This window comes from Spermophilus citellus (genome assembly GCF_964194105.1).
Source record: "Spermophilus citellus genome assembly, chromosome: X".
NCBI classification, from domain to species: Eukaryota; Metazoa; Chordata; class Mammalia; order Rodentia; family Sciuridae; genus Spermophilus; species Spermophilus citellus.
The window spans coordinates 66,549,119-66,621,207 of record NC_138190.1 but is presented as its reverse complement, the minus strand read 5'-3'; the positions used below and the strand labels follow the sequence as shown (position 1 = coordinate 66,621,207).

At 40.0% G+C, this 72,089-nt stretch overlaps 2 protein-coding genes and 1 long non-coding RNA gene across 5 annotated transcripts in view; 1 reads left to right on the top strand and 2 right to left on the bottom strand.

The window, feature by feature from the left end:
- Positions 1-9,447, top strand: part of SLC16A2 (solute carrier family 16 member 2) — a 115,678-nt gene extending 106,231 nt beyond the window's left edge. Inside the window, exons 5-6 of the mRNA XM_081278023.1 lie at positions 3,448-3,676; positions 5,408-9,447. Of these exons, the coding sequence (XP_081134149.1) occupies positions 3,448-3,676; positions 5,408-5,628 (450 nt within the window). The 3' untranslated portion in view covers positions 5,629-9,447. The remainder of the gene's footprint in view (positions 1-3,447; positions 3,677-5,407) is intronic.
- On the bottom strand, positions 8,528-10,698 carry LOC308639739. The gene is made up of 3 exons (XR_014020114.1): positions 10,299-10,698; positions 9,471-9,630; positions 8,528-8,653 (listed from the first exon to the last, which is right to left on the bottom strand). It is a non-coding gene; the product is annotated as an uncharacterized lncRNA (long non-coding RNA).
- An 18,615-nt stretch (positions 10,699-29,313) lies between these two features.
- On the bottom strand, positions 29,314-59,605 carry RLIM (ring finger protein, LIM domain interacting). Of its 3 annotated transcripts, none has more exons than XM_081276962.1 (5): positions 59,399-59,605; positions 57,534-57,597; positions 38,696-38,888; positions 37,345-37,428; positions 29,314-36,164 (listed from the first exon to the last, which is right to left on the bottom strand). In XM_081276962.1, the coding sequence occupies exons 3-5, from the start codon at positions 38,862-38,864 to the stop codon at positions 34,582-34,584; spliced, it is 1,836 nt and encodes a 611-aa protein (XP_081133088.1). In that variant the 5' UTR covers positions 38,865-38,888; positions 57,534-57,597; positions 59,399-59,605; the 3' UTR covers positions 29,314-34,581. The 3 variants fall into 3 exon arrangements, with proteins under 3 accessions (XP_081133088.1, XP_081133090.1, XP_081133089.1); XM_081276964.1 differs by having other exon boundaries at positions 57,534-57,592; XM_081276963.1 differs by lacking the exon at positions 57,534-57,597 and having other exon boundaries at positions 59,399-59,604.
- Between the last annotated feature and the right edge of the window lie 12,484 nt (positions 59,606-72,089).

Genomic DNA, 72,089 nt, shown 5'->3' with positions numbered 1-72,089 from the left:
GTATTACCAGGTTTTAATCCTTCTGACAGTGACATAGTTTCCTCATATTGTGGGCAGCAGAAACATGGATGCTCCAAAGGCCACTTTCTGTGTGCACTGGGCCCTGTTTTGATTCAAATACAGACTACTACTACTCAGGTTGTCTGTCTTTGGCTGGCTGGCAGCAATAATGTCTTCCTGATCTGTCTCATGCTTTTTGCTCCTATAGATGGTCTTATCAGAAGGTTCCTAAGTGTGGAACCCTGTGGGAAGGGCAAAGGCAGCCCCAAGAAACAAATAGTCATGAATTATCCATCCAGAAGGTGGTTGTGTTTGGACTGAACGCCTGGGAAAGCCCTAAGGGCACTTCCAAGGGGCTCTGAAGATACTAACAGCAGGGATTTATCTGTCCCAAGTGTGTTCCTAAATACCCTCAGTTGTTTTGGATAAGGGCATGATTAATTTTTTCCTGTTGTGTTTAATTCCTGTTAGTTTGAGAGATCTGGCCAATCTTCTTTGCCAGAGCTGTAGATGCCCTTCGTGTCCAGCCAGGCTAAATTCTCATGGCACTGATGGAGAAACTGAGGGAAAGGCTTCTCAGACAGTAATGGCAGAGCTGAACTCCTGTGAAGCACTCATATCACACCTTACCCTAAGTGACGGATGACAGAGTCAAGTTTCAGAAATAATAATTGACTTGACCAAGGTCAAACGAAGAGCCTATGATTGGGATTATGAAATTTTGAATTTCTGTGCAAATATCAGCAAGTGCTTTATCTGGGTGGCTTTCTGCATTAGGAATATGCATGCTCTTCCAGCCTCTTTCACAAGCCCCCACTCGCCATGGGTCTTCCCTGCCACTATTAGCCAAGATGCCAAAGGGTTCTGGAAATCAGAGTAATCTGGCACTGAGCCAGGGCTTTATCTTGAGGAGAGGCAGCAGCCCCTGTCTAGCCATATAGCTCACATGCTTCTCATTATAGTCTGCAGGAGAGAGATGAGGCCCCAGCAGCTTTTGCTTTCTGTTGTACAGCAGGATTTCCAAGGGACTGGGAAGCATTGCTGGATGGAGGCCAAGTTAGGCTGGAATTCAGTGTTTCTGCTAACTTTTCCCACCCTCTGCTCCTGCTCCTTTTCCTTAGTCTTACTTGACCCAGTTTTACCATTTAAAATAATATAAAACAATCTTAGAACATTATAGTTGAAACACATCTTCATCAACTTATAGTTCAACTCTTTCATTTTGCAAACTGAGTGTTTCAGGCCAAGAGCACAAGACAATGGATAAACTGCTCCTTTCTCTTGAGTTTCTCAAGAGACTCCATCACAGGATTTTTTTTTTTTTTTTGTCTCTGGGTCAGATGCAGGAGAGAAAAGGAGGATATACAGCCTCAGGTTCTGAAAAACCACCCATTAGACCCTGTGGTTCTTACTATTCGTGAAGACGGGCATACATGCCTGGCATCTAGCCTCTGCACGGTTTGTTGGCAAGGAAATGGTGACAACCTGCAAGAGAGCCCCACATTGGGCCAGTTCTTGAGGCCTAATTCCCAGTTCCAAGAGGGATTTTTTTTTAATTTCCAAACTTTGGCAAGGCCTCCTAGAGGATGTTAAGAGGCATCTAGATACAATAGGTAGCAATTAGAGCTGATTAAAATCAGTTAATGCCATCCTTTGTGTTATATAATGGTATTAACTCTTAATTACCATAATGGGCTTGGTTGATAGGTGGATCTGGTTTTATCTCATAGTTGTGTGTGAAGCTGGAGTGTCTCCTGTTCTTATTCCTAAATTCTGCCTACCTACCTCAAAACAATCTGGTCAAGTTCAAAGTTTCCCCAACAAAGAGATGTCCTCAGATGGCATTATCCTCTCAAAAACCCAACTAATCCACCTAAAAAACCCACTGTGAGCAACAATACAGAAAATCTTTTTTTTCTTTGTAGATATGAGGATTGAACCCAGGGGCACCTACCACCCAGAAACATTCCCAGCCTTTGTTTTCTGGGTTTTGTCGTCCCCCCCCCCTTCGGGGAGCCACACCCCCAGTCCCATTTTGTTTTTTATTCAGCAGAGACAGGGTCTTACTGAATTGCTTAGCATCTCCATTGCTGAGGCTAGCTTTGAACTTGCAATCCTCCTATCACAGCCTCTCAAGCCTCTGGGATTACAGGCATGCGCCACAGTGCCTGGCCTCCCCCAGCCTTTATTTTTACTTTTTGAGACAGGGTCTCTCTAAATTGCTGAGGCTGGCCTCCCACTTGCAATCTTCCTGTCTCAGCCTCCTGAGTCTCTGGAATTACAGGCATGCTCACCACACCTGGCTGCAACACAAAAAATCTTTAGAGCCTTAAACAGACTTGACCTCCACTCCTCCCACAAGTTCCTGGGCAAATTGGCCTGCTTATTGACCAACTACGAACTATTGGCAAATCTTTGGGCCTCTTAAGCCCTTAGTAAACAGATCAGGTCTTAGCCTTGGCCCTGGGATAACCTGACTCTGCTGGCTGCAGAGATTGGTGGAGGGGCAGGCAGTGCTCCTTTCTCTGCCTGCAGCCAAGGTCTTCAGTCAACTTCACAGACACAAGTTGCAAATGACCTTTATCAAAAGATCGGCTGTGTTTCCTGTGGCCCTTCTCTGTTGAGAGAGAAAAACCAGCCATTGCAAAGTGATTGTCTTTGTTTTGGAGTCAATTTTTTTTCTCAGCCCAAAAGAAGGCCCAGAATAGTCAGTGCTCCTGGTCTGGATTTAAGCTTCCTAGACACCCACCTACTAGCTTAGTTTTCCTGAAAGGCCCCTTTGTCGCCTTCTCAGGGTGTCCAGCCAAGCCCAGAGGCCCCCAGGGACATGCTGCCTGAGGTGTTTGAGACAGGCGATGTGTCGCATATCCTAAAGCATAAGGAACCTGGGTGAACCCCCTAATGGTTTCTTTCATGTCAAGGTGTTTTCTAAAATCTACCCCCACCAAAATGGGCATTGGCTCCTTCCACATTTTAGAAAGCCATACCTTTCTTTGTATCCCCTATCTAGTCATTGTGCAAGCCATCGTCCCTCTTCCCCTTCCTTTTCCCATACTTTACTTGAATCTGAGAATATCAATGTGACCTGATCCCAGGTCCTGATACCTGAGACACTCAGACATAGGCTCAGAAAGAAGAAACAGCATTCCCTTTATCTCAGGATCCAATGCAAAGACAAACTTCTTGAGGCTAGGGGCCATGTCCTCCCTTTCTTTAGTCCTGCTAGATTCAGTTAAGTTGGGGCTCTCACAAAGACTTTGAACCCTTCATTGAAGAACTTAGAAGGGGCCTGAGTAACTACTTAATCCAACTGCTGTCCTTGTTGACACCCTGCTTCCCCCAACCCATTTTATAGATGGTAGAAATGAAGATCTGAAAAAGGACATGTTATGTGCTATGTGGTCTTGCCTGGTAGCACAACATGACCACAGGCCCTTGCTCCCCTAGGTCCTCTCCTTCCTGCTCCTGGGCCTGATGTCTATGATGATTCCCCTGTGCCGGGACTTCGGGGGCCTCATCGTTGTCTGCCTCTTCCTGGGCCTGTGCGATGGCTTCTTCATCACCATCATGGCCCCCATCGCATTTGAGCTGGTGGGCCCAATGCAGGCCTCACAGGCCATTGGCTACCTCCTGGGCATGATGGCCCTGCCGATGATTGCTGGGCCCCCCATTGCAGGTGAGGTTGATTTCCAGGGAGGGCATGAGTCAGAGACCTGTTTTCCATAGGCTCTATCTCTGTTTAAGGTCCCCTTTCCTCATATTTTCTGCATAAGCAGCCTTGTCAGAGTACATGAAACCCCTTACCACCATTGGTGAAGGAGATTAAACACAGTACACAGGCATGGATTCATTTGGGGGGGATGGGTTTTCCATGGTGGTATTTCAGTGGGGTTTTACTATAGTCAGCATGGCTCCTTCCAGGAAAGTAGAGGGAAAAATGGGTTTGACCTTCTTGACCATTCTATTTGTCCAGTGTTTTCTTGCTCTCCTCACAGTTAAGTGATTATTTAAGGTAGTCGAGTAAAAGAGGTAGGGAAAAAAAGAAAGCTGGCCCTAGTTTTATTAAAACTTTGAGATGTCCTTCTCTTTCTCCTCCTCTACTGGCTTAAGAATTAAACTTATTAAGGAAACATCCCAAGACTGAGCCAGTGAGGTTCACCTCCAGCAGGCAGCAGGCAAAGTGCTGGTGTGCCATTTTTCAGCACTCCTAGTTTCTCCCTCCATCCTCCCAGGAGAGCACTGTTGGTAACCAAGGGAACATAAGAAATAAGAAACCCAATGAAAAGAGAAGTTCATTTCCTTTCTAGGGTTTTATTACAAACACTGATTCATGGGTTAGCCTCCCCTAAGTTGGTCAAATGGGCTAATTCAACAAATACTCCTTGAACACCAATTATGTACAAGGTGTTGTGAGGGTGCCATGTGACAGTGGCAAAAGGTTTCATTCAGGCTCTTGTGCAACAGTCACACTGCCTACTGGGGGAGGGTAGACTCTATCCAGTCCCTGATGGCAACAGTAGTCCAGAATCCACAACTCTTTCCCTTTTTCTTTTTTTTTTTTTTTTGAGAGAGTGAGAGAGGGGAGAGAGAATTTTTAATATTTATTTTTTAGTTCTCGGCGGACACAACATCTTTGTATGTGGTGCTGAGGATCGAACCCGGGCCGCACACATGCCAGGCGAGCGCGCTACCGCTTGAGCCACATCCCCAGCCCCTCTTTCCCTTTTTCTTATCTCCTGAGTAAGCAAAGGGACAAGGGCATCCTTGCCTTTGCTTCTGGGCTCATCCTCCTTATGAGGTAGCTCATGTTAGCTTCTGGAGGTGAACAGGAAGAGGCCTTGCATCCCATGCCAAACACATCCATGGTATTGGCAGCTTAATGGAAGCCAGAGGGGCCAACCATATCTATAACTGAAAAAAAAAGACATGTGTGACTTCTTCCTAGGGGAACTGGAACTTCAGAGAAAGGGAACCTCAGAGAAAAAGTAAATAGGGACTCAGCTAAATTTTTCCATGAGAATAAATGGGAGTAGGGGTGGGGAATATCACTGTGAACAGAGACAAGGCTTGGCCTTCCTTCCTTGGAATTATTTTAAACTAGATTCCCTCCTAACACCATCCCTAGGAGTGACTGGAAGGTAGCTATAGCTTGATGAAAGTTACAAATGTGGAAATCTTAAGAAGGGCTTCATTCTCTCCTTTCACAATAAGCATTCAGCTCAAGGGCCCATAGCCCCATTACCTCAGGGAGGAACCACTTGCCTTTAAGTTGAGGGAACTCCCAAGTCAAGACAGTGCAGGCCAAGATTCTCTGGATAGGCACTGGGATGGCCCCTAGAAGAGGCAGAGAGCAACTTTGGGTGGTAGGGAAAAGCCGAGCTTGACTTGTGTCTCTTGACTGTTTCAGGCCTCCTCCGCAACTGTTTTGGGGACTACCATGTGGCCTTCTACTTTGCCGGTGTGCCCCCCATCATTGGGGCTGTAATCCTCTTCTTCGTCCCTCTCATGCATCAAAGGATGTTCAAGAAAGAGCAGAGGGATTCCAGCAAGGATAAGATGTTGGTCCCTGATCCAGACCCCAATGGGGAGCTGCTGCCAGGCTCCCCAAACCCCGAGGAACCAATCTAATGCCTCTTTTTTGCCATTGTGTGCTCCTCCCCAGCTCTTCCCCTTATCCCACCCTGCTCAGCATTTACATTTTTTGCCACCAGCACACTAGTTCCCAAACCTGTGCACACAGCATTTCAGCCACCTGACCATTCCCTTGGAGCCAAAGCTCTAGGTGTTCCAAACTCATTAACCAAATTTTCCCCATGAATGCCTTTAAACTTGCCAGGGCCCTTCTTCTCCCAGGAACTGGGAAAGCTTGAGATTTCCCCCTGGCCTTTGGAACCTCTCCATATACATTCTAACCCCTGGGGGAGGAGGATGATAGAACCTCCAGGCCCCAGCTTGTTAGTCGCCCACTAAAATTAACTGCCAAAGGTGCTACTGTGTCCCCAGGAGCCTAGTGGGAGAGACTCAAGCCTCTGATTACTGAGAAATTTATTGCCATTCATCCTTGGAAGCCATTTGGGTGGTGGGGGAAGGGAGGCAGAATGAGACAAGGAGCCTTGTTTAGTCTCACAAGTTCCTGAGGGCTGTGGCTTCCTGAGAGCTGTATACAGGTAGTATCCCCATGATATGGTTGGTTAACAGTCTGCTTCTCTCTTCCTTTCCTTTGATTTTTCTCTACTGCCTCCTTTCCATTCTTTTCCCTCTCAATTTCTTTTTATGATTGTCACAGATACATAGGTGCTTGGAGAAAGGAGGGACCCAGAGCTTGGGCCAATCAGCCTCATATTGGCTCAGTCCAGCCCTAACACTAGCATTAATCCCGTTCATCTCAGGCTGAGCCTCATCTCACTTTTTGGCTCAAGCTGATATAATCATAGACTGGAAGAGTAGAATATCACACAGGGAAAGGACCTTAAACACCACAGAGTTCCATGTTCCACCCACTGTTTTTTACAGATTTTCCAAGCCAATGCATTAACCTGGAGGCCTTCCCAGTCCCCCATCCTTGTATCCACCTGTCAAATGTGAAGAAACTCCTTTCATCTCAGCAGGCAGAGGAGGACTAAGGACAGTGAGTTGGCGTGGTGCAGGGAGGGCCAGTGGCTATTGACATAGTGAAAGACCAACTCCTCCATCTCTTAGTTTTCATGACAGGTCAATATTTCCACCTGGCCAGGACAGGAAATGGACTGTTTTAGGAAAAACCTCATTCAGAACCTGGATCCCCAAAGGTACAGGCAGCAGCTGAACACAGGGTTGGACAATTTCTTTTAGGAAGGGGAAGCCACCCTAGCTTTTACCACCCAGTGTTTTCCCCATGCTGGACATCCTGGGCGACTCTGCTTAGTGGGCATTAATGGTGCCAGGAAAGGTAGATTCTGGACCACCTTCTTCCCTCTGAAGTAGGTACCAGATGCTTCCCTATACCCAGGCTCTGCGCAACAATCTTACTGAAGAGCATTCCAGGTGCTCCTGGCTAGGGGCAGAGGGCTCTGCCAGGCTGTGTCCAGCTAGCACAGCTCACCTCATTAGGAGCTCAGCCTCTCTCTTCCCTCTGTTTTTGTGTCTCTTTCTCCCCTCTCTGGGCCTTTGTTATTGTGTTCCTGTCACCCAACCTTTCATCATCTTTTTGCCAGGCACCCCTGGCTGTCACTTGGAGCCAATAGTAATGTGCCACCCTAAACCAGGGTCATCCCACGGCCAGGAGGATGAGGTTGCCCTGAGGGGCTCCAAAGAAGACAATGGTCCCCACACATGAATTTTTCCGTTACAAACAGGCAGCTGGGGCATGGTTGGCCTCTGAAAGTTTCATTCAAGGCCAAAGTCTGAGCCCCCCCCACCTCTGCTGGTCCTAGTCCAGCTCTTATCAACTCCCTGAAGGAAAATCCACTGGTTCTTGGCTTTGTAAGTAGGAAAGGGTCTAGTTAGTAGCCTGTCAGCTCAAACATCAGTGGAACAGGAGAAGATGGACTGCAGGAGCCCTGTAACTCCTGAGAGAGACCATTGGAAATACTAGAGCAACAATGCCCCTGCTTCCATTCCTCCCTGCCCCGCCCCCACTGAGATGCTGGAGGGTGGTCCCGCAGGGTCTCCTTTGTTGCTCAAGACTGGATAGATTTTAAAAATCAGGCTGCCACCCACTTCTCTCCAGTTGAAGGAAAGATATTCACAGGTCCCAAATCTGCCTATTCAGGTGTCACTTAACATTGACAGGGCGTCAATTTACTTCTTCCACACATGTGCATGTGCATGTGTGGGCTTGTGTGCTTTTGGAGAGAATTGTTGGTTGGAAAAAGCAGCACAGTATTAATATTTAGAGTAGGATGCAGCCTCTTAAGCACCACAGTTAAACCTAGGAGAACGAACAAAATTTCAGAGCTTGAGACCTGGGACATTTAAATCCTCAAGGGGTTTGGAACAAAATAAACAGATCTAAAAGTTTGGTTTTGGTATGGATGTTGCCTACAAGGGTGAAATAGTCAACCTGGTTAACAGCAGGAAGTTTGGCTTCAGAACTGAAGCCTCATTCTAAATCAGATTTCTGCCAGGGTCTGTGCTCTCTGAAAGAGCGGACGTTTGAAAAGGAGAGGAGCTATATAAGGCTTTGGGTTTGGGTGGACTGTTTGAAACTTCATTTGCTAGGGAGCTCTGAAGTGGAAAAGTGGCTACTTTACAAAATGAGAACATGGTTACTGGCTGAGTCAGAGTAAAAGCCTGCCAAGGTCACCACCTTGCTATAAATGTGCCTTTCTGAAAATTGGCAATGACCTTAGCAATATTACAATTCAACCCCTTCTCTCTCCCTTATTGATAGGGAACCTGAAGAGATTAGTCTAGCTGGGTTACATAGCCCTTCAGTGACAGCCTGGAATGGAGGGTGATACAACAGAGAGACCTACAAGAATGATAAAACTAGGAGTAAACTTAAAGTCTCACTTGTCCATATTCTGCATTGAATTTAAGTGGGGAAATTGAGGCCTAGAGAAACGAAGGGCCTGCTGCAGGTTCACACAGTTCATCAGAACAAGACTTGAACTCAGGTAATTAACTTCCAGTCCAATCCAAACCCCTTGTTTGCTAGATGAAGACACTGGCCCTAGAAAGGAAAAAAAAGGACTCGTCCACTTCACTCAACCACATAGAAGCCCATTTCTAAAAGGGTGTCAGCAGGACCAGCTCTTAGTGGAAATAAAAGCTGAGCAGTGTGACTCTCGGCATACCCCATTGCTTCACAATTACTCTCATTCCCAATGTACACAAACTTTTGGTTTCTCCCTCCCATTCATTCTAGACCTTCAGGAAGCCTTGGCCTTGGAGGCTTCTTTCCACCAACTGCCTTTCTACTCTGAACACCAAGAGCAACCAATAAAGTCCATCTCCTTCTGGCTGTGCAATGGCCAAGACAGGGACAAAGAGAAGAGACTGGTTTCCTTTGGGAGTGGGTGGTTTACCACCCAGTTCTTAGCTATTGTTGTTTCTCCTCTGCTTAGTGCAGACACCCTCAGGCTGCCGGCCTCTTCATCTCCTCCCACTGAGGCTAATTACTTTGTCCATCTGCCAGGCCTCAGGCTCTCCCACCCAAGATCTGCTGCCCCTCCAGTCCCTCCCCCAGCAGCCCGAAGAGCTCAGTCTGTGTTTGATCACTCAGGATCGTTAGATTTCAAAGCTGTGGAATCCCATAATTTTTATGAGCATATGCTCTCCTCCAGGGCCTTTTCATGTCTGAAAAGGCAGCCAGAAGCTCCCTGCCACTTCTCCACAGTAGCACAGCAAGCCAGCTGACAGGGATTACAAATCCCGAGTGTCTGACAGCTGGTGCCCCATAGAGTGGGACTGGTTAGAGTAAGAACACTTGAAGCAAGTTCTGCAATTGTAGCGGAGACCCCAGAGGAACAAGGAAAGGGATTAGATACCCAGGAGGTTGAGGAGGCTGTTCTTCAAAGGCCCTTGATTCCTGCCTTTCAGCTCTCTCTAGTGGTCATCAGATACAGAGCTCCAGGCCTGGTTTTCATGTCTTTTCAGCAGTATTTCCTAGGAACCTGATGTGTGTCAGGCACTGCTAGAACCCAGGGACTTCAGGAATGGAATAAAAAAAAAAAGAAAGAAAGAAAAGAAACAGAATTAGAGACAACAATGTGAGGTAACACAAGAAGGAATTTGTACTTTCTTTTTCCAAAATATCTTCCTCCTCTGGGCCTTAGTGTCCTGGAGTATACCACCCCCCACCCCGGACGTCAAAACTCGGTCTACTTTGGGGCAGAGAGGGGACACCACGCCCCCACTCCCACCCAGGCGGGCGCGTCCCCTCCCCCCTGTGCTCCCCGAGACTGGCCTCCTGGGGGCCAGAGTCGCCCGGAAGAACAAATCTAGCTTCAGCGTCGGTTTCCTGCTGAGCCCAAGCCGGATAAAATTAGCCCATTGCTCACATCTAACAAGTGTCAGAGCCCCGTCCAGCTGGGGGAGGGGAGGCGGAGCCAGCCGGGCCTCTTTCGCGCCCGCCGCGGCCAGTGCCACCAGCCGACTGGCAGCACCTGTTGTGTGGCCCCTGCCCAGGGCCCCCTCGCTCCCCTGCTCCTGCCAGAGACTATGGCCCCAACCGACCTAGAAACCCGCGGGGCGACCCCTGCCCCCCTTTCCTACCCACCACACTCCCGCTCTATTTGCCCTCGAAGCCACACACCCCCCATCGAGGGGTGCTAATCGGTACCCTTCCCCCCCAGGTCCCCTGGCCCGCCCCGCACTCTGGGGATGCCTGGGATGGAGATGGGGCTGGGGACCCCGGCTGTGGCTCCTGGTCTTGCCGCTGGCTTCTGGTCACGTTGGGAGGGCAGCGGGGGGGGGGTGCACGGGGTTGCTGCCCCTCGGCGGGCCTCCCTCCGTTCCCCCATCGGGGAGGGGTGACCACCCGGGAGCCGCGCCACGGAGACGCATCTGCCCCTGCTACTCAGACGGGAATCCGGCCCGCCCAGGGGCAAGGGGCGGGAGAAGGGCAGGAGGAGCCAGTCTCCGCGCGCCAACTGGCCCGAGGGCCCGAGGGGTAGACGGCAGCTGCCCGCTAGCCCGGGCTCTGCTCCTCCTCGCTCCCCCACCGCCCGGCTCGTGCCACGGCCACCAGTGGCTGCAGCGGCGACGGCGCCCCAAACTCACTCCCGCCAGCAGGGCGACTACTACACGAGGCGCTCCCCTTGGGCCCCTGAGAGCCCCTTCCGAGGGCCTCCCTCCTCCCTCCACCCGAAAGCGCCGTCCCAAGGCCCCAAGGGTGAAGTCTGGCCGCTGCTAGCGAAGGGCCTACGTGAGCCCAGGCTCGAGGCCGCCAGGATGAGGGGCCTGGGGGCGGGGACCGCCCGGAGGAAACGCTCCTGCGGGGGCAGCCGTCCTCTGCCCTCCTTTCCGACCTCCAACGCTGGGCCCGCCCCGCGGGGCCGCCTGCTCTCTGAGGTCAGCCAGTGGCGCTGCACCAGCCAAAGACTTGGTCCACCGCTCAATCCCCCGCCCAGCCTCGAGGAGACAGTCCCAGAGGAAGCGGGTGTGTGGCTCAGGGCTAGAGCGCACGCTTTGCATGCTCGAGGCCCGTGCACGCGTGCACATACAGAACATAAAGTGAAACGAAACAACAAAAACAAAACTTCCTCAGAACTCTGGGCTTCCACCTCGCGGGCTCAGGCCGGCTCCCCCACCTCACCGTCCCACCAACTGCCCAGAGATCACACAGGTGAGCAGGCACAGTTGCCTAGGCTGGAGAACTCTCTTCGTGGGAGTGGTGGGAAGGAACACCTTGTGTCCGAGATCAGCCCTCCTCAATTTGCTCCTTACAGACACCCCTCCACCCACTCTCCACCAACCTGCTTCCTTAAGCCGAGGAACCTCCACTAAGGTGGATTGGCAGCCACCTGCACTACCCACACACTCATGTAACACTCCCTTTCCCAAGGTGGAGGCTTCTGAGGAGGGCCAGCCTCACAGATCCTTCTTTCTTAAGGCCAGAGTTTCCTCCTGTCAGTCTGGGATCTCTCAGCTGTCTGCTTATTTCACACCTCTGCACTCTATACACACTGCAGACACTCCATCCCTCAGCTCCTGAATGAAGGGCCTCACCCAGCGCAGCTGGACACAGAGGCCCCCTCTAATGGTAACAAGGGCTCCCTCACCTGTGGGAGGACAATTTACAGTTCACATGTGCTCTCCTATCCTTCATCACACTTGACTCTCTCCCTTCAGCCAAGAGAGGCATCTGCTTTGTGTGTGTGTTGCTGGGGATTGAACCCAGGGCCTTGTGCATGCTAGGCAAGCACTCTATCAACTGAGCTACACCCCCAGCCTGAGGCAGCTGCTTTTAAGTTCGTTTTCACAGATTGAGAAATTGAGGCCCAGTGGGAGCCAAATGCCATTTGTTGACTTTTGTTGTTAACATTATGTTGACAAAGCATAGGTGCTTCAAACAAATATATCTTAATTAACTTTTTCTATCCAACTGAGTTTTTCACAGTCCTTGCTAAACACAGTTAAGGGTTAAGTTACTAGGAAGAAATCAAGGGCCAAAATTAAGAACCCCGTCTCCAAGGTGCTTCCACTCAACTTCATGGAATGGGAGAAAAATCTTTTTTCCCCCCTGACCTCTCAGAAAGCCTGCTTGCTGCTTCTAAAGTCAGTACCTGCCCCACCCCATGCCCACTCTGTCCCCCAGTGAAGGGTCTGGACAGGGAGTGGGAATATAGCACCAATATGGAGGTATGAGGGACAGCAAAACTGAGCCAGAGTCCTTGTGCTTCTCCCATGCCAGCCTCCCCATTGGAGGGCATGAGGAAAAGGAACTAGGGATCTGTCATCTGCCTTTCTTTTGGAGTACCTATTACTGCCTTCAGGGGTCCTTTGGCCTTCAAAATTGGGGTAAAACTCCAAATGAGCTCCCTTACACCTTGCTTTCTCAGTCTTTTTCTCATCATATAATAAAATCATTACAACTTAATTTTCAGGGCCTTGCTTGATGTCTGTAGGCCAGCAAAAGGTCCTTTGTCTGGTCTAGCTATGGCAGGGGGAGGGGGACATGGAGTAGTTCCTGGGAGGCTCTGCTTTCCTGAAAAAGGACTTGTGTGTCTAAGATATCAACACTAGCTCAAGGGGTCTCTCCCTTTGAGAATTCCAGCACTGGGCCAAGCTACAGAGGGGAAGGGAAAGAGCAGCAAATATTATGCAAATAAGGGTAAAGGAGCTCTCAAGGTAGCATATGGGGAAGAGAAAAGGGTAAAACATACCCAAACCCCTGCCCACATGCTTTATTGAAGTGGACTTTTACTGTATGTGCAGCTCCCCACTCACATCCCCAAACTGGGGCTGTTATCTTCCACCTGAATTCCACTGACTCCAGTTGATAGATTCCTTATATATTTGCAGGAGAGCTTGGTGTTTTCTAGTATCTCCCACCCCTCACTGCTGTTTTTCTTTGGGTTCTAAATCCCCTGATCACAATAAGTCTTTGCCTAAGGCTAGGAGTATAGCTCAGTGTTAGAGCCTGTGCTTAGCAAGCCCAAGCCTTGGGTTAGACCCCTAGCACCAAAAAAAAAAAAAAAAAAAAAAAAAAAAAAAAAAAAAAAAAACTTTGTCACCTCAATAAGCCTTTCCTTCAAGGTGAGTAGTTTCAAGCATTCAAACAGTCCCTTCAAGGTTAGTCAACCACAATGGCTGGGTCCACAAAGCAGGGAGAGCCAAGTTTGATACAAGGCCAAGTTTCTGGGAAAGTCAAGTTCCAGGTAAAGCTAGTTCCGGTTCAGTACTTCTGTAAATAGTTATAACTACTGAATTCCAAAAGCACTTTAACATTATGTTGACAAAGCATAGGTGCTTCAAACAAACATATCTTAATTAACTTTTTCTATCCAACTGAGTTCTTCACAGTCCTTGCTAAACACAGTTAAGGGTTATCCTAGTAGGAAGAAATGGTGGAGAGCTTTTAAATTGCTCTCTGTGAATCAGAGGTACCTCAAGGTCCACTGTAATATGTGGAATGACAGAAGATTATATATAGAGTTTGGGCCTCTCTTCCCTTTGAGCAGATTAAGTTTTATCATTGAAAAATGGATTCTGCTGTTAAAAATTTAGGACAACTTTATAGCAGGGTGTGGTGGTATATGCCTGTAATCCCAGCCCCTCAAGGTCTAGACAGGAGGATAGCAAGTTTGTGGTCAGTCTCAGCAACTTAGAGATACCCTGTCTCAAACAAAAATTACAAAAGTTGGGGATACAGTTCAATGGTACAGCACCCCTGGGTTCAATCACTAGTATAAAAAAATTAAAACAATTTTTAAGAATTACTTCTATTCAAGACTTATGCTTCTGGAAAGACCGATTTTGTGTATTTTTCTTTGTTCCTTCCATGAAGAACAGCTTAAAATGCTACGTAGTATATAAAACAAACCCGAGACTCTGAAATGTGTAGAGAAGGCTGACCAGCTAGGGAACTCAGAACTTCAAGAGCGACTCTCCTGGGGTGAGTGCTCTGTGTTTTCTTTTTGCCTCATATATCCTAGAGTTGGTACTAGAGAAGCCAGAAACCCAGAAATACTAATGGGAATAAAAAGCCCAAGAAAATTTTGCTTTCTCTAGCCAAGAACCAGAAAAAGAGCGGCCCAACAAGACTGAAAACTTTCACACAATAGCCACTCTACTTTTGTCACACATTATGGAAGAAACTGGTCCCATTCTCACTCTAGCCAACAAAAGTGAAGTGGAGAGCCTAGATTTCCACCTTCTTACTGTGACAAAGCACCTCCTCTCTCCATCATCAAGGTGGCATCACAGAAAGCCATATAGGGAGCCCAGACTTTTATCCCTGACAGTAAGGTGACATCCCTGCCCCTCCCAGCAGACTGGGCATTGTCAGTAGAGGCCTAATAGGGTGCCTGAGCTCCCACCCCCACCAAGCAGTAATGAGGAGTCCCTCAGCAATTGGATGGCAACAGAGGTCCCATGGGAATCTGGACTTCTACTTTGATTTTGCAGTAATGAGGCAGTGCCAGGCTGTCAGAGGAGTCCTGCTACAATAGAAGATTTAAATAAGACCAACAGTATTATTACATATCACTCAAAATGTCTAGGTTTTAATAAATACTCATCATACCAAAATATGTTACTAGAATTGAGAAAATATCAACTTGTAAGAAAAAAGAAAACCAATGCCAACAGAGAAATGACACAGATGTTAGAATTATCTGAAAAGGAACTTAAAGCAGCCATCATAAAAATGCTCCAATGAGTATTTATGAACATGCTTGAAATAGATTAAAAATCAGAAAATTCTGGTAAATAAATAGAAAATATAAATAGAAAAACAAATGGAAATTTTAGAACTGAAAGCTAAAATAACCAAAAGGGAGCCAGGTATGGCGAAGCACCCTTGTAATCCCAGCTACTCAGGAGGTTGAGGCAGGAGGATGGCAAGTTTGAGGCTAGCCTGAGCAACTTAAGGAGACCCTGTCTCAAAATAAAAAATAAACAGGGATGAGGATGTAGCTCAGTGGTAGAGTACCCCTTGGCTCAATCCCTGGTACTACAAAAATATTTTTAATTAATTAAATAAAATTTAAAAGAGGGGTTGGCGTTATAGCTCAGTGGTAGAACACTTGCCTACTGTGTGAGGTACTGGGTTTGGTCCTTAGCACCACATTAAAAAAAATTAATAGGGGCTGGGGTTATGGCTCAGTGGTAGAGGGCTCGCCTTGCACATGCAAGGCCCTGGGTTTGATCCTCAGCGTCACATAAATAAATAAAATAAAATTATTTTAAAAATTAATAAATAAAGGTATTGTGTCCATCTACAACTAAAAAAATATTTAAACATTTTTAAAAGAAAGTAGACTGGAGGGCTCAAGTGGTAGTGCGCTCGCCTGGCATGCACAGGGTGCTGGGTTCAATCCTCAACACCACATAAAAAAATAAAATAAAATAAAGATTGTGTCCACCTAAAACTAAAAAATAAATTTTTTTTTTAAAAAGAAAATAGACTGGAAAAAATAATAGAAGCCAGGTATGGTGGCATATGCATGTAATCCTGGTGACTTTGGAGGCTGAGGTAAGAGGATTGTAAGGCCCTGACTGGATAGGATAGAATGAGATGGATAGGATAGGATAGGATAGGATAGGGCTGAGGATGTAGCTCAGTGGCAGAGCACTTGCCTAGCATCCACAAAGCCCTGGGTTCAACTCTCAGTTCTGAAAAAATAATTAGTAGTCCCTAAGGGAACTGTGGGACCATGACAAAAGATTTAACATTCATGTTATCACAGTTCCAGAAGGAGAGGAGAAAAAGGTAAGACTGAAAAAGTGTCCAAAGAAAGAAAGGCTGAAAACTTCTTGAATTTGGCAAAAGACATAACCCTATAGATTCAAGAAGCTGAGTGAATCCCAAATGGAATGAATTCAAATAAATCTATGCTAAGACATATCATAATCAAATATCAGAAAACTAAACACAAAACGAACAAAACTATCTTGAAAGCAGTGAGAAAACTAAACCATGACACCTTATAGTTATAAAACTATTGACACCTTAGTTTTAGGGAAAAACCAATTCAAATAAGAGCGGATTTCCTATCAAAAATTGTGGAGGGTGGAGAAAGATTTCACAATTTTTTCAAGCACTGAAAGAAAAGAACTGTCAACTCAGAATTGTATCTTTGAGGAAGGAAGAGGAAATCAAGACATCCTCAGATGACGGAAAATTAAGAATTTGTCACAGCAGGCCTATCCTAAAATATGGTTAAAGGAACTTCTTGAAACAGAAATGAAAAAAGAAGGAATCTTGGAATACCAGGAAGAAAGTATTTGGAAAGCAAAAATATGGTATTTTAGGAGATCACTAGGCCATAAGGCTCTGATTTCACCAATGGATTAGTGTTCTTATAAAAGTGCTTAAGGGAGGAAGTGCATTTGGTCTCTTATGCTTTCACCTTCTACCATGTGAGGACATAAAAATGGCACCATCAATGAGACCCTCACTTGACACTGAATATGCCAGCACCTCGATACTGGACTTCTTTGCCTTCTGAACTGTTAGAAATAAATTTGTATTGTTTATAAATTACCCAGTCTCAGGTATTTTGTTATATTTGTTATAATAACATAGAATAAGACACACAACATATCAAAATATGTGGGACAGGGCTAAAGTATTGAAAGGGAAATTTATAAAATTTATAGCACCAAATGCTTTCATTAGAAATTAGGAATGGTGCTGGGTGCGGTGGCACATGCCTGTAATCCCAGCCCCTCAGGAGGCTGTAACAGGAGGATCACGAATTTAAAGCCAGCCAGCCTCAGCAAAAGCAAGGCACTAAGCAACTTAGTGAGACCCTGTCTCTAAAAAAATATAAAATAGGGCTGGGATGTGGCTCAGTGGTCAAGTGCCCCTGAGTTCAATCCCCAGTGCCAAAAAAAAAAAAAAAAAAAAAAAGAAAAGAAAAAGAAAAGAAAAAGAAATCAGGAATGGCCTCAAATTAATAATCTACATTCCTACCTCAAGAAAGTAGAAAAAAGGCAAAATGAAATCAAACAGAAGGAAGAAAATAACAAAGGGCAATCAATGGAATTGAAGAATTAAAAAATGCAGAAAATCAATGAAATAAAAAGTGGGGGCTTTGAAATGAACCCAGTATTATCCTGTTATCAAAACCAGACAAAGATAATACAAAAGAGTGACAAATCCAGATAATGTCCTTTATGAATATAGGTGTAAGTTCTTCAACAAAATATTAGCAAGCCAAATCCATTAATGTAAGAATTAAATGCCAATTGGGGTTTATTTCAGGGCTGGAAGGCTGCTTTCATGTTCCAAACTCAGTGAATTCAATGTACTGTATCAATAAGCTAATGATCTTATCAATTAATGCAGAAAAAGCATTTGACCAAACCCAATACTTATTCATAATTTGAAACAACAACTACCATGGAGGTGCATGCCTATAATCCCAGCTACTTGGGAAGCTGAGGCAGGAGGATGGCCACTTCAAGGCCAGCCTCGGCAACTTATTGAAACCCTGTTTCAAAATAAAATTTAAAGGGGCAGAGAATGTGACTCAGTGGTAGAGATCTTGCCTAGCATGTACAAAGCCCTGAGTTCAGTCCACAGTAACACACACACACATACACACACACACACACACACACACACACACACACACACCAACAACAACAATGAAAAACTCAGCAAGTTAGGAATGGAGAAGAACTACTTCAACCTGATCAAAAGCATCTACAAAAAACCCTGCAGTGGGGCTGGGGATTTGGCTCAAGCGGTAGCGCGCTCGCCTGGCATGCGAGCGGCCCAGGTTCAATCCTCAGCACCACATACAAAGATGTTGTGTCCGCCGGAAACTAAAAAATAAAACATTAAAAAAAACTCTCTCTCTCAAAAAAAAAAAAAAAACAAACCAAAAACCCCAAAACCCTGCAGTGAGCATCACACTATATGAAGAAATTCTTTATACTTCTAAGATGGGGAGTTAAGGCCATTCTGGCCACTCTTATTTCACATAGCACTGGAAAGTCAACAAAATGAGAAAAAAAAGAAGTAAAATGTGTAAAAGGAAAAAACCAAAACCATTTGCAGGTGACATGATTTTTTTACATAGAAAATCCCAAGGAAATCTACAAAAACTGTATAGAGCTAATAAGTGAGTTCAGCAACATTGCAGTATATAAGATCAACACTCAAAAATCAACCACATTTCTATATTTTGTCAATAAATATGCAGAAACCAAAGCTCAAAAGCAATGGCATTTTGAAATCATTACAAAGAAAATTAAATACTTAGATGTACACTTAATAAAATGTACATGTATGAAGAAAATTTCAAAATACTGATGAAAAAAATCAAGGAAAACCTAAGTACATGGAAAGACATGCTGAGTTCCCTTATTTTTCAGACAGGGCAACTGAGATGCCAAAAGGCACATGGCTGACCAATTGTTATGCAACTGTCAGGGCAGCACTGAGATCTTGCCACCTTTATTACTGTCCTAATATCTAATAATCTTTGGGGCTCTCAAAACTCAGTAACTTGCACCAGTGTACTTTCCAGCATTAACTTGCCTACACTACTATCACATTCCTTCATGCCAAAGTTCTAGCTCTTCTTCTTCTTCTCCTTCTTCTTCTTCTTTTAGTTGTAGATGGACACATACCTTTATTTACTTATTTATTTTTATGTGGTGCTGAGGATCGAACCCAGGGCCTCACACCTGCAAGGCAAGCACTCTACCACTGAGCTACAGCCCCAGTTCCACTCTAGCTCTTCTTGCTGGTCAGATTCCCTTCTCTCTACTGAATTTCTCCCTCTGGACGGCTCAATCATTTTTGTAGCCATATACTTAAATATATATGGCAAGGGTGGGTTTTCTGACCTCCACTCATAACTTTTAAGCTCTGACTCAGTCATGTTCAACATTTCATAGAAACTTCCTGCCTGTTTCATGATCTTTTCTGTTGAGCAATGGCCTAACAGCTATTCCTAGCCATCCAAGCACACTGCTGAACACCACATGGTGCCAACTACCAACATAGGAGGAGGATATCACATGAGTCCAAAGTGCCCACAGAATGTTCAGATCAAGAAGTTCAGTAAACTGGGGGGAAATAGGTGTCTAAAGTTCCAGGGAGGGATCAAGTCTAGAGATACAGATTTATGAGTCATCAGGGTAAGGGAAATATTTAAAACCGTGGGGCTGGGGATGTGGCTCAAGCGGTAGCGCGCTCCCCTGGCATGCGTGCGGCCCGGGTTCGATCCTCAGCACCACATACCAACAAAGATGTTGTGTCCGCCAAGAACTAAAAAATAAATATTAAGAAGGAAAATTCTCTCTCTCTCCTCTCTCTCACTCTCTCTTAAAAAAAAAAAAACGTGTGTGTGAGGGGAATTTCTTCTGTAATCAAAAGATAAATAATTTTACATAAAGGAACGATACTATGGAGATAATAAAGTCAAACAGTCTCAACTAGAAAAAGAATGAAGGATCTAGTAGTGCTTTTTATCTCAGCTATGATCACTGATGCTTGAAGCCTTGAACCATCTAGGGCATGTTGAAAAAGTTAGCAGGGTGGGGCTGGGGCTGGGGCTCAGCGGTAGAGCACTCACCCAGCACACGTGAGGCCCTGGGTTCCATCCTCAGCACCACATAAAAAAATATAATAAAGGTATTGTGTCCAACTACAACTAACAGAAATATTTAAAAAAGTTAGCAGGGTGGCATTTAATGAGGGGTTTCCTCTGGTGAGTTGTCTCAGTGGGTGGTCTTTTTTCCCAAACTGTCTTTGATCTAGTAGTAGCTTCACTCTTTTTAGAATGAAGGAAAATTTCAGTTCATCTCAGACCTGGGGATGCTGATAATAGGACTTTAGCTATGGTGCCTAAAAGGTTGTTAAAGGATGCCTAGGGGTTGCTATTGCTAGCAGAAAGGACACCCCAATTGGAGAAGGTGAGATGAGAGAAGTTCTAGGTAAAATTCTGGGAGTTCCTGGTTCATGATAAAACTTTTCCTTGGGCTAAAATCTATACTTTTCAGCAGAGGCAAGATGATGGCAAGTTTGGGGTCAGCTTCAGCAACTTAGCAAGACTCTGTCTCAAAAAAAATGAAAGGGCTGGGATGTAGCCCAGTAGTAAAGCACCAGTAAAGTTCAATCCTCAGTACCAAATAAATAAATAAATAAATAAATAAAATACAATCTGCACTTTTCACATTTCTTTTCCTTTTCAATCTTAACCAGCTCTATCAAAGATTTTCTTATGACATCACTCAGAGTGAAGAGAATCTTTGTTGAGACACATGCAAGTTTTAAAAGAATTGTTGCAAAATGATTCTTCAGCCAATTATTCTATTTTGCCAGCAGACTTCTTGGATTGGTTTTTAAAATATATTTATTTTTTAGTTTTAGGTGGACATAATATCTTTATTTTACATTTATGTGGTGCTGAGGATCGAACCCAGTGCCTCCTATATGCTACAGGAGCACTCTACCACTGAGCCACAACCCCAGCCCGTTTTTTTTTGTTTGTTTTTTTTTTTGTACCTGGTATATCTAATTATCTGCCTATCTAGCTCCTATTGTAGCCTCTAAATAGTAGCTAGATGCTGAGCAAAAAAGAGGTTGCCATAGTAACAAATGTTCAGTCATTTAATTGTTGCTTCACAGTTAAGTGTAACCCTAGTATACCTAATAAAGCAAGGACCTGTTATTTGGGTTTTCAGTTTTTTTCCCTACTGTCTAACAATGGACAGGTATTATTCCAGAGCAACTGTGTCTGTTTCCCTGCCTTTCACCATCACACAAGCCTCATAGACTTTCTTGAGCATCCAAAGAACATTGGCCAGATGTATTCATCTTCATTGAAGCTAGTACCCCAGACCATACACTAAGTCTTTTAATAAGCTCTCAAAATCAGGGCTGAGGATGTAGCTCAGTGGTAGAGCCCTTGCAGTAGGCCTTGGATTCAATCCCCAGCACTGTCCCTGCCCCCCAAAAGTCTCAAAGTACAGACTTCATAGCCATTAGAGGTTGGCCTAGCCACCTTCTCCCCTGCTGGGCAGTACTGGTTTCTCACCTTATTAATAAAAGCTCATTAGAAGTTCTCTACATTTTGTACTAGGGGATTGACATGCATGATCTCTAAGTATCCTTATCCCTGCTTTGCAGAAAGGAAAGCTAAGATTCAGAGAGGGTTAAGTGTCTTATCTAAAATTATACAATTTGCTGGAGATGTAGCATCCTTGCTAGTGTGGGCTCAGCATGCAAAAGGCCCTGGGTTCAATCCCCAGCACCAAAAATAAATGAAAAAAAATACAGCTTGTAAAAGGCATATGAACCTAAGCATGACTGGCTTTAAATCTTTTCTTTTCAATATACATTTAGGTCCCCATTTCACCTCTCCATGGGCTAATTTCTCAATAGGGTAATTTTTGCACATTACTTTTAAGCCCCAGGACCCTAATATTGCCTTGTTTTGGGGTGTGTGTGTGTGTGTGTGTGTGCGCGTGCATGTGTGCGCAAAGGGTCAAACACATGCTAAGCACACTCTCTACCACTGAGCTATACCACTGGTCCTATATCATCTCTTAGAGCTCCTGGGGCCATTTGTCCTTATCTAGACATGATTCTAATAATTCAATTGGATCTGCAGGTGGATAGATTCCTTAAAAGGAGCAAAGATAGAAGGAAGTTTGAGGGGGGGTGGGGCAGCCACTGGGAATTAACTTTCCTAGGTGAGTGTTTTATACAGGTTCACGGTATGTTGCAAATGTTATTTTCAGAGCCCTTGGTTAAAAAAGCTGGATAGACAGGGTAAGAGCTCATAACTTTGCACATACATTGAACTAGGGCCTTGTCCCAAAACTTGTTTCTTAGCCTGAGAAGACACCTCTGTAGATGATGCAGGCTCCACATGCACACATCTACAATCCTGAAAATCCTTGGCCTTTGATGGAGTCCAGAGGAAATATGGCTATGAAGTCATCACCAAATCCATGCTAGCCGTCAATAGTGGCATGGAGGAGATGATGCAGGACTAAAAGGTAGACCTCCTTACCTAGACTAGAGAAGAATTGTATCCCACCATAACAAGCTGAAAAGGAGCGAATCTCCATTTAGCTTGGCCCAATTCCTATATTGTAGACAGCTACTGCCTTTCCTTTGGCACCATAGCTTCCCCTGTACTTTTGCTCCCATACCTGAAGCCTAGAAAGTGAACTAGGAACCTAGACACCAAGGTTGGGACCCCCAATCCCCATGGCCAGGTTGGGCCCCATATCCCTTTAATAACTGGAAACATTCAATCCAGAGTATTCCTGTTTTTCAGCTATCAGTTCTCTCAGGATGACTTGGAATGTAGACCTGCCTGAATGTAGGCAGCTGGTTTGGGTGACTGTCGATCCTAAATGCCAGATCATATGAGCTAATCTATAAAAAATGTTATTTTTACTAGAGTCATCTGAGTTTGCTGAATTTAGATTACCCATAAAATCACTAACAAGTAATTACTGAGAGGCATCCAATGAAAAGGATTTGTGTAATCAGCTAGCTCTTTAAAAATTAAAAAAAAAAAAAAAAATCTCAGTGGTCCCTTTGGCTCACTATTTGGGCAACCCTGCCCCCTACAGGTTTTAGTAATGAAAAAACATTAACAAAGGCCCAATTATCAGTGAGAGTGTTTCATTTTCTTTGTGTCTTATTTGAACTGAGAATTTCCTCAGCGATAGTCATTATTTTATCAGATCAGACTAAAATAAAACAAAGAACAGTATCATTGTTTGTATGCACCCAACAAACCAAGTTTTAGGAAAACAAGGAACCCTAGAAAGAGAAGTCTAGAGCACTGCAGAGTCATCTCCATGGTACTGTGCACCCAGCTTCCCTGAACTTCCATTTGGAGAAGGAAAAGAACAGACTTGGGAGAGTCTTCTATTATAGTGGCATGCAGTAACCCTCAGGTCAGATCTGCCTCCTAGCCCTGATTGTGCCATTTTATTTAAATCAGAGCACTTGACTCCTGTGATTAAGACTTTCCAATAGCTTATCTCAGAATCAAATCCTATCTCCCTTCCTTGAGCTATAAAACTTCAGGAACTAGCCTCTGCCTTGTCTCTTATCCATTTCCCTGTTCAACACTGTACCTTTTCCTCCCTCCAAATAATGAGTGGTGCTCATTTCCTGGGACTGGAATGTACTACCAACTTGTATTCATTCATAGGCCCCAGTTTGTGTCATCTGCCAGAAAGTATCCTCATCTCAGTCCCAATCAAATCACCTCATCTTATTTTCTTCACAACATTTAATCACAACCTGACTTGGTATTTACAAATACATATTACCTAGCTATCCCTATTAGAATGTAGCCTCTATGAAGGTAAGGGCTATTGTCTTATTGACCCCAGGATCTTCTGTATCTGAGACAGTTCTTGGGACATAGATTCCAAGAAATATTTTTTGAATGATCAATAACAGCAGTGGGTCCTGGAGCATGTCACATAACCTCTGATTCTGTTTCACTTATAAAATGCAAATAGACAATTTCTCCCCAACTGAGTGTGAAATTAAAGGACAAATGTGAAAAGGCCTGACAGCTAATAAGTATACACATTTTGGGATGTGACTTACTCATCAATCCATAACCATCTCTCCACCTCCCTCTCTGCCATAACGGCAGTTCACCTTAACCTTTCAGAGTGTAGAGTGGTGGTGATTGGAGAGTGTGGGTGCTATAAGTCATAGAATGCTTTCTCATGGGCCTCATGGCACTTTGGTTCAGTTGTGGATAGATATTGAGTTCCCATGATGCTGTCAGGAATCTAACCCATTCTAGGCTCTGGTTTTTAAACTGCCATTTAAAAATTATATATATATAGTAGGTGAACACAATACCTTTATTTTTATGTGGTGCTGAGATTGAATCCAGTGCCTTAAATGTGCGAGGCAAGAGCTCTACCACTGAGCCACAACCCCAACCCCATTAAACTGCCATTTTTGAAAAGGTAATAAGGCCTAAGGCATGCCTACTTAATATGTGCTGGAAGCCAGGCTTGGTAGTGCATGCATGTAATCCCAGCAACTCAGGAGACTGATGCAGGAGGATCTCAAGTTTGAGGCCAATCTCAGCTAATTAGCAAGGCATTAAGCAACATAGTGAGACCCTGTCTCAAAATAAAAAATAAAAATGACTGGGGATGTGGTCCAGTGGCTAAGCTCCCCAGGGTTCAATCCTCAACACCAAAAAACAAAACAAAACAAAAACATATGCTGGAGATTTAACTTATAGGTATTGAAAATCAATATGCCAATAGCATGAATTGAATACCTTGAGGTAGGAAGGAAAGAAAAAGGGCTTCTCCAGCTTTATTGTTTATTTCCTGGTGGTTTTGACCTTTTCTTTTTGTGGTACTGGGGATTAAACCCAGGGGTGCTTTACCACTGAGCTATCTCTCTAGACCCTTTTATTTTGAGACAGGGTCTTGCTAAGTTGCTGAGGCTGGCCTCAAATTTGTGATTCTCTTGCCCTCCCAAATTGCTGGGACTACAGGTGTGTGCCACCACACAGGGTATTGTTCTTTAAAAAAAAAAAAAAAACAGGTGTCAAGCCAGGTGTGGTGTTGCACAATGCACTGTCCTTTCTTTAAAAAAAAAGGTCAAGCCAGGTATAGTGGCACATACCTGTAATCCCATCAACTTGAGATGCTTAGGCAGGAGGATCACAAGTTTGAGACCAGCCTCAGCAATTTAGCAAGACCCTGTCTCAAAATAAAAAAAGAAAAGGGCTGGGGATGTAATTCAGTAGTAAAGCATCCCTGGGTTCAAACTCCAGTAACACAAAAAGGGAGGGGGGTGGATGTAGCATGTAGCTCAGTGGTAGAGCACTTACCAGGCCCTGGGTTAGAGTCCCAGCACAAGAACAAAAAAGAACAATCTTACACCTTCATGCTAACACTCCTAGACACTGTTCTGTTCTTTTCCTTCTCCCAGGAAAGAGCAGAGCCAAAGCAAAACAGAATGAAGTTTTGCTTGTAGAGGGGCTACACCCAAGGTTTAAAAAAAGCTCTATGAGCCAAAATAAACCTTTTATCTAAAAAAAAAAAAGCTGGATGACGGCTTCTTACAAGTAAGCAGTAAGATTCTTGCGCTAGAGAGAGATTGGAATCACACTAGAAACCGACATCCATTCACTCTTACTAAATTATTTTCAGATTCTTCCACAGAAAATGTTATATTCACTCAGAAAATTCAAGTAAAGCCAAGCCAAATGAATCAGCTTTTTCTAAAACCTCAGCTCCAAAGGTTCTTTCTTCACAGGACTGTTAATATTTCACTCCCTGTTGCCAAACCAAACAGAACAAAAAGCAATGGCATCAGAGAGATTTGATGTTGGGAAATACTCGATTTCACTGGATCTTTATTCTCATATTGTATACTTTTCCTATCCCACCCCAGAAAACTCACTTAAACTATATACTATCACTGTCTGACATAAAGTGGAAACGTAAATCCAGATTAGCCACTTCTAACAAATGCCAGGAATATTCAAATACAGGAATTTTCAGATGAACTGCTTGGAAATGATTTGTATTATTTTAACACCTATTAGGAAACTGAATTAAGAGACTCTAAATTTTGGGGTGCTTGTTTATGCAATAAATAAATGTAACAACTGATACTGACTGCTTCATAATGCTGCAGTTGTAATGGGTTTCTCTAACTAGCTAAGGTATTGTGGTAATTAATAGAGTTCAATCATTGGCAGGGGGTGTAGTCTTTTAACCTCAAAAGAGTAGAAAGATGTAGTTTTGTCAGCCTGGATAGGCACTTTAAGCAAATAGCTTTGGTGCACAATTAAAAGAATGAGGCTTATTTAATTCTTGGGCAGTGTGGATGAGCAGATAAGGTGTTTATGCATATCCAAAGCTGAACTTGTAAAGCTCACCACCATTTGCATTCTACCCACTTTATTCACTCTCTCCCATATTGTTCCAGAACTTTGCCATACAATATAGTAGCTACATGTGATTATGAGCACTTGAGATGTTGATAGTCCAAATTGAAGATTCAGCATGAAAAAAATGGGATTATCTCAAAAATTTTATATGGATCACATGTTGAAATACTTTATTGCATTAAATAAAACATCATTAAAATTTCTTTACACATTACCTTTTGCAATGTGGCTATTTAAAATTACATGTGACTTTATATTTCTACTGGACAGCACTAATCTAGAACATTTGGTGCATATAGAGGACTGATTGTGAATCTTTTTTAAAAGTAGTCACCAAGACCATCCAGTGAGAAACCCAGCAATATTTCAGAGGCTTTAGGTCTCCATCCTGCCAAAAACAAAGGGACGAGAAACTTTAGACTAGCCTAGGATGTAGTTGAGTACAACACACATTTCTATTAGTTGAGGAAACAAACTCAAAATTCAGGCCCGTCCTTGTTCACCCAATTATTCCTTAATGCTCCACCCAAATTTGAATATCATTCTAGCTCTAGCAGTTCTGATGCATTTGAATGGAGACAATTACAGAATGTATGTCCCTTAAGGTTTTGGTAATATTATCTACAAGTCTCCCCACTGAAATACCTGTTTCTTGTGAGTGCAGATTGTATCCTTGTTTCAAACGTTGAATGACTTGTAATAATTTTTTTTTTTTTTTTTTGGTACTGGGGATTGAACCCAGGGATGCATTACCACCGAGCTACATCCGCAGTCGCTGGCCTTCAATTTGTAATCCTCCTCTCAGCCCCTCAAGTCACTGGAATTACAGGTGTTGGGAACTACATCTGGCTGTAATAATTTTCTCAAAGTACTGACCCCAGCAGCCGTTTCCTTATTCTAAACACTAATGTACCTATTGTTTAAAAATGCCTCATTTAAAACTGCCTTTAGAATGTACAGTACATTCCTGAATATGCTTCAGGGTGGCAAACCTCTATCCATTGAGAGAATGATTCTTGGAAACAGTTAAAATTCACCTCAAGGATGGCAAATAAAGTGAACAAACTGAATAGGGATGGTTTTCTCAATGGCTCATAAAACTATTTCTAAAAGACAAGTTCCTATTATCTTTAGAGCAAAGATAACATTCTTAGAATCCCTGTGGCTGCCCAATGGAACTTTTTTTTTTTTTTGGTGGTGTTGGGAATTGAACACCTTGATAATTGTTTTTATAAGGTACTAGAGACCGAATCCAGGGTTATTTTACCACTGAACTATATCCCCAGCCCTTTTTTGAGACAGGACCTTGCTAAACTGCTAAGGCTTACCTAATTTGCAATTCTCCTGGCTCTGCCCCTTCTGGTTGCTGGGATTACAGGCATGTGCCACCACACCCAGCCTTTGATACCTTTTGTCCTAGAGCTGATTCCAAGATACTAAACCTACTAAGATGAAGACTCCCATTATTTGTAATACTTATGTGTATTTTGTAATGCCTTATGTGATTTACCAAAATTTACATTTTTTTGTGTGTTCTAGGGATTAAACCTAGAGGCACTCCATCACTGAGTTGCACCCCCAGTAATTTTTATATTTTGAGACAGGGTGGCCTGGCACTGGGGATCCTCCTAACTCAGCCTCTGGAGCAGATGGGATTACATGCATGCACCACTATGCCCAGCACATTATAATCTTTAATCCTCCCCAGAATAATTTGCTCTTCTAAGTGTCCCTTGGACAACCAGCCCTAACTGACATTTATTCTAAGAAATAATACCTCATGAACAATTGACCCTAGGGCTTGGAAGGAATACTGAAATACAAGGTCATATGGTAGCAGGATTAAGGGCACAAAGAAGAAAAACTCTGGAATTTAATGAGTGGAAAAAACATATGTATCTCAGCTTTCACCTATGGAACAGGGTGGTAAACTTCCACCTCACTGTGAAGGTTAAATAACTGATACAGAGTATTTAACATAAAGCCCGATAGACCAGTTTAGCCATTTGTAATGTGGCTATTAGTCATCCATCTGCAAGGTTTTATATTTAAATCTTAACAAAATTCCAAGACCTTAAAAAAAACTGGACCCTAGTAAAAGAAAATTTCCATTAAGGAGCTGGGAGTATAGTTCAGTGAGAGTACATGATCATTAGTATGTATAAAGACCTGTATTCCATCTCCAGCACCCAACGAAAAAAATATAGTGCAGTTTATAATACACCCAAATTTATCAAATTCTGTTTTAGGTGTCAGGGTCCTTTTCACCAACTTTTCCTCAAAAAGATGCCTATGTATGGGCATCTTACATTGTTCTAGTGCAAACTTTTTTAGAATTGAGTTACTGAAGAAACCCAAGTCACAGGGGCTGGGGTTGTGCCTCAGGGTAGAGCGCTCGCCTAGCATACATAAGGCACTGGATTCTATCCTCAGCACCACATAAATATAAAATAAAGATAGGGCTGGGGATGTGGCTCAAGTGGTAGCGTGCTCGCCTGGCATGCGTGCGGCCCGGGTTCGATCCTCAGCACCACATACAAAGATGTTGTGTCTGCCGAAAACTAAAAAAAATAAATATTAAAATTCTCTCTCTCTTTAAAAAAAATATAAAATAAAGATATGTGTCCACCTAAAACTTAAACTCTAGGTCACAGGTGAAGAGCTGACAATACCAAAACTATCCTGAGGAACTGAGTTCTGATGCCAATGATAGAGAGCTCTGTAGGCACCAGAGGAAATGAAACTAGAATAAATTCACCATTGGCTAAATGGATGCCAAGGGAAGCCTTATCCAGGTGTCTGAATATGATGACCTACTTGGAAACAAAGAAATCTTAGTGGTTTAGGCAACATGTTTAAGAGGCTGGAGACAGGGGTGGTAACAAACTGCACAAGCACTAATGCACACCTAGAAAATTTTTGTATATATGAAGACAAAGCAAGGGAAATCAGAGCAATGGTGAGAATACAAGAACAGCAAAGATGCACCTACTTAAAATGTCATTTACATAAATCTTCCCAGGATTCTTGTATTGGAATATACTTTAATCTTTTATTTTACCAAAGATTAAGCCATTGGACTATACAACACAGATAAAATGGAAGTTTATCATATAAACCAGTACCTGCCTACACTCATAGCAGTGAGGTTGGAATAAAAATCCAGGTTGCACTCTTATTCTACTTGATTCTAAAAATCAAGTCTGTTTGACATTGGTTTGAAGCAACACAATCTTTATCAGAGTCCCCCTTTTAAAGAAAGCCCCAAGGAGATATGATCAAGCACAAATGATCACTTCATGCATTTTATTGATAGTCTATATTTTAAATCTGCAGTATGACATCTTACATAGGGAAAAAGCTTCTTCCTAAAAGATAACTATTAATAATCAAACCAGCTTTAATATGACTGACCTTCCAAGGCCTTGTTTTGCATTAAACAAGTTAATTTTTAGCAGGTGTAAAGCACTGTACAAAAAAATAAGAAAACTGGGTACATTCTCAAAAATTTAATACAGGGCTTCCCAACCAGGAGTTTGCTGGATACATATTGGAGAAGGGTGTTATGTTCAGCTTTAAATTGAAAGAAAATGAGAAACCAGATAAAACCACCCAACCAAATTCACTTCACTTTGTGCTCCTCTCTGCTTTTTTGAAACTCTCTCCCAGAGGTCAGGAAGCCCTGGTACAACAATCACTTTAGTCTTTACAGAACATACATTTATGTGCTTCATGTTCAAAGACATAAAGGCAGCCTTTATTAATGTTCCCCCCAAATCCCTTCAGGTTCTTATAGGTTTCAGAAAACTTTCCAAGACTGCTGCCCAGTTCTTTATGTGAATCCAAGTAAACATCTATACCAAAGCAGCTCTTCCTGGGAGAAGATAAAACAGGCACGGGTATATAACCAGGCCCACTGCGTACCTACTCAACTTGATACCTGATCACATGGCCCTATATCATTAAAAGCAGCACCAGGGACAAATGGAGCTTGTATCAAGAGGTAAAGTCCAAACATCGGACAGTTAAAACATCAATCAGTTAGAAGAATGTTAGTAGCAGGGCACTAAATACAGAGTTAAGGCTGGGCAGCTGGTTCTTCAACCAAACCTTGGTAATGGAGTAAATCTGCAGGATGAGGAACTGATTAAGGAAACTCTTGAGTCATGAGGCACAGTGGTATGTATGATGGGGCTCACTTTCACTATAAGTCTTTAAGATAGCCACCACCGGAACCAAGTGGAACTTTTAGTAAACAAATCCTCATCAAAAACAAGTATCTGATTGAAATTTTGAGTGTTGCATGGTATGACTGTTTCTTTTAGATCTGAATCCAAACACCTATATAGACATGGAAAAAACCATAAAACTGATAAACTGTTGCTTTATCCCTTGAGAGTTCTAACACCCTCATAACAATTCTATTCTATGCTGTAGACTTTGAGATACAAAGTAGATTTAAATAACATTAACTCATTGAGAGTATTAGATAATATTTTAGAACTGCCCAGTTAAAGAAAAAAATTGTTTCAGAATGCTAAAAATTTTAAAGGCCAGGTATACTGAACTCACAGCTGGTTTTAGCTGCTTATTAAAACTGATTTAAAAATCAAATACTAGTTCCTCAGACCTTGCATTTTCCAAATGAAGCATGTTTCATCAAGGTACATTTCCAAATGTTTTTTCAAAAGCACACAATTTACTAGTTAACTCAATGAATTACAACACTGTTATTGAATATTAAACATACTGAAGAATTACACTAAAAAGGAAAAACAGACACTTCAACATGTGCCTTATCAACTTCTTGGATTGCTAAGGTATAGAATACTTCAGAAAGTAGCAATTAGCAAAGTCAAGACTAGTAAAAAATAAAAGTGCCCTGAAAACATGGCTTCTGTGTACTTGATACTGGTAAAAATTTGACAGGGAAGCCAGTAAAGTAAAACATTTACAAAAAAAAAAAAAAAATCAAATAAGGCAAATTATTTTCATTCACAAAAGAACAAAGGGGGAAGATAAAAATGTCCATCTTTAAAAATGTTCACCACCACCACAAGGTGCCACTGTATTCTAGTAAGCTGTAAAAATGGCCTTTTAAGAGGCATTTTGCTGTATTTCTCTACCACATAGGTATTTTGGGAACTGACTGAAAATCATGGCTGACACTTGACCCATTTCACATTGTGGACCCTTGGGAAGCAGGTGATTAAATACAAAGCATATTAAGTGATAACCCTTGATAAATGAGAGACACTGACACTAGGAGAGAATACTTGGCACGGAAAGGATGTTTTCCCAGGGGGGAAAATATTGAGGTAATACTTAGAGCTAACCAGTTAGTTTCCTATCTTAAAGTTTGGATGAATTCCAATAATCATGGTCTTAAAGATTATGTGTATTACCTGCTGGAGTTAAAAGGTTTCCTTATTAACTGTATAATTATTACTTACAATCCAACACTAACGTGAACAGTTTTCTCAGTCCCCACATCCATTAACACCACTGAGTGTAACTAGTATGTTCTTTTTAGAGCAAATGTTCCAAATTAACACCACTCTAGTGCTGATACAAACAGTCTGCAAACTTTTAATCTAAACTTATTCAATTTTGTTTTCTGATACTAGTAAATCTCAACCTTGTCAGCTGCTTGGAGTTAAACAAAACACTGCAAATGTTTCACACTACTAAGTGAATTTAAAAAAATCTGAAATATTAAAGGAAATTCAGATTTTAGTACTTTTCCCTATGTGATCTCCCAACATTGTTTTTGTTCCTACTACTGCATGAAGTTCAAAGTAGGTCTTAAAGACAGGACCTTTTTGTAATAAAGAAAAAGTGCAAAGATACAAAATGAAATGTAAAGTCTTTTGCAAGAAAATGCTCTCTCAAGTATAGGTGTTTGGATGCTGGTGGGGAAAAAGGATTTTTGTTCTCCATTGTACATCTGACACCTGCAAATGACCTTGTCTTCAATGTCCACAACATTAGTAAGCATATATTAGTTATGGACTTTGCAAAATAAAAAATTAAGTAGCAAATTCCACTAAAAATACTTGTATTCATCCTATGCAGTCCAATGGATAAGAGTGCTAATGAAAAAGGTGTCCACATGCACATGTCCAGTATGTGCATTCTACCGAAGGCTAAAAACTTAAAAAATTCTATTTCCAGTGTTTATGAAGAGCTTCAACATCTACATTCATGACCAGCATTCTGTTTGAGTTACCTCTTAGTTTTAATACTTCACAAATAAGTAATACATCTTGGGAAGTTAGGGAGGTACCTGTTGCCAATAACTCTTTTTATGCTTAGAACGTGCTGCAGTTGTTTTTAAAACTATTTAAAATGACCACCCCTATGTTAATGGAATATTTTATATCAAGAAGAAAATGGACTTGTTTTTAGCCAATCAGTACTACCCTGCAGATATGAAAACCACTGATTATACCCTTAAGGGAAGGAGACAAGGAGGCTCACAAATATAAAGGAATCCTTACTTTTACATGGACATTTTTTAAAAAGATAAAATGTATTACGTAAGCGCCATAAACAGTGAAATCTGCTTATATTAAAAAAAATAAGTGAAGCTTTGTTTGGACATTATTTCCTTGCAAGAGCAGTACATATCCTTAGTAAACAACTACCATATTTACACAAGTTAATTTCCTTGATACTTAGGTAGGATTGAAAGCCAGAAGAAAACATGAAAGAATGAGTTTTGAAATAATCTTTACAGCTTAGGTGATAACGGTGAAGGTAGCCAGGTAATTCCAAAAGCAGACTTGTTTATTTCATACAGTATTTGAATATTTCTGGGTAGTTAGCTAATTTTGTTTAAGGCCAAGGATGTGTTCAGTCCCTCTTCTGGCCTGCTATTCCCAGAAAAACAAGTATCTGTTCCATAGCCAGACTAATCCTAACCTCAATTGGTCTCAAAAGAGAAATTAGGCAAGTGTACTGGGGTTATCAAAACTATTCTTACTAGTAAGAAAACAACATAAAGTGCATGTCCATAGATAGTGAGCCAGCAATCTCATCTTCAGATATGGGCAGCACAATTAAAATTTAATTTCAAATAACCCAACATGACTCACTTTCAACAAAGGATGAAAATTCCTTAATTCTTCAACAGGTCTTTAAATGTGACATGTTAGATCTGTGCTAGAGAGATAATAATGAAATATTAACAAGTGTGTACTAGTACCTTACAGGACAAATCTTGAAAACAAGCAAATTCGAGACTTTCCTATTAGCACACACATCTGTACCAACTGCAATTCTTATGCTAAAAGTGGTTTATAGTCTCTTTCCTCCACCTTTTTATTTTTGAGGATCAGACTTGTAAAAACATCAATTTAACTTGTGTTAGGTGGTAGTGGTTCATTTTTCATAAACCAAAGAAAGCTCTGCCAAATTTGCTGGTCTTCTGCTTCATCTATTCAAGTAGAACACAGGGACAAGCTGCTGCTGCTCTCACAGCATGTAACCAGTTTGTGTCTGCATATTACTGTCTTCATGAACACTTCAAATTCTTCAGAGCAGTTTTCTTTACTTCCATCTTTCACTTCCTGCCTAAATCCAAGTTAATATGTGATTTCCATTGGTCTTTAATGTAGTTTAATTCTGCACGGTCCTTTCCTTTTCATGTCACAGTAGCTGTTCACATATATTAAATATTATAGATATGTTCTGCTCTTGACATCTACACACTTACAAAAGCAGCTTCGTACTTTGTTTGGTGTGTTTTTTAACTATGTTGGCTCACAAAAAGCAGTTTTCTCATTTCTAAGCATGGTACTTTACAATTTTTAATGCATTAATACAACAGTGCATTGGAAAAGTACTGAGCCTCTACAAAATAGCTTTACATTTTTAAACAAATGAACGTGATTTTTTTCACTTACACAAGCATAGGCTTTTTAATATTTCCACAAGATAAATATCTCAATTAAACTATAAGCTCACTCTACAGTGTGCCACAGTGATGGGCTTAGGAGACAGTTATACACTTAGAAGATCCTAACTTTAGTGTTATTTACACTGACATGTCCAGTATCAACTAGTCTGAAAGGTGAACAAACAATATTCAGAATGTGACTGAATTTGTGTCAACTAAACTGGGAATGGTATAGCTTTAAGTAATTACTTATGAAACACATACTGTAACTTAGTCTTAACTGGGAATTTCCTTCACCCCTCTCTCCTACAGCATGGGAAATGTTAAAGGTCAACAAGAAACAGACAGGAGCCATTGCTAAGGCAGATCTTTTAAAATAACAAAGGGAAACTGACAAGTATACATGATAAATCATCAGTAACAGAAAAGCTATTGATTCAACTGGTACTGAAGTCAGATTTTTAGATCCTAAAACATTGCTTTTTAAATATCTCATTCTCAAACAGAAACTGGAAAAAGGACATGATTCCTTCAGAAAGCAATGACTCAATTCAGGTTGTTCCTTTACATTTAAGCACCACTCAAAAAGTGGACATAAAGCAAGTGATTCCTATTTGCCCATCACTATATCAGCTACATAGCTGAGAGTTCAGATCTTAATTACACAACACTTTCTCTGTTACCAGAAGCTAAGACTGCTCTGCGACAAATAGGACAGGTAGAATTCTCAGATAACCAGCGATCGATGCAGTGGACATGGTACTCATGGGAACAAGGTAGTTTACGAAGTTTGTTGCCTTCTGTATATTCTGTAATGCAAACACTACAGGTTTTTAATGCATCATTTTCACCAAAACTTCTCATTGCCAAGTTGTCAATCTGTTCTTTGGTGAGTCCTCTAGGTTGATCATCATCATCCTCATTTAAGAGGAAAAACTGAGCCAGACTAAGGAAAGGCAAAGAGCCACTTTCATCAAAAGTGACTGGGGCCCTGTGTCGGCCCTCTCGCCTGACACCTGATGAGCCTGATGAGCTTCCTTCATTACTGCCTTCAAATACCTCTGAGCTAGTTTCTGAACTTTCACCACTAGAACTGGAACTCGGGCTGGAACTTGAACTGGAACCAGAACTGCTACCACCACCAGAACCCCCTCTTCCATTCCGTGACTCTGCTCTTTCCATATTTCCACTTGGGACGGAGCCACTAGGCTCTGAATCACTATCACTATACATAAAGTAGCTTAGCTCACCAAAACCTGTCATTATCTGCCTTAACATGGTCTGAATTGCAACAGATGTAGTCTCACTTAAACCGGTATTTAAGATTCTACGAATGGGAATCCTGATGGTACTGACATAGGTTCTCACACCTGCCCGCTCAGAACGTGAAAACGTGCGCCTGAAACCTCCTCGCTCACTTTCATAAGTGACGGTATTGTTTGGTGTCTGAGACCTCGACCGAGTTCTGCTAGCTATACTATCTCTCTGGCGATATTCTCCAGGACGAACTCTTCTTACTTGAAGATCAAGGACTATGGTTGGAGGTCTCTGTCCTGATCCTGTAGATTCACCAGTGCCAGCTGTATCTGAAGAACTAGCTCCTTGAGAGGCATTTCTTGTTCCAGAAGCTGCAAAAAGACCTCTACTTAGCAACTCAGGTCCAGTTATTTGCTGTCTCAATGTTACATGGTGCCGGGTTCTAGAACTTCCCTCTGTCTCATTTACTAAAGGGTGCTCAAAAGTCTGAGATGAGATATTATGATGAGATCTTCTTGGAATTTCACTCATTGGATGAAGGGGTGATCTACTTCTTTCAGCTCTTGCTCTGGTTCTCCGATGGTCTGGGCTCCTGCTTCTTGCCCGTCTTTGACCTCTAGGAGGTGGAGCTTCTCCTGTTAATGCTTCAGTTGAATTTCGTTCAGACCTAGATGGTCTTGCAGATGCTGATTCAGATCGTGGATTTTCCACTTGCCTTTGGCTACTGTTTTCCATATTTTCTCCACTAGAACGCCTCACAGATGGCTCATTTTCATTCTCTGGGTTTTGGCTCCCATTATTACGGTTAACATTTATCTCTAAACTGAATCTGAAATCACCACTGTTTGGATTAGTCCGGCTCACTGCTCTCCAAGACTGGTTTCCTCTTTGCCCACTTCTTGTCGTATTTCCAGTTTGTCTGACAGAGTTCAGCCAATCTATTATAGAGTCACCATTAGACACATCATCTGAAGAGTCTCCTCCACCTGTTTAAAACAAAGGGTAGGGAGAGGGAGAAAAGGAACTACTAAAATTAGGACAATCACATAATAGCACTCTGCAACTTTGTACTAAAGAACTTAAATATTATGACCAACTTTCACATTTGTAGATTTTTATAACCTTTACCACATAGATTTGCAAGTAAAAGGCAGGAGAAATTCAATTGTATTTGAAAACAGTAAGCTAATCCCTAGAGAAATTTAGAAAATTACTTTTGTGTGTGTGTGTGTGTGTGTGTGTGTGTGTGTGTGTGTGGTGCTGGGGATTGAACAGCTTTTGTGCATGCGAGGCAAACACTCTACCAACTGAGCTATAATCCCAGCCCAGAAAATTACTTTTATCTTTAAAGGGGACCTGGAGGAAGTCTATTTTCAGTATTTCATGATACACAGAGCCTTGCATACCACTGTGGGACTGACAGAAGGCAACATTTTCTCAGTCCACTGTCAAAACACCAATGGTAGTATTTAGGTACAAATTTTATTTCTGTCACTTTCATCAGTCTACATGACTTCTAGGCTCTTAGCTTAAGTGTCATAGTCAAATTCCCTACTTCATATTGGGAGGGAAACACCAAACCTGAGGTTACAGCAGGATTTATTGGCAGTGGCACTCCTGACATTTTAAGCCAATTAATTCTGGGAACTATACTGTGTATTATAGGATATCAGGATGTTTGGCTACATACTTGCTCATCTTTACCTGCTAGATGCTGGTAGAAACTCTCTATTGTGTCAACTAAAAATGTATCTAGACATTGCCAATACTCCCCTGAGGGGGGCAAAATTACACCTTATTGAGAACCACTGGGACAGACAATGCAGCATTTCATATTGCTTGTGAGAAAGCCATATATTTATAAATAAGAAATTAAGTAGAGAGAAATTTCAACGGCCGTGGTAAACCAAGAGGAAAAAGGAATCACATTTTAAATAGGCCATTCCTCACTGTGTCCCAATTAATGCAAACAACCCAAAGGTGAGGCAGAAAAAAAAACATGTTGACATTCTCACTAAATATCAAGAAAATGCCACTTCTCTTTTTATGAGCAGTTACTTAGCACCAAATTAATTTGTGCCATTTCTGGATAATCTTTGTCTGACATTTACTATTATGAAGTTCTCATCATTCCATCCCTTACCCACCTCCCAAAGCAAAATATACCTCTGTTTTCATCTGAGTTTTGGGGTGGTGGACCCTCCTTAATTTGTTGTAGTCTTCTTAGCAACTCTTCCTCAGTACTTTCACCTGAAAGTTTAAAAATATTTTCCAAATTACAAATAAAATACTAGTGACTCTTACAACAAGCAAAACATCATAGGGCAAAAATAAGCTTAGGGGAATAAATACTTCATCAGTGCCCAATGGTGATTTGACACATGAAAATTAGAAGAAAAATATTATGTTTAAAATAGTTAAGAGCATAGTTTAAAAAAACCTATAAAATTAAAAAAAAAAAAACTAGAGATTCTTAAATATCTGAGGTGAAAACCGGGATGTAGCTCACTGTTAGAACCAAATGCTCAGTATTCTCAAGGCCCTGGCTTCAATCCCCAGCATGTACATATACATATACAAAATCTCTAATTTTTAAAATACTTTTGCATATAATATCTAATTTTTTAAAATTGCAATTTTGGGAAGTAGATATTGTTATCTTCATTTTAAAATGAGAAAACAGACTGAGAGAGAGATTGACTTGCCAGAAGATACACCAAGTAACAGCAGGGCCAGAGCTCCAACTAAGGCATTCTTGACTGAAGTCTGGTACTGTTGGCTCAAAATGCAACCCCCACAAGTCTATTTTTTGTGGTACTAGTGATCAAAACCCAGGGCTTTGCACATTCTAGGCAAGCATTATACAACTGAACTATGTCCTTAACCCTTTAAAAAAATTTATTATGAGACAGAGTCTCAATAAGTTGCCCAGGCTGGCCTTGAACTTGTAATCCTCCTGCTTTAGCTTCCTGAGTTAGTGAACACACTCCCTCTTAAAAATCCTGCTTAAACCCTTACCTTTCAAAACATGCAACCACCCAAAGTGTAGTAGAAATAGAAATAGGAGGAAGAGAGATGCTGAGTTTTAGCTAGGGTCAAATGAGAGAGAATAACCAAAAGTTCTAACTGCTATTTTACCCATGACTAACTCTATAGGATTATATCTAGGACATATTTGGAGAATTGGAGATGACAAAATAAAGGTCTGTCCCAGGAACTAAAGTTTCCATTATCTATTTCACACTTGGACCCATTTCAAAAAGTTAAAGAAAGCTAACTAAGAACAAAGAGATTGTCCAGCTCCTTTTTTGATTCATTTTGCTAACAATTCATAATTTATAACTTTAAAATTTCTAACAGGATTTCCAAATAGAAATGAATAAATCAAGTAAGAAGTACAGCAGTAAATGCCATTCTATATTCCTTGTATTAATCATTTTTTCATAATGACTAAAGAAACAAGACTTTTACAACCAGCAATTTACATATATAAATCCTTAAATTACATGCAGCATACCTGGGGTACCTAGCAAATTGTTATCTCTCATAAGCCTATAATCTTCTTCACTCAGGTTATTTACAAACTGATAGAAAGCTTCTTCTCGATCCAATCGGTCCATCTGACTTCTGCGCTGTGCTGCAGATTGATCGCCACTTCCTTTATCGTTAGAATCCGAGTTTTCCATCTTGATGAACAAGTGGAAAATTATCTAAAAGGAGAAAGGAGACCAATCTTAAAAACAGGTCATTATGTATACTGTTAAGATACCTTTTTTTTTTTTTTTTTTGGTACCAGGGATTGAAGCCAGGGGTGCTTAACCACTGAGCAACAGCCCCAGCCCTTTTTATATTTTTAAATTTAGAGACACAGTCTTGCTAAGTTGCTTAGGGCCTCACTATGTTGTTGAGGCTGGCTTTCAACTTGCAATCCTCCTGTGCACCACGGCACCTGGCTTAAGACACTTTTCATTATGTGAAAATCCAGAATGTAGAGGTCAAGATGTGGATTTTAAGACTCAAATAAATAAAACTGTAAAACATAAACCCTCCAGAAAAATCACTGTAATACTAGGAACATTAGGTCAGAATTTGGAAAACTACAGCCATTGGGCCAAATCCAGTCACATTGCCTATTTCTATTCCCTTGCAATCCAAGAATGGCTTTCACATTTGGTGGGAGGGGGTGCTGGGGATTGAACCTAGAGTCTTGTATGAATGCACTCTACCAATGAACTATTTATCTCCAGGTTTTACATTTTTAAAGGATTAAAAATTAGGATATTTTGTGATATGTAAAAGTCATGTGAAACTCACATTTCAATGTTCATAAAATTTTATTGGAACAAAACCATATACATTCATTTACATACTGCCTATGGCTGCTTTTGGGCTGTAATGGCAGAGTTGAGCAGTTGTGAGAGACTGTAAGTGGCACTCTCACTGCTTTCCACTGCTGCTTTGTGCACTGTAAGCTGCCATGATGCAGTTAAAACTTGATAGTACTTCAGCTGTCATGTGTATTGCCATAATGTGACATTTTTGAAATTACTAAATTCATCATGTCAAATTAAAGAAAAAAGGACTTTGCATGGCATGCTTAAAGGAACATCAGATTATTTGCATCACATGATAAAGATTGCATTTATTACACAGACAATATAGATGTGCTAATGTAATACAGTATACACTTGATATTATTAGACTAAACACTTGTTATACTCAGTTCACAGAAAAGCTAGTCTTAAAAGATCAGAAAATTGAAAAATGAAGTATTTCATTCAAAATATTAAAAAAATGAAAACGAACCTTCAACTAAAGTTCACAAATGGCTCATTTTTGCCTAATCAGGGAAAGCCATTTATCAGTGATAAATGGAATTGTTTTGAGAGCAGAAGTCTGTCCAGAGAAAATTTACGAATATTAGCTTTTTAGCTGGGCATGGTGGTACATTCCTGTAATCTCAGTGACTCAGGAGGATAAGGCAGGAGGACTGCAAGTTTGAGGCCAGTCTCAACAACTTAGTGAAACCTTGTCTCAAAATAAAAAGGGGCTGGTGTTGTAGCTCAATAGTAGAGTGCATGTATGTTCAATTCCAAGCACCAAAAAAACCCCAACAAAAAAAAAAAAAAAAAAAACCCAAACAAATAACAATGTATTTGTCTTTTCAGGAATGTACTTGTACAAAAAGTCAAAGATAATGAAAGTCATATCACTAATCAATTGAATATTCATGCAAATGATGAAGTGGTTTTCCTTAGCTACTGATTAGTTGACAAATATAACTGATAATATTCAGTTGCTGTTTACTCAAGGAGCCAAGTGTTGATTATTTAAGGAGTTTGAACTAAGTGCAGAAGTAACCCCTATGAATAGTCTGCATGAAACTGTGAGAATATTTTTTTAAGGAAGTTGAGAAAACAATTCAGCACAACCTGAAGCAGATCCACTAAGACATGTTACAACTGAAATGATAAAAGTATGTATGGAGTGGAAAATGACCTTGTTGGACAATTTTATAAAGCCTACAAAAATGTAAGGCGTTTAAAGTGTGTGGTTATTCTGCAGGCACTATGCAGAAAATATTTGAATTCATCATGTTATTGAACCAAGTGGCATCAATGGTGAATCTCACTTCTGTGAACTTAACCATCCTCAGTTCTATGAATTTTCTGTCAGAAATCTACACTTGCTCTATCATGTGGCATTCTGATGGCTTAACATAGGTAAACTTTCTTGATTTGTTGTACTTAGGGAAAAGACTGAATTCTTTTTCGGAATAAGAAGGAAACCACTCAATTACTACTTTCAAACAATGAATGGCTTGGGAAATTAGCTTTTGCTGTAGACTTGATAATGTTTCTTAATGAATAATAAGGCAAACAATGTTTATATTAAAAACCAATACTAATCAATCCAATAATAACTAGCACTGGCAACACAAATAATGTCAAGTTGCTCTATGTACTTGTTTGTGCTGTCAGAGAAACAAGAGCTTTATTCCCATACAAATTTATAGATTTATTTTTAGAGCTCAAACTATAATTTCAGAAGTGGTGTTTGAACCTTAATGTAAATGTAAATTTCCTTATTTCAAAATCCATTTATCCATGCAACTGAGGAGCTTCTATATAACATTCAATTGGAAATACTAACTGTGCTGTATGAGATACTAAAAGATGAAATTCAAAAGAAGCTATATCAAAATTCTGAAAATGCCTCCTCCAAGAGATGAGCATGCTTCATTAAAATCATATGCTTATGGGGAGGGTGTTATGCTCAGTGGTAGAGTGTTTGCCTCATATGTGGGAAGCTTTGGGTTCAATCATCAGTACCATAAAAAATAAAACCAATTTACAGTTCTCTTTGCCAGGCATAGTGACTCACACCTGTAGTCCCAGTGACTCAGGAAGCTGAGGCAGGAGGATTAAAAGTTAGAGGCCAGCCTGAGCAAATTAGTGAGACCCTGTCTCAAAAAATAAAAACTTTGCTGGGCATGGTGATGTATGCTTGTAATCCCAGCAACTTGGGAGGCTGTGACAGGAGGACTGCAAGTTCGAGATCAGCCTCAGCAAATTAGCAAGACCCTGTCTCAAAAAATAAAAAAGTATTGGGGATGTGGCTCAGTATCTCTGGGTTATATCTCAGGGTTAAATCCCTGGTATCAAAAAGAGAATTTTTGGTGAAAATTTTACTTCTGTCTCCTAAAATTCACATGCTGAAGTACTAACCCTCAAAGTATTGGGAAGTGAGACCTTCGGGAAAAGTACTAGGTTGTGAGAATGGAACCCCCATGAATGGATTAGTGCACTTTAGAAGAGGCCCCAGAGAGCCGCCTTGCCCCTTATACCAAAGAGGATAAAAGTCAGCCCTCAAGAAAAAACAAATTTGCTACTCCCTTGATTCCGACTTTCCAGCCTCCAAAACTGTAAGAAATAAATTTCTGTTGTTCATAAGCCACCCAGTATATGATATTGTATTACAGTAGCCCCAACAGACAAGGACAATATGAAATTTGGTTTGTGGGGAAAAGACTAAGTCTATATTGGTACTAAGATTTAACCCCCTGCATACCTACACACAATATTTGAAGTACCAGAACATTTACAAATCCATTCTAAAGAGAAAAATTCTTTAAAAACCCTTTTCCAGATATAAACGTTAAGAAGCTTATCTTGTCGGACTGCCTGCTTGCTGAGCCTAAGGAAAATTTAGTCTAGACATGGGCACACCTAGATTTACATTTTATTTTCCTTAGATCATTGTTCTTGTAAATATCCTAACATTATTTAAACAAATAAAAGTATGTTGAAGAAATGGAGGGAGTAGACCATAATATTTTTGGTAAGAGTTCCCTAATCCCATAAGTAAGATTCCTTAATTTTGATTAAGACTAAACAATAGAAATTTCTGACAAATGCTATCTTTATAACTTGAAACTTTTGGGGAAGACTAGGAAAATCAGCTTAAATAAACACCCATATAAATTATGTGGCTCAAGCACTAAAAACAAAACAACAAAAGCCATTTTCCCCCACAATTTACTAACGGGAATAGCAAAAGCAAAAGCAACTGATTTGTTTAAAGTGCAGAGAGGCATAAAGGAAAAAGAAACTCCAGCTATAATACCTCAAACCAAAAGAAAACCACCAGCAACCAAAAGAAAACCACCAGCAACATTTAGTGCATGTTCCTTAAAGCAATTAATATTTTGAATGCCAATAACATGACAGGACAAGACCCCACTTTTGAAGGAAGAGTAAATAATTCTGAAAATAAATCTAGGATTAATAGGCTTTGCTGTGCATCGAGACACACAGCTGTAATCCCAGCAATTTGGGAGACTAAGGCAGGAGTATTGCAAGTTTGAGGTTGGTCTCAGAAATTTAGTGAGATATTATGCCAAAATAAAAAATTAGGACTGGGCCAGGCATGGTGGCACTTGCGTATAATCCCATCGACTTGGGAGGCTGAGGCAGGAGGATCACTAGTTCAAAGCCAATCTCAGCAACAGCAAGGTGATAAGCAACTCAGTGAGACCCTGTCTCTAAATAAAATACAAAATAGGGCTGGGATTGTCGCTCAGTGGTCAAGTGCCCCTGAGCTCAATCCCCAGTACAAAAAAAAAAAAAAAAAAAAAAAAAAAAAGAGATGATTAATAAGCTTTAAAAACACAAATCTTCTAGGCTAGAGGTACAGCTCAGTACTAGAACATTTGTCTAACATGCTGAGGCCCTGGATTCAATATCACAAAAAAATTGATTAAAAATATAAATTTTTCCAAGGAAGGTAAAAACATCTGATAAGTTCTGACACTTCAAGGACATGAACCACAGATAACAGAAAACTCATATGCCAAGGAAAATTAACAACAGTGGCACTAAGCCTTAAGAATAGCATCAAGAAGATTAAAGCCCAGAAGGAATAGAAACTTGCGAACATGTGAAGAAGATTCAAAAACAGCATCTGAAACAAGAAAGGGGTTCTTATACTAAGCATAGGAGGGACTGACTATACTGAGAAGATGGAAGGTAGGGCCACTCAGCTTCTATTTTTTTTTCAACAAGGAGAATTACCTTCTAATTTAAAGAATGAAAAAAAACCCCCAAACTTCTCAGAGAATTCAGAGCCAAGAAGAATGCATAACTTGTGCTGGATGTGATGGTGCATGCCTGTAATCCCAGGAACTTGAAGACTGAGGCAGAAGGACCACAAGTTTGAGGTCAGCCTTGGCAACTTTAGCAAGACCCCTTCTCAAAACAAACAAACAAACAAATAAATAAATAAATGGACCTGGGATATAGTTCAATGGTAGAGCATCCCTGGTTTCTATCCCCAGTACCACAAAAACACGTATAATTCCTAACAACAAAAATCTTTACAATATCATGAAGATGGTAAAACACTAGCTTTAAAAATATTTCAATCTTCTGGGGCTGGAGTTGTAGCTCAGTGGTAGAGCGCTTGCCTCCCATGCATGAGGTACTGGGTTTGATTCTTAGCACTGCATATAAATAAACAACAATAAAAGCCCATTGACAACTAAAAAATATATATTAAAAAGGGGGGCTGGGGTTGTGGCTCAGAGGAAGAATGCTCACCTAGAATGCATGAAGCACTGGGTTCGATTCCTAGCACTGCATAAAAGTAAATAAGTGAAATAAAGGTACTGTGTCCACCTACAACTAAAAAATAAATGCTAAAAAAGATTATCTAATATCTTTTAAAAATTATTCAATCTTCATAAAAGGTAAAGTCTAGAAATGATAGCACAGTAAAACGTAACAACAAACTTAGGGGACAGCTGGGAATGCAATTTAGTGATAGAGCACTTGCCTAGTATGTGCAAGGCCCTGGGGTCAATCCCAAGAAAACACACACACACACACACACAGAAAATTCTGTAACAGACTATCAGATATACTGCTAACATGTAGAAGAAAACATGTCCACCAGAGGTGGAATTCACTGCCAAATTCTTATTGGCTTTACATAGGGATAGTTCTCAACTTTGGCTTGCACATTAGATTCACCTGGGAATATTTCTCTGGGTCAGACAGACATGAGTATTTTTGAAATTCCACAGTTAATTCTATAGGGTAATAATGCTAACTTACTGATTTGTTTTCTGCACAGGATATAGAGTTTCTCTTCCTATCATGATGGAAAAACATAGGCTAGCCCAGTACTTCTTAAACTTCAGCATACATGTGAAAGACCTGAAAATCTTGTTAAAATAGAGATTTTGATTCAGTAGAATGAGACCTGAGAATCTGAATTACTAATAAGCCACCAGGTGATGCTGATCCTGAACCTAGAATCACACTGAAGGAAGGAGCTTGATGATAATTCAGTTTAATAGATTCACGGCTGTTAATATACTACCCTCAAAGATTATGGAGCAAGCCAGACATGGTGGTGCATGCCTATAATCCCGGCTACTCAGGAAGCTGAGGCAGAAGGATAACAAACTTGAGTTTAGCCTGGGAAACTTAGTGAGACCCTGTCTCAAAATAAAGAGTTGGAGATGTAGCTCTGTGGTAGAGCACTTGCCTAGCATGTGCCGAGGGCCCAGGGTTCAATCCCCAGTACTGAAAATAAAAAGATCATGGAGCAGTGTTAACCTGCAAATCACCCTATAAACTTAGCATTTAAAAATGAACCATTTGAGACGGGTGCGGTGGTGCACACCTGTAATCCCAGCAGCCCGGGAGCCTGAAGCTGGAGGATCATGAGTTCAAAGTCAGCCTCAGCAATGGCGAGGTGCTAAGCACCTCAGTGAGACCCTGTCTCTAAATAAAAAATAGGGCTGGGGATGTGGCTCAGTGGTCGAGTGCCCCTGAGTTCAATCCCCGGTATCTCCCCAGACCAAAAATTTAATCACCATTTGGACGAATCAGTTAAAGACATTCTCACCAAATACAAAAACAACTCAAAGTTGGGAGTTAACAGATGTACATAAGTAATATTCTGAATTCATAGTGAACTATGGGCTAAAATAAAATGACACAGTGATGATATATGTCCCACTTTGCACACTTTTATTAAAGAGTGAGCAGGCTAAAATAACTCATAGCAAAAGTAAAGAGTAGGGGAAGAACCTGTCTTGGCAGTTCACATGAAAAAGAACTCAAAAGTTCTTACCTACCACAAACTCAATAAAAAAGCCTGTTTGACCTGGCTAAGTAACTAACAGAGTCACAAGTTGCTTTCATATACTGCAGTGTTCAAATAAAAGCAGGTAACAGCCCCATTGAAACCTGCTGTTTAGACTACCTGTGACATTTTAAAAATATCTCCAAAAGGAAAATGACAAACACAAGCAAGTCTAGAATGACCAAGATGGTGAAAAACCTATAAACAAAAGAAATGGCAGGTCAAGCACTGGAGTACAGGCCTGTAATCCCAGCCACTCAGGAAGCTGAGGTGGGAGGAGAACTGAGTTCAAGCCTAGCCTGGGCAACACAAGACAACTTATCCCAGTCTCAAAAAATAAAATATATAAATGGCTTAATTACCTGGAGATGATTATCCTGAAGAAAGTCTAAAAAAAGGACACAATTATCTTCAAATATTGGGAGGTATAACATAAAAGAGAGCACCGGCCAGACTTGGTGGCACACACCTGTAATCTCCGCTACAGAGGAGGCTGAGGCAGGAAGATCATAAATTACAGGCCAGCCTAGGCAGAACCTGTCTCAAAATAAAGGGCTAGGGATGTGGCTCAGTGGTAGGGTACTTGCCTAGCATGCTCGAGGCCCTGAGTTCAATCCTCACTATAAGGAAATAAAAAAAGGACTCAGGGTCCAGGCTCAGTGGTGCATGCCTATAATCCCAGCAACTTGGGAGTCCAGGGCAGGATGATTCCAAGTTCAAGGTAAGCAATATGGGGCTGAGGATATAGCTAGAGATAAGAATACTCCTTGAGTTCAATCCCTAGTGCCCCAAAAAGGGATGGCGAGTGGGAGAAACTGGGGATGTAGCTCAGTGGTAGAGCACTTGCCTGGCATACACGAGGCCCTGAATTCAATCTCTAGTACTGCAACACTCCCCCGAGACAAAGACAGACAAGACAGACACACCCACCCACCCACCAGAGAGATAAGCACACAACACTGTGTCAAATTAGAAATAGATAAAAAGGGCTGGGGTTGTGGCTCAGTGGCAGAACATTCACCTAGCATGTATGGGTCATTGGGTTCAGTCCTTAGCATGACATTAAAAAAATAAATATGGGTGTTGTGTCATATCTCTCTGGGGGGGGGGGGAGAAAGGAAGGGAGGGAGGGGCCAGGCACTATGGTGCATGCCTGTAATCCCAGTGGCTCAGGAGGCTGAGACAGGAGGATCATGAGTTCAAGGTAAGCCTCAGCAACAGCAAGGTGCTAAGCAACTCAGTGAGACCCCGTCTCTAATACAACAGTATGACAAAACTCCAAAATGGAGATGTAACCAGCCTCCTGAAGCAAGGAAAGTTATGCATCTCTGGAAATATTCAAGAAGATGCTGAATATTAAAAAGAAATATTCCTTATCAGGTAGGAACAGGCTGATTTCAAAAGATCCTTTGAACTAAAATGTCATTAAGGATAGTTCAGTCTCTTGGTCTTCTGTTCTGGGCAAAATTATAGCAATTTCTGGGAAAGACCAATCTATTTTGTGTTGCCCCACCCCTGCCCAACATACCGTATCTTTATTCTATTCCTACTTTTCTTACAGACCTTCCTTGTCTCTCCCTATTTCAGTCACTCTTTCAAAGTCTATGGAATCTTACTTCCTATAAAGCTGCCACTGACTATCTCAGCTAGCAATTTTCCACCCATCTCTGCATACAATACTTGTCTGTGCCACCAGAGTGGCACTTCCTGCCTTCATGATGCTTTTGTTAAATGTTATGAGTCTTCTCTTCCCAAGTAGTTTCCTTTAGAGAAAGAACCAGACTTATAGTCCTTTTAAAACTCCTCCAAAAGCCACTAGCAAAATGCCTTACACAGTGTAGATATTTAAACCACTGAACCAAATCCAATGTGAATATTGAGTTCATTTCCCTTAATAACCTGTCTGAAGCAGCACAGTCCAAAAGAAACACAATGTGAACCACATGTAATTTAAAATTTTTGAACAGCCACATCAAAAAAGTAAAATCTTGAGTGGGAATATGGCTCAGTTGTAGAGCATTTGCCTTGGTTGATCCCCAGCCCTAGAAACAAAAAGTAAAAAAAGAGTAAATTAAAAAAATGTTATTGAAGCTGGGCATAGTGGTGCACACCTGTAATCCCAGCAGCTTGGGAGGCTGAGGCAGGAGTATCACAAGTTCAAAGGCAGTCTAGCATCTTAGCAAGACCCTGTCTTGAAATAAAAAAATAAAAAGGGCTGGGAATGTGGTCCAGTAGTAAAGTAATCCTAGGTTCAATCCCTGGTACAAAAAATGATTTTGCTTAACAAAACCAAAACATCACTTTTCCTGTTAGGTGTAGCTCAGTGTTAGAGCATTTCTAGAATGCTCGAGGCCCTGGGTTCTAACTCTGGCACCTCAAAAGAAAAAAAAAATCATCACTTTAATGTACTATCAATATAAATCACTGAGATGATTTTTTAAAACACTAAACTTCCAAAACAATAAAGTTGTGTTTAGTGGAAAATCATTTTATTTTACTTTTTAAAAATATTTTTTAGTTGTCAATGGACCTTTATTTTATTTATATACGCGGTGCTGAGAATCAAACCCAGTGCCTCACACATGCTAGGCAAGCGCTCCACCACTGGACCACAACCCCAGCCCCTGGAAAATCATTTTACACATTTTAGTTTTTTAATTTAAAATGAAATAAAATCAAAACTTTACTTTCATAGTTACACTAGACACATTTCAACTGTCCAATAGCCACAGAGTTAGTAACTACCATATGGGAAGACACAGCTTTAAAGCATTTTTTTTTTTTTTGGAGAAAATGTTGGAGATTGAACTCTGGACCCATGCCACTAAGCTACATCCCCTAACCCTGCATTTGCTTTAAAGGTAGAAAAAGCTCAAGAAAGAGTTCCAAATGTTCCCAATATACTGTTTATACTCTATAAACCCACCCTTTGTTTTGAAAACAAAATAACAATGCTGAATACTCTGTAAATACACATAGGATAGATACTAATACTTTTCTTTCTTTTTTGTGGTGCTAAGGATTGAACCAAGGGCTGCACATATGCGGGGCAAGCATTCTACCATTGAGCTAAATCCTCAGCCCTGGAATAAGTTTCCTATGCTGCAATGCCAGCAACTCAGGTGGCCAAGGCAGGAGAATTACAAGCCCATCCCAGGAACTTAGTGAGACTCTTGTCTCAAAACAAAAAAAAGAGTGTCCCCAGATTTAATCCCTAATATCAAAAATTATTCACTCTTAAATCTTGGAATTTCTAGTTTCCTACGTGGAGACCAGAGACACAACATTATACCTCTGTTCCAAACTCTCCTGACACTAATTCTGGAGATTGGTGAAAAAGAAATTTTTTTAAACAGTACTGGTGATTGAACCCAGGGGCACTCTACCACTGAGTGACATCCCCAACCTTTTTATTGTTTGCTTAATTTTGAAACAAGGTCTAATTTGACAAGGCTGACCTGAAACTTGTAATTTTCCTTCATCTTCCCCAGTAGTTGGGATTTAAGATGAGATTGTTGAATCTTAAATAACTCCTACCTGGTGAGCCTGAATTTCATTCTACAAGAGGGGTTTTTTAGTTTATTCTTTAATTAAAAAATATAACAATGAGACACAAGCATTATGCAAACAAACCGAAATTACTATTATTTCCATAATAGCATACTGTTCTCCTTTCCCCCTAAATAATTCATATATGAAAAATCAAGGAAAATATATCCCCAAATGATGGAATTCCCGCAGCAAGATTTCAAAATTGTAACCAAACTGGCAAGGCTTCATTAAACAGAACACAATGCTTTTGTTAAGATAGAGACTTCAATCCAAGCAACAAGGTTAGTTAAGAGACTGGGAAAGAACAATCTGATTTAGTTCTCTACTTTTGCACAAAGTCTCTATCCTCTCAGACGTAATTCTGCATTTCCCCTGAACTAGGAATGCAGGTCAAATGTACCTCTATCCTTTAGGTTCAGAGGTCCCAAGACCATTGGTAATCAATCACATTTTCAAAGAAAATGAAATGCAAGCCATGTTCTCAAATGCCCTGAAAAATAATCTTACTCTCACACACCCAATGAACCCAGTCTCATTAAGCAGTCCTGTGCCAGTTAAGTGGCATAAAATGAAGAAATCTAATAAATATAAACCATAACAAGTTCTGCTTCTAGTAGATGTTAACACCACTATTTGATAAGTGAAAAAGAACATCTTAAAAGTTAAAGCATGTCAAAGATGTTAATACAAATTATAAACAGACTTTTCTCCATTTTGGTATGAAAATATGAGAGAAGAATTCCATTAACAAAATGGGTTTCCAGATTCTACTTTGTAGTCAATGACACTGTGGTACATTTCTGGTTTAACTAGTAGGAGAAACGAAGAGGGCTGAAAAGATCAGTGGTAGATCAGTGGTAGAGTGCTCACCTGGCATGCAGTAAGGTCCCGAGTTCAATCCCCAGCACAACTTAAAAAAAAAAAGAGAAAAAAGAAACCATACATACCCCTAGACTCCTTCAACATCATCATAAAAGACAGAATTTTAGATCTATTTAATTATCTCACTTTCAAGTTATAACATTCATGTATATAAGACAAATTCTGGCTTGAGCATGACTAGCTTCATCCATTTTTAAATAATTATTTCTATGAAGAGAGTACCAATAAAACATAATTTAGACAACAAATTATAATTATTCTTAAACCATTTAGCTCTCCCCCTGGTTACAGGCAATACCCATCACCCTATATTTACATAGGGCTTTTACCTGTATTTCACTTAATTCTTACAACAATACCATTAAGTAGGAATCACTACCTTTACTTTACAGACGAGAAACAGAAACATGGCAAGAGGAAGTAATTTATCAAAGACCATGTGGCTAGGAAAAGGCCAATAATTAAACCCAGATGTCCTGACTCCAAATTCAGTCATCTTTTCACTAAATGACAATTGCCTCCCAATATATCCCAAGCTGATGTATTTTAAAATATATTCCTTTTATCCCAATAGGCAAGACCAAACTATTCAATCTCACCATGAGTCTTTAATACCATGTTCACTCCTTATATGAAAACTTCCAAAAATGGGTCTGGGTCTGGGATGTAGCTCAGTGGTAGAACACTTGCCTAGCATATGAGGCCCTGGGTTCAATCCCCCAGCACTGGGAGGGAAAATCTTCCAAAATGACAAAACATCTTTTGATTGATTCCAGTGCCTCACACACACGAGATTACTGAAGTACAACCCCAGCCCACAAAACATCTCATAAGCAGCAAGAACCTAGCAGGAATTATTCCAAATAAGTCAACTTTTTGCAATTTATCCGATTCCACTCCTAGAAACAAGGAACCAGGCTGGGCATGGTGGTGCACACCTGTAATCTGAGTGACTCAGGAGACTGAGGCAGGAGGATAACAAGCTTGAGTACAGCTTCAGCAACTTAGTGAGACCCTTTCTCAAAAAATAAAAGAGCTGAGGATGTAGTTCAGTGGCAAAACATCCCTGAGTTCTGGCCAACCTCAGCAACTTGGTGAGGTCCTTTCTCAAAAAATTAAAAAAGAGCTGAAGATGAAGCTCAGTAACAAAGCATCCCTGGGTTTAATCCCCAGCAAAAAAACCAAACAAAACCAACCAAACAAACAAAACCCCCAAACAGACAAATCAAGAAAACCACACAAGAAGCAAGGAGCCAAATTGGGGATTGCTAAGGTACAAACTAGTTACTTTGAAAATTGATAATTAAAGGTAAAAAATTAAGCATTTTTAGGCCTTACATTATAAATTGTATTTTAAGATTACCAAAATGCTTTTTTGAAGAAAAAACTACTAAAAAATTATTATGGACAAAATAAGAAGTGATAATAAAAATAGAAAATCCCTAATGAAATGACCACTACTTTTAAAGTCTGAAAATTAAACTAAAACTCTTCCATTTTACAACTGCTTATCCTTATGAGGCCAAATTTTCTTCATAAAATTCAAACAAAACAACAAACTGAATGTAGATGCAGAGACTTACCTGTCTTCTATTAAGACAGACATTAAAATGACATAAAATGTAAAACAATCCCATTTTTCTCACTAAAATTTTTGGTTTAGAAAGTTAACATCTAATGGTTTTGCTATTTTTTAAATGAGGTAATTAAAGTTTCAAAACAATTATCAGGTCTAATTTCTACTATGATAATCTTGACATATATTTCAGATATGCAAAAGGTCTTTGGGTTATCAATAATTTTTAAGTAAGGGGGTGATGAGACCAGAGTGTATCAAAACCATACGACTGTGTAGGATTATCAAAATGTTCAAACTGAATCTAACCATGTGGTTAAAAAAAAAAAATCAGACAAATCTAGATTGTGGACCTTTCTACAAAACATTTGGTCTAGACTCTTCAAAGATGTCAATGTGGGCTGGGGTTGTGGGTCAGTGGTAGAGTGCTTGCCTGGCATGTGTGAGGCACTGGACTGGGTTCAATTCTCACCACCACATATAAATAAAATAAAGGTAAACTGACAACTAAAAAAATTGCTTTAAAAAAAAGTCAATGTCCTGAAAAACAAAAATTAAAATAAAAAAAATGTGGGATATATTTTTTAAGAAAACTAAATACAGTTCTTAACCAAGTGAAATACACAGATGTTGGCTAAATACTAAATGAAAAAACATATCTATACAGACATTTGGGGAATAATTGAAGAAATTTATATAAATATTTGGTACCAGGGATTGAACTCAGGGGCACTCAACCACTAAGCCACACTCCCAGACCTATTTTATATTTTATTTAGAAACAGGGTCTCATTGAGTTGCTTAGCACCTCACTCTTGCTGAGGCTGGCTTTCAACTTGTGATCCTCCTGTCTCAGCCTCCTAAACTGCTGGGATTACAGGCATGGCCACCATGCCCAGCTAGAAATTTTAATGCCAACTGAATATTAGAAAAATTATTGTATCAGTGTTAAATTTCTTGGGTATGATAATATTGTGGTTGTAACAGAGATTTACAACCTCCTGCTTTAGTCTCTTGAGTATCTGGGATTACTGTTGTAGTATACCAGCTAAGTTGCAGTGTACCACTACAACCTGGCTCATACTCTTAAACTCTTACATATGTAAAAATATATGTTATTTTAACTGAAGAATAGCAACTTAATAGACTTCTTCCCAAAAAGGATAGACTTCAAAAAGGAAGCCTAGGGCTGGGGATATAGCTCAGTTGGTGGCAGAGTGCTTGCCTTACATGCACAAGGCCCTGGGTTAGATCCCCAGCACCACAAAAAAAAAAAAAAAAAAAAAGGGGAAGTCTAATTTTGGCTCAATTTTTATTTCTTGGTAGTGAACCAGTTTTGTAAGAACCACACCCTGAGATTTTTAAAGAATAATTTCAAAAAAGGAATTAACTTCTACAACCATTATATTAATTATGCAAATTACTGTTTCTGACCACTGCTAACAGTATGATCTCATTCAATACACTTAGTCCATGAAAAGAATATTGTTATGATATTATAGTTGAAAAGTCATTTAATCCAGGTACGGTCCAGTACTCCTGTAATCCCAGCTACTTGGGAGGCAGGAGGATTGCAAGTTTGAGGCCAGCCTGGTCAACTTAGTGAGAGTCTTTCTTAAAAAATAAAAAGAGCTGGGGGCCAGGGTTGTGGCTCAGTGGTAGAGCACTTGCCTAGCATGCATGAGGTACCTGGTTTGATCCCTGGCACCACATAAAAATAAAAACAAACAAAATAAAGGTATTGTGTCCATCTACAACTAAAAAATATTTTTAAAAAAGAAAATTAAATAAAAAGAGCTGGGAATGTAGCTCAATGGTAGAGCTCCCCAGAGTTAAATCCCCAGTACCACAAAAATTAAAGAGAAAATTCACTTAGGGCTGGGGTTGTGGCTTAGTGGTAGAGTGCTTGCCTAATATATGTGAGGCACTGGGTTCGATTCTCAGCACCACATATAAGTAAATAAATAAATGTCAACTGACAACTTAAAAAAAAAACAATCTTGAAACATCAAGTTAAATGCTTGTGTAAATGCTGATTTAAAAAAAAAAACTATGTCTGTTAAGCCTGGAAGAAACTACCTCTTTCTAAAAACAAAAAAGGGCTGGGTTAGATGAACGAATTAAAGTAATCTAACATCAACCAACCACTAAAATATATTGAGCATCATCACCTTTTGCATACCTGTTCATCCAAGTTCCAAACTTGATAACATGCTAGAGTAGGACAAACCAGTTTGTAAAACAAAATATAAAACGTTCTTTAAAAAAAAAAAGAAACAGGGTAAGGTTGATGTATTACTATCTCTACTAATTGCAAGATACCTTTCATCAACCACACAATTCGTTGAGAATTTCTAACAGTGGCCTATCAGAAGATGCTACCAAGGCATTCACCACTGCTACTACTACAGCAATAAGAGATTATAAATCATCTGAATGGCAGTAGTAGCTTAGCCTCACCTGTATTATTCTATCTTTACCACCTGTAAAGGGCAGCAAAAACAAATCAAAAGGACTCAGGAATGTCCCTCCTGTGTCTAATCTCTTGGCAGGAAGTCTATTAACTAGCAACTTACAATTTTGACTACTACAACCCCCTAAAAAAGTTAAATTGAAACAAGAGTACTAAGAACTCCAGTAAAGTAGATCAAAGGACAGAAGAACATGCCATGCTGCCAATTTATACCATCAAGTCAGTTAAAGAAGAAAACCATTATGACAACATTTCGTCTCATTCAAGTACCTTAGTGAATTTAATCTCATTACCCATTTCATGTTATTCTATTGAGTTACATCACTAAATCAGAATTTGGTCTTATTCATAAACTCAATTTTGATTTGCTGCTCTCATTGCTTCCAAGAAGTTAAAAAAAAGATGGTTAAAGTGTTTATTAAAAGTTATTTTTTTATTATTTTTTTTATTGGTTGTTCACAACATTACAAAGCTCTTGACATATCATATTTCACACATTAGATTGAAGTGGGTTATGAACCCCCAATTTTATTAAAAGTTATTAATGTAAAATCACTAATTATTGGAAATGCTGGTATTCATCAACTATTTTAAGAACTTAAGATTTCCTATTGGGGCGGGGGGAGAGTAAAAAAAAAGATTTCCTATTAAAAAAATCAACTTAAAATATTATCTACACCAGTCACATATTATTTGAGGAAAACAATTTGTATTTTGAACCAGCATTCTGTCAATTGTCCTTCCTGAACAAGTGTTCCTACATAGACTTGACATGGGGATGCCCATATATGCCTGTTTTGTCCAGAAGAGTAATGGTTCATATTTGTGCTAAAATAATAATTAATCTGTTCTCAAAATATTTCAGTTTGGGCTGGGTGCAGTGTCACAAGCCTATAATCCCAGCGGCTTGGGAGGCTGAGGCAGGAGGATCACAAGTCTGAGACCAGCCTCAGCAATTCAGCAAGACCTGTCTCTAAATAAAATATAAAATAGGGCTGGGGATGTCGCCCAGTGGTTGAGTGTCAATCCCCAGTACCAAAAAAAAAAAAAAAAAAAAAAAAAAAAGTATTTCAGTTTGGGTACTTTATATGGTCACCTTAGTTTTAACTACTATTAAAGGGAACTTTGATCAATGAAAATTATAGCTAACTCCTTCCTACAGTTGTAGAGATTAGGAGGAAGGGGACTTTTTTCACTCCAGAAAAAATTTAAAACATTTAACACAAATATCTCCTTCTCTGCCAGAAAGTTTCATGTTCATTAATATTCAGACTCCATTAAACCATCAAACATTGTAACAGCAACTTAACCTGCAGTTGTAAAATTACAAGAGATCCATAAATCTATATGTATACACCAGATGCTGTCTATAGATATGTCTTGCACATATGTAGGTGCTATTATGATTATTGAAGAAAAAAGACATAAATATGATTGGTATCTTATACTAGTTATCAAAACTCTGTGGTGCACACCTGTAATCCTAGTTACTCAGGAGGCTGAGGCAGAAGGATCCCAAGCTCCATGGTAAAGCACCCCCTGATTCAATCTCAAGTATCCACAAACAAAACACAACACAACTTCAAAGTATTGCATAACCTGGATACTTCTAGAAATCAACAGGCCATAAGGTTTTAGAAATCTTTGTGTTATATAAAATTTTAAGAAGTAGACTTACAAAAGAAACAGTTGTCCCCATTCTAGGCAGTGCCCCAATTCTAGCAACTCACTGATCTTAGACAAGACTTCTCACATTCTAATTTGTAATCCACACTAAGGTAAATCCAGGAAATAGGAGGTTGGTCAATGATGTGTTCTATTTCCCAGACCACCAGAGCTATGGAAGAAGTAATATACACATAGTATAATCCCATAAATACACATACCCCATTTAACCTATGGTATTAGTTAACACCTTGCTACATGTTCACTAATCTGAAAGATATTCATCAGCCTAATATTTCTAGGAATTTTACTATTAATTAACCTTTTCCTAAAACCTTTTCTAATTTTCAAATTAAGTTTACCAACCTGTATCAAGAGCTCTAATAGTTGAAACAAACTGTAACAGAACACCAACAACAAAAAAGCAGGGATAATTGCAAGGTATGTCTCACCTGCTTCATAAAGTAGATTACTTTTAACAGTTAACCTGTTTTTTTTTTTGGAGGGGAGGCTGGGAGTACTGGGGATTGAACCCTGAGGTGCTTTACCGCTGAGCTGTTTCCAAGTCCCTTTTCAAAATTTTGAGATAGGTTCTTGCTAAGTTCCTGAGACTGGACTTGAACTTGCCATCCTCCTACCTCAGCCTCTCGTGTAGCTGGGATTACAGGTATCACCACCCCCAGCTAAGTTAACAAAACTTTTTAGTGCAACATAACCTAAAGACTTATTACAACTTTTCATTTTCACTGCATTTCTGATGTAACTGGGCAACAGGGAGGTCTAGGGGCATTAAAGTTTGGTGACTTGAATGCGGGACAGACCTGAGATAAAATGAAGGTTCCACCATTCACTAGCTTTTTAACAGAGGACAAATTACTTAACTTTCAGTGCTCTCTGTAAAAATTAACATCCTCTCAGGATGCTTTGTAGTAGTACACAAGCCCTCAACAGAAGTTAGTTATGAATTTAGGCTATCCATCCCAGTTTGCCTATGATAATCCAGGTTTGCACTATTAATAATGTTCCTTTTGCTTTTAAAAGTGTCCTAGTTAGGGCAATAAATCTATGTGGTTACTTTAACAATGGTGATGATAATAAAAGGAATTAACATCAATTAGGGTATTATATACCAATGATTTTTGAATCGTGAAGGGAAAAAAAAATCAAACACCACACACAATAATGTAAATTACATTCCTGTAAGATATTCTGATATTTAGCTATTCACTGAAATTAAAAAGCTATTTTATTTTTATATTTGGGTTGTTCTAACAATGATTTAAGGCAATAATTTTTTGTTCTTTCTGTTCTATACAGGTATTGATAAAGAGTAAAATTCACAGATAAAGCACTGGTGAGTTCAGGTACTGAGAAACATTACCCTTTGAATTCCCAGTGAAAAGTACCCATTCTCATCATGAAGAATGCCCAACACCAACTAATATATATCAATGAGCCCATCCAACCACAGGGCCTGTAAAACAGAACAATAAATATTTGTAAACATGCATTCTACATATAAATCATCAGGAGACGCAACAAAAAATAAATTACCTGACTGTTATGACATAGTATTGAATTACAATAAACTGGATTTTAGTTTTCTTCACACTCTGCTCTAGAAAAAAAAAGAATCCATTATTCTTCCTCTTTTATAAGATACATTTCTTTTTTTTTGAAATAAGACACATCCTTTAAAAATACACATCCTATGTATTTTAGTTACACAACCATAACCCAACCTAACTCAATATTAGTACCAGAATATTTGGGGAGATCAAGAAAGTGAGAGGGAACCAGGAATTAGTATAAGATTTCCTTTACAGGCTGAGAGGCAATCTACTTTTTAATATAAACTTGCTTAAAATAGGCCTTTCCTTATCAGACCAGTAATTATTTTCAGATTCTGATAGTCACTTTCAATGCCTTATTTGGCACATTACACTAGCTAAGGCAGGGACTAAGATACTTTAAAAAAACCACCACATTTGTGACATGTTTCAATAAGAGGAGTCTGTCCTAAAATTGTATTTTAAGAAGGATTTGGGTTCATCTTTTTGGGTACTTAACTTATATTTTCACAGTTTAGAAAACTATTTGAGTAGGGGGCAGGCCTATAACTGTGCCTGCCTGCTCTCAAGTCCTCCAGGACTAACACAATGTACCTGATGGAGGTGATATGAGTAATTACTTTGTAATCACGAAGAGCCAAAGAAATGGTTATTAGTACATTTATCATTTCTTCCTCTCTTCAATCATCAAAAGCACTGCAGTTAATTCTGCCCCAGGAATTGCAGGCTCCTTATTTCCAGCAAAAAATTACTGTGGGGCTTTGCAAATGGTGCATGACAATCTGATATAAATACTTCCTTTTGCCCCCAAACGAAAAAATGACCTAAATAACAAGTCAGGTAGGCCTCAGATTCCCGGACTAACCTGTGGAATAAGTATGGTGAAACTGTCTAGGGAAGGAACGTGGCTGTCTCCTCCATCTTGAAATTAATCAGCATAAGGGGAAAAGGGACTGAGTATTCAGGAAGCAGAAGCCCAACCGGTTAATACTAGTTACTTAGCTATGGCGTACGTGGCAGGTACCGCCCGCAGAAGCAGAGAGACCCTTAGGCTTTTTTTTGTGTGTGTGGGGGGAGGGGGTTGGGTTGTTGGGAGGATTGAACGGAAATTAACTTGAAAATAATTTGGCCAAACTCCCAACCTTACCCAGAGAAAAACAAAAAACATGCAACGGCTTTTCCCTCCCTTTTTTTTTGGGGGGGGATCCTTCCAGTGATAACTGGCAAAGGATACACCAGGGTTATAAGAGCAAGGGAGTAAACCACAGTTGCCTCAGTTCCTTCAAGGAAGATGTCATCGCGGCCCCAGGGGGCGCCTAATTGGTAAAGCCCTGCATAAGGGCTCAAAATAGGGTTTTGTAAATCCTGGGAAAATCTAAAGGCCCCAAAGTTCCCAGCATCCGACTCGGAGCAGCCAGATATTACCCCTTTTCCCAAACCCGAGCCCGCCATGTAAAACGAGGGGTGGAGAGGGAAGCCTCCCCCCAAGAACAGAGAGAAAAACCCGAGGCACTGTAAGATTCTCACGCCCGAGGCCAAAACTCAAACACCGCCTCCCCTTAATTCTTAAGGCTCCGGAGGGCCCGGGCTGCGGCTCGCGGGGCCACGGAGAGGAACTACTACCCACCTTCTTCAAAGAGCCGGACGAGTATACCACCCAACTAAAATGGCAGCGGCGACTACGCCACGGAGCCCCCCGCAGCAACGGGCCTGGGGTCCGGAGGCGGCGCTGAGCCTCTGCCACAACGCGTCACTCGGGCCATTTTGAGAGAACGCGGCAGCAGTGGCTCTGCTGTCTTCCTCTCGCTCTACATCCATTTCTCAGAGGATTCCCATGTCTTCACTTACTCGGTTTTAGGGTCAGGATCTCACTCGGTTGTTTCGGCCGTCTCCGCTGAGGCTTCTCCGCGCCTCCCCAGCCGCCTCTCTCAAGCCCGCCTCCGATGAGTCGCTGGTTGAGACCCGCCTCTACCCCAGCGCCTGCTCCGAGACGTTGCTCAGGCAGCCATTATCTTCCCCATTGTTACCAAGCAGCGACAGGAAACGACTGCCCACAACAGGAAGTGATGATGCCGCGTCCGGGCTCCGCAGCCCCACTCCCAGCCAGTTAGCCAATCCCAGTCGATTCCTTGAAAAGGCTCGGCGGGCAGAGGAGGGGGACGGCCGACGACGCGGCAAGGCGGGCGTGGGTTTGGAAAAGGAAAGCTGCTATGACGCCCACCATGTGACAGGCCCCACCCTCTTCCGCCATTTTGAATTGTGGCGAGAAATTCGCGTTCTGAGAATTGTGGGAACCTTTGCTTTCCCATTTTGTAAACTGAAGGACGTCACCGTCTGGCTGCTTGAAGCCTTTTTCAGAGAGCGTGAAATGTGGTATTAGTCTAATCTAGTATCGATTTACACAGTCAGTCCAGACCAGCTCATACAGCATCCTGCATTTAATTCAACATACATTTATTGAGCACCAACTCTAGGTCAGGCACCGTCGTGAATGTTGAGAAAATTAAAGTAGACCAAAATTTTAAAGTAAGAAATTAAAATAGACTAAAACCTCAGTTCTCGTAGCTCTTGATAATCCACTAGGATTTAAAAAACAAAACTATTACATTAGCCATTGATAAATGCTAGGGAGAAATTTTGGGTAAAGGAGGTAATAGGGATGACAAAGTATTCTGTAGGGGCAAATGGGAATTACAGTGTTTAAAAGTAGTAGAAAACAATCTAGGGTGGTAATTCTTTGAAATACTTGAAAAGGGTTGGGTGATGGTAAAAGAAAGGGAAAATCTGATAGGAGTGGAATTCATCAAAGGGTGGTTAAGAAAGCCTCTCAGATGGTAATGCCTGAAGGAATGGGGAGAATGTGCCCGTAGCATCCAATTCCTCCTCACAGTTAAGAAAAATAATCTTACCCAGGTTTTAGGGGTGCTTCTTGCCTCCCTCATTTTTCTGGTTTCTGATAACACAATAGCCAGGGTGAGTTTTTTACTATTTCCCCAACAAACCTACATCTTCCCACCTCAACTCCTTGACCTAAGCTGGCATATTTTTCATTCTTTACTTTCATCATCCAAGCCTCTTAAATACTCACCTCCCCAGAGAAAACCTTTCTTGAGCACCCTATCTACCATACTAATCTCTCCATGCCCCTACTTGCTTAGTTTTCTGTAAGGCACTTACCGAAATATTGGTTTACCCCAATCTTTAAGAGCAGCAATTCTCTGTTTTATTCACTGTTGTAGTCCCATAAACTGCGTAGTAGGCCCTTATATATTTTGGGATAATTGCCCTCTTAGTTAAAATGGAGTTTCATGAGCCTGGAATATAAGCAAAATTTCATCCCAAGCCATTAAAACAATACCCTTTATATCCTGCTCATCTTACCAGCAGACTCGATATTTTCATTTTTGACAATGTGATATATGATTTAGGCGCTATATATCTATCTAATCAGTTTTTGTCTTGTTTTCATAATAACTTACTGTAACATTTACCTGGAATGCGTGAAATGAATTCTTCAGTGACTTGAGACTGCCAGCCACTCTGTGACATGTTCTTGAGGTGTAAGTAGCTTAAGTAAAATATGAAATCATCAAAGAAGTAGGAGGAAAATATTGGTGAATTTCTTTAGCCTTGGGGATGGAGAAGGACTTTCTAAATATAATAAAAATCCATAAAGGAAAAGACTGATAAATACAATTTCCTAAATATAAGTAAAGCTTCAGAATGTTAAAATACAAGGTTAATAAAGTTAAATGACAAACTGAAAAAACTATAATTTCAACATGACATATGATAGCTAAAAGGTAATGTTACTTTATAATGAAACTAAAAGACAAATGACAAACTGGCAAGTAGAATATATATATATATATATATATATATATATATATATATATATATATATATATATATATATATATATATATATAAAAACACATGGCTAAATATCACTAGTCTATAATAATAAACTATTATGAATTGATTTTTTTAGTGCTGGGGGTTGAACCCTTCTGGCATCTAAACCAATGCTCTCACTGAGCTACATGCCCAGCCCTGATTTTTTTTTAATTGAAGGTTTTAAAAACAAGAAGAAGCCACCCAAGTTGAATAGAATCATGAGTCAACTAAAATTTTTAAATAAAAATTCGTTTTTAAAAAAGATAAATATCCCAGTTTTTTTTTATATCTTTATTTATTTTTATGTAGTGCTGAGGATGGAACCCAGGGCCTCACACATGTGAGGCAAGCACTCTACTACGGAGCTACAGCCCCAGCCCCAAATATCCCAGTTTTAAAATGTGCAAAGGGCCTGGGGTTATAGCTCAGTGGTAGAGCTCTTGCCTAGCACATGTGACACACTGGGTTCCATCCTCAGCACCACATAAAAACAAACAAAAGGTATTGTGTCCATCTACAACTAAAAAAAATTTTAAAAAATGTGCAAGGACACAAATGGGCAATTCAAAAAAGAAAATGCTTGACTGATAATCATATGAAAATATATTCAGCCTCTCTAGTAATCAATGAAAATAAAAACTGATTTCTCTTTTTGCCTATCAGAATTTCCAAGATTTAAAAACTTATTAAGAGGCTGGGATTGTGGCTCAGCGGTAGAGCGCTCGCCCAGCATGGGCGGGACCCAGGTACGATCCTCAGCACCCCATAAATATAAAGGCATTGTGTTGTGTCCATCTACACCTAAAAAAAACCTTATTAAGTATTGGGGCTGGGGCTGTAGCTCAGCAGTGGAGCATGTGTCTCGCATGTGTGGGGCCCTGGGTTCGATCCTCAGCACCACATAAATGAAAAATAAAGGTATTGTGTCTACCTACAACTAAAAAAAACTTAAGTATTGATGAAGATTCTATGAAATGGACACATTTAAAAAAAAAGAAAGAAAAAAAAAGAATGAAATGGGCACATCTGTATGCTTAGTGGTACAAATTGATATAACTTTTTACAAGCAATTTGATAATGTGAATCAAAAGCCTCAATATATCCATATTGTTTGACCAACAAATTTCCATTCAGAAATTCACTTTCAGGAAAGAAATGAACAAGTTTGCAAATATGTATTATATATTTATATTTATATATCTCAAAGAGGCTAATTGTAGTGTAGAATGAAAATGTTGAAAAATCAAGAAAGATAACTACTAATTAACAATAATTAGTTAATTACAGTTAGTTCTACATAGTAGACTACTACATAGGCATTAAAAATGAGTAGCCTTCAGTGCCAGGAACGGTGGCACACGCCTATAATCCCAGGGGCTAGGAGATAGGAGATTGTGAGTTCAAGCGAGGTGCTAAGCAACTTAGTGAGACCCTGTCTCTAAATAAAATACAAAATAGGGCTGGGGATGTGGTTCAGTGGTTGCATGCCTCTGAGTTCAATTCCTGGTACAAATAATAATAATAATAATAATAATAATAATAATAATAATAATAATAATAAAATAAAATAGCATTCAGGCTGGGGATATAACTCAGAGAGCTGGCGTATCTTGCTAAAAGTCCTGCCTTCCATCCCCAGCGTGCCTCCCAGCTCCCAGTGAATAGCATTTGTTCAGGTTATAAATTTAGTGAGAAAAGCAATTTACAAAAGAATATGTATGATTACTTTTTATATTAAAAGGTATGCATAAATATGCTTAGAAAAAGTCTAGATGAGTATACATGCAAATAAAATATGATCTGAATCAATCACTGAATACTTAGTTTTCATTCAGACTAATTGCATTTCCCTTGTCACTTATATGTGATATTCAAATGGTTTTTATTACTCTTGATCAAGTGACCTTTAAGAAAAAAATAAAACAATGTCCTTCTGTTCATTTTAAGGATACCTGGGCTGTTTGGAAGGGATATGTTTGTACCTATATCAACAAGACCACACACAAGAAGACCCTACATGTGGCAAGTCCCGACAGATACTTATCCAGGTAATTAACGTTACAAAGAAGACCTGTGTACAAATGGAAGTATATAAAAGGAGCCTTTAACTGAGAAAAGCTGCCATTTTTAGCTGAGACCTGAAGAGAGAATGATGTTTCAGGAAGACTAGGGAGGAGCCTTGGGAGAGGGAATAGTATTGTAGAAATTCTCTGGGTGATTAAGAGAAGCCTGGGAAACTAAAAAAAAAAAAAAAAAAGCTTATTTTCTGTAACAAATATCCCATTTTATTTTTTTCACAACACTCATCACATTGGAATTTATCTGGTCTGTTTATTGATTTTATTTGTTTATAGTCTGTCAGTCTTTCCCCGACCTGCCCCTATCCCTCCTTGTGTAAGCTCCGTGGGAACTGAGGATTTGCCCAATCCCCTCATGGCTGTTATTTTCCAAGCTTAAAATAGCTAATAGGCATTCAATCAATATTTCTTGAATGAATTACGAATTAGCTTGAAGTTCATATTATGGATTTTGTATCCTATCCGAACAGCAATGGGAGGCTGTTGAAGAGTTTTAAAAAGAGGAGCTATATTATCCAATTAAAGTTTTTTTTTTTTAAAGTTTGGTGGCTGCTATGTGTTTGAAACTAAATTTTTCTTGATAGTGGATAAACTCACTGGTTTTAAGATTTCAGAGAACTGAAAGATAAATATTAAAAACTTCTCTCTTTCTGTTTAAAAAAATAAAAAAAAAAAGATTTCAGTACTCCCTTTAAGAAATTCCACTGGCTATGTGAAAAAAAAAAGACATCCACAAAATACCAGTTCATTTAGTTTAAGTACTGTCTCCCCTTACCTCTTTCACTACTGGGGATTGAACCCAGGTGTACTCTACTGCTGAGCTAACTCTCCAGGCCTTTTAACATTTTTAATTGTGAGACAGGGTCTTGCTAAGTTTCCGAAGCTGGCCTAGAACTTGCTGTCCACCTGCCTCAGTTATAGGTGTGTGTCACTGAGCCAGGGAGTGCTTTATTAAAAAAAAAAAAACACTTTTGAGGGGAGTACAAGGAAGTACTAGAGACTGCAATGAAACAAATTATATTCCATACATTTATGATTACATCAAAATGAACCACACTATTCTGTATAACTATAATGTACTAATGAAAATATTTAAAAATATTTTGACTTAGAATCACAGATCAAAGTCAATTTAACCAGAAAACAATGTCTACTGCTTGGCACTTCCATTTTACCAAATTTGCTCTTTTAGGAATTCACATTACATTAAAGATATGAACTCTAAATATATTCTTCAGTTTGACCAGAGGAAGGGGAGAGCAGGATGGAAAGAAACAAGATAAAATAATCTTTGATTAATTAATTTAATTTATTTATTTTGGGGCTTGGGGACTAAACCCAGGGCCTCGTGCATGCCAGACAAGGGCTCTATCATGGTGCTACACCCCAGCCCTCTGATTCATTTGTTTAATTAAGTAATTAATTCAATAAGTATTGTGTGCCCCATTGCTCTGTGCTAGGCTTTGGGACTAGATATACAAAAGACATGATCTCTGTCCTGAGCACAATTCACAAATCAGGCTGAGGTAGAAGGATGGCAAGTTCGAGTCCAGCCTGAGCAAACTAGCAAGACCCTGTCTTCAAAAAAAAAAAAAAAAAAAACCTAAAATAAAATTGTCTCTAGATGTACCTCAGTGGTTGACTTCTGGTTTGATCCTAGTATCTAGTAAAAAAGAAAAAAGAGACCTGCTGGGAGAGTGGAGTTCAATCTACATCCATTTTGTAAAGAGGTGTGGAAACTAACACTGATGCATGTATTCCACGCAGGGGCCCCAGTAACATGCTTTAGGAGGCAACTCATAGAACTCATAGGTCTTAAAAATAAAGATTAGGGAATGAAGCACACAAAGCCTGAAAGTAGAGCCCTTTTATTTCTTACCATCTGTAGAAGGTATTTTTAGCTGAAAAATCTGAAAAACAGCATCTTGTAGATTTGCCTTAGGCTAGTAGTAAAGCTTACAATTGCTTTTGTTTCTAACAACAGAACACCCCCTTTTAGCTGGGACTATGTGTACATGCCAAGGCACACGGCAAATGCCTGGTTTAAACTGGCATTGTTATTGAAAATCTTTAGATTCAGGAGAACTCAGTTTATCTCTTTGAAAGAGTATATTGTGATTCATATTGTTCCTCCCACAAATAGCCTGTAACTGGATTAACTGGGATTGTTATCCTCCATGAAAATATACTCTAGAAATAGGAAGTACTATTGCAAATATTCTGCCATAAGTAGAAATAAAATATGCTTGGCTAATTACATTAGTATCAGAGGAATTCAAAGTAGATTAACTGTCATGCCTTTTTCCCCCAGCTATTACAACAGTGATGAAATTCTCTCTTTGTTCTAGGCTTTTTGGGAATTTAAAAGTAACCTGACTGGTGAAGCAGTATCACCCATTTTACCTATCCAAACATAAAGGTTCAGATGCTCTGGTTTAGAAAGCACAGAACAGTTTTACAACTCATACCAAAGCAACTAGAAAGTAATCTTGATGTAACTAATTAAAAGCAGTGCATAAGAGAAAAGACAGAGGCATGGATTTATAGAAGACGTATTATCTCCTATTAGTGATCGATCATATTTATTTGCAGGGCTGGAGATTGAGTAATCTATATTAATAAATGAGTTCTCTGACATTCATTTAAACTGTGAAAATAAGATGTTTAAATAAATAAATAAGATGTTTTGTTTCTAACAATAGAAGTTAGATTAGGTTGATTATGGACTATCTCTGACATTAAAACAACTACATACCAAGTTTCTCTTTGGAGACAAGATGACCCATCTCTGCTTCTTATCTTGAGTCTCCTTATTCACCATAAAAAAGCCTTAAGCCCATCTGGTCTATACCCACCTAAATTCACATTTCCATAGAGGTCACCTGGAAATCCACTTAGATCTTCACCTGCACTGTTCTCCACTCTCCCAATATCTTCCTCTGAGCCCTTTGGGGCTGTGATTTCAATATAATATCTTCCCCTGCTTTCTCAGTCTCTTCATAGGAATGTCTCTCCTTTTAGCATTTTTACTGAAAATCACCAGTTTCCAAGAGACCTTCCCTCCCCCAAGGACTCAGCAAGAGAAAAATTCCAAGTGCAGATTCCCACCCTCTATATCTTAACACCCCCATAAGGGAGAGGTGGGAGGACTACTTAACTAAAATGCAGATTCTATCCATGTTGCAGGATTCTTTTTTTTTTTTTGTTTAATAAAGAGAGAGTGAGAGGGAGAGAGAGAAAGAGAGATAATTTTTTTTTCTTAATATTTATTTTTTAGTTCTCGGCGGACACAACATCTTTATTGGTATGTGGTGCTGAGAATCGAACCCGGGCCGCACGTATTCGAGGCGAGCGCGCTGCCGCTTGAGCCACATCCCCAGCCCATGTTGCAGGATTCTAATTCAGATATTTTAGTGTGGAAATCAGGATTATTTATCTACTTGTTTTCTGGTACTGGAGATTGAATCCATGGGAACTTTACCACTGAACTACATCCCCAGACCTTTTTATTTTTCATTTTGAGAGAGGGTCTCTCTAAGTTGCTTAGGGACTCATTGAGGTGCTGAGGCTGACCTCGAACTTGTGATCCTCCTGCCTCAGCCTCCTGAAGTCACTGGGATTTCAGTCATGTTCCTCCATGCTCAGCTGGAATTTTGATTTTAAGTAAACCCTGCAAAAGATTCAGACACAGGTTATCTACCAAGAAGTGTTTGGAAGACAGACTTTAGTTAAAATAATAATAGCTGCCATTTACTGTGTTTCTACTATGTACCAGAAAAATGCACATTAACTCTATCAAAGATCTCGAAAGATGCTTAGAGCATTTTATAGTTGAGGAAAATGAAGCCCCAAGCAGTGAGAAACAACAGCAAAACCAAAATTTATTGACAATTGCATAACTAGTAAATAAGAGATATAGATTTGGACTCTTATGTGCATGCTTTTTTTTTTTTTTTTTGTAATAAAGGTTGAACATAGTGGCATTTTATCACTCAAGCCCTTTCTGTTTTTTGAAATTTTGAGACAGGGTCTTGCTAATTTGCTGAGGCTGGCCTCAAACTTGCCATCCTCCTGCCTCAGCCTCTGGAGTCCCTGAGATTACAGACATGTGCAGCCACTCCCAGATAAGTGCATGCTACTTCTAACAAACCAGATCTCTTAGCTCCAAAACAGGTCTCAAGTGAATCGCAGATTTAGAAAATATTTTTCTTTTTCACATCAGAGTGGTAATGTGTCAATGTAACAGCAAGGTTTGAAGGAGGAACGTCTCATACAATAATGTGAACAATAAAGCTAATGAACCACAAAAGGATTGTGAAATTTTTTTCCTTTTTTAGTTTCTTTCTTTCTTTTGTTTTGTTCTGGGGGATCATACCCACCACCCTGCATGTGCCAAACACATGTTCTACCACTGAGCAATACCCCCAGCCAAATTTTTTTTTCTCAAAGACATTTTAAAACATGGAATACCTGACTCTGCAATTTAATTCCTCAGAAATTCTGTGTATTTTGTAATTTCTAAATATCTTGAGTGGTCATGATCTTTTCAAATATAAATTCTCTCTCCTCCCTTTCCACCCCACCCCTACTACCTCTTCCTCTCTATGTTTATTGCAGAAATCAGCCAGAGTCTGGCTATTTATTTGATTATGTTGGTTGCTTTTTTCTTGATGGAACAAAAGCACTTGGAAATACCTAGAAAAAGAATGCAGTCAGTAAAGCATGGGCAGTGTTCAACTTCTTACAAGCCCTCAAGATAATCCAGCTGTGAGAAAATGGCTATCAGTCTTCCATAACTCTGTGATTCACAGAGGAAGTTTAATGCTGTTTAAAAATACCCTGGTAATAAAAATAATATTTGTTATATATTTCAAATGTGCCAGGCTGTGTATTAAGTATCTTATTTAAGGTTCACAATTAAATCTGTGACATAGGTATATTATAACCCATTTTACAGCTGGGAAAATTAGTTTTTAAGTATATCAGGCTAGGGGTGTAACTTACTGATAAGGGTGGATACTTCATATGCACAAAGCCCTGGGCTCCATCCACAGCACACACAAAAGGTTACTTTATCTGCACAATACAGCTAGTAAGTGGAAGAAACAGAATTATAAAATGACTCTTTCTGACTTTAGTGTTCAGACTATGTGCTAACACACTCTGTCAAATCTCTATAAACCAATCTTTCAGGAAAGCAACACACATTAGGCAGAAAAAGATTTGGACATGCCCACATGATTCAGAATTGAGAACAGAATATTTTAATTTTGAATGCTTTTGTTTTTTCCATGAAGCACTGGGCCAACAGATGCATCCTTTCTTCAAATATTAAATGCCCAACCCTTTATTGCTTTTGAACATTGAATGGTGGCCAACCTGCACTAGTTTGAGCACTAAGTGGAGAAAAATAAATAACCTCGTGCTCCTTTTTACTCAGAGCATCATCTTCCTCTATCCTGGTTTCTCAATTACTCCCACACTTGGAAAGCACACTTGTGCTTTCAAGGAAAGGGTTATTGCTTAGATGGGCTTTATTTTGAAGCCCTACAAACCCTCCTTGATAGAAATGAACTTGTTCCTTAAAGAGTAAAGAATAGGAGTTTCTCTGATTCTAGATGCCAGAGGCTTGGTAACCTTGGGTATAGCTCAGTCTTGGGTGACTCTTCCATATTTTTTCTATTTCTTTCTTTCTTCTCCCCTCTGTCCATCTTTTATTTTTTATTTTTTGTAGTACTGGGGATTAAACCCAGGGTCTCATGCATGCTAGGCAAGTACTCTGCCACTGAATTACACCCCTAGCTCTTTTTTAAAAAATTTATTTATTTATTTAATGTGGTGCTGAGGATCAAACCCAGTGTCTCACATGTGCTAGGTGAGTGCTTTACCACTGAGCCACAACCCCAGCCCCCCTAGCCCTTTTTATTTTTTTATTTTGAGACAGGGTCTATAATAAAAATAGAAAAATTGCTGAAGTTCTCCTTAAACTTGTCAATCCTCCTGCCTTACCCTTCCAACTTGCTGGGATTATAGGTGTGTACCACTAGCCCAGCTATTGTTCCATTTTTTGAAGGAAATCTTCTAGAAAAAGACACACAGTAATACAAAGAAATATACTAAGAAATATAACTGGATTTCCTGCTCCCTTTTTTGGTCCAGAACTTGATTCAGCAAGAAGCACAGAGTCATAAATAGAACATCACACTTAGGCATCAGGATAGATGGACATCATTTTCCATTAGTATTGTCAAAGGACAAAATTACAATATATTTAATTTTAAAAGATATTGACTTTATTTGCAATTCTAGAATCAGGCAACACCTCGTTCCATAAAACAGAATGTGTTCCAATGAACTGAGCATAAATAGGTGGTTTTATGAACAGAGAAAGAACCAAAGAAAGCAGAAACAAAGAACCAAGGTAGACTGGTTGTTTTAAAGTCACTTTCCTTATGAAGTGAGGACAGGGAGGCAGAACAATATAAAAGTAACTGATAGGTTAACATCAGTTTAATTTTCTTTCTTTCTTTTTCTCCTTTCTTTTTTGCTGTGCCTCCTGCATGCTAAACACATGTTCTACCCCTGAGCTATACCCCCAGCCCAAATTGCCTTTTTTTTTTTAAAGTAAGAATTAAAGCAAAGGGAACTTCGTTATCATCAAGTTGAAACTGCCCTGCTCAGGAAATTTAGCTATTATCTCTCCTGATTTCTGAGAAGATCAGACAGCAATTTAGTTTCAGCTTGGTGGTATGAGTGACTTCATTTTGATTTTTAATCTGATCTGTTGGAGCCTAGTGCAGGAGCTTAGTAAAAAACAGTGATTCATAGTGGGATAGGGAGAGGGAGCATTTTTTGAGCACTTGCCTAGCATGCATGGGAGGAATAGGTGAACTCTAGATATGGCAGAAGGGTTGGAGGGGAAGGGAGGGGGCATGGGGTAATTAATGATGGTGGAATGTGATGATCATTACTATCCAAAGTACATATATCAGAATTGGTGTGAATATACCAATTATATGAAAAATTGTGCTCTATATATGTAATAAGAATTGTAATGCATTCGGCTGTCATATATAAATAAAAAATTTACATAAAAACAGTGGTCTCCTGTAATTTTTATTTAACAGTGTGGAATTGAAATTGTACAGCTTGACATGTTTCCCATTGAATAAATACAGTACAAACCAGTACAAGACCAGGTGGGAAATCTAATAGACGCCAATATAGTTAATATTAGCTCTGACCCTGAACAAAGTTGCCAGATAGGGTTTATTTTAGTTGTTCCTCTGGCATTCCTTCCTCAATTAGGCTTCCAATTATCTGTCCTAGACGTCATTGTTAATGTTTAACCATTTAGTTATTCCTAACCATGTTTAAAAAGTTTTATTAAGGGCTGGGATTATGGCTCAGTGGTAGAGCACTTGCCTAGCATGCATGAGGCACTGGGTTCCATCCCCAGCACTACATTAAAAAAAACTAAACAAACAAAATAAAGGTACTTAAAAGATAGAGGTATTGTGTCCATCTACAACTACAAATATTCTTTTAAAAAGTTTTGTTGAAACCCCCTGCTGTCAGTGATTTTTTTCCCTTTAATTGATTCACCTCTTTTGCAGGGGGTGGTACTGGGGATTGAACTCAGGGGTGCTTTACCACTGAGCTACATCCTCAGTCCATTTTATTTTGAGACAAGGTCTCACTAAATTGTTGAGACTGGCCTCGAATTTGAGATCCATCTACTGAAGCCTCCCAAGTCCCTGGGATTACAGGTGTGCATTAAATTGATTCACCTATTTAAATACAAATATATTTATAAAAAACTATTTTGCATAACTTATAAATGGAAAACTAGTATCACTTGTCACAAATGTAGAGTAGTTAGAAAAATCAATACATAATGATTAAAATACAGGATACTCATATGAATATTATCTAAAATCAAGCTGGGCATGGTGATGCACACCTATAATCCCAGAGAATTTGGAAGGCCAAGGCAGGATTGCAGGTTCAAAGCCAGCCTCAGCAATTTAGAGAGACCCTGTCTCAAAATAAACAACCCAAAAGGCTGAGATGTACCTCAGAGGCCAAGTGCCCCTGGGTTCAATGGACAGGACCAAAGAGTAAATAAGTAAATAAAATAAAAAATAAAAACGGGCTGGGGATGTAGCCCAGCAACAGAGCACCTCTGGGTTCAATCCCCAGTACCAAAATATAAAAGTCCAAAAATGAATGGCATCTTAAGATCAAGGTATCTTTTTATTTTGAGACAGATCTTGCTAAATTGACCTTGAATTTACCATCCTCCTGCACCCAGCCTTCCAAGTATCTGGGATTATAGGCCTGATCCACCATGCCCAGCTAAACTTTTAAAATGTTAACATAAGCAAAGAAAGCCTTGCTTATGGATTGAATTTTCTGGCCTGGAACCCATTGCTGCCCAGAGGTTACTACATTTTGTTCCTTCCTTCCCTTCCAAATTAAGCCAGTTCTCTAATTTTTCCTCTTAAGTTTTAAGCCTCCTTGGTGGCCTATTTCAAAGTGATAATTAACTCAAATTGAATAAA

Bases quoted from the DNA above. Each gene is read 5' to 3' on its own strand.
- RLIM (XM_081276962.1), bottom strand. From the start codon at position 38,864: ATGGAAAACTCGGATTCTAACGATAAAGGAAGTGGCGATCAATCTGCA. The intron at 37,429-38,695 runs GTATGCTGCATG...TTAAACTTTCAG, and splicing joins CAATTTGCTAGGTACCCCAG to GTGAAAGTACTGAGGAAGAG. The intron at 36,165-37,344 runs GTATATTTTGCT...TGTTTTAAACAG, and splicing joins AAACTCAGATGAAAACAGAG to GTGGAGGAGACTCTTCAGAT.